General features: G+C 43.3%; 2 protein-coding genes across 4 annotated transcripts; both read left to right on the top strand.

Moving 5' to 3' along the window:
* The first annotated feature begins 10,906 nt into the window (after positions 1–10,906).
* Positions 10,907–13,911, top strand: LOC118510051. The gene is made up of 4 exons (XM_036051440.1): positions 10,907–11,401; positions 11,627–12,183; positions 12,271–13,285; positions 13,717–13,911. Exons 1-4 carry the CDS (start codon positions 10,907–10,909, stop codon positions 13,909–13,911), a joined length of 2,262 nt encoding a protein of 753 aa, XP_035907333.1.
* A 17,787-nt stretch (positions 13,912–31,698) lies between these two features.
* Positions 31,699–59,886, top strand: LOC118509152. Of its 3 annotated transcripts, none has more exons than XM_036049376.1 (16): positions 31,699–31,777; positions 39,413–40,065; positions 47,656–47,785; positions 50,188–50,302; positions 50,431–50,524; positions 50,672–50,785; positions 53,712–53,915; positions 54,959–55,249; positions 55,343–55,473; positions 56,342–56,504; positions 56,703–56,802; positions 56,963–57,156; positions 57,548–57,686; positions 57,755–58,142; positions 58,237–58,347; positions 58,542–59,886. In XM_036049376.1, the coding sequence occupies exons 2-16, from the start codon at positions 39,789–39,791 to the stop codon at positions 58,842–58,844; spliced, it is 2,754 nt and encodes a 917-aa protein (XP_035905269.1). In that variant the 5' UTR covers positions 31,699–31,777; positions 39,413–39,788; the 3' UTR covers positions 58,845–59,886. The 3 variants fall into 3 exon arrangements, with proteins under 3 accessions (XP_035905269.1, XP_035905272.1, XP_035905270.1); XM_036049379.1 differs by having other exon boundaries at positions 31,714–31,932; XM_036049377.1 differs by having other exon boundaries at positions 31,714–31,936.
* The last annotated feature ends 12,203 nt before the right edge of the window (positions 59,887–72,089 follow it).

The following is a 72,089-nucleotide window of genomic DNA, read 5'->3' as shown; positions in this document are numbered from 1 at the left end:
TAATTCTCCAGCCGTTTGCGCTGTAAGTTTCATTCATTCAACTACCTGTGGTGGAAAAGAGATTCTTCGAAATGATGGAGCTGCCAACAGGATGAAAATTACTTCGAATTCCAAGTAAGTTCTTTTGTTTAGCATTACTGAAGAAGAATGAATCGCTTTCAGAATCATTTAACTCCCAATAAAAATTATGTTTAACATTGAGTAGTTACTTTAGGGAAAATGAAATCAACTGAATCGTCCCTCAAATTCAAATTTAAGGACGCTAGTTGGAAAAATGTTGATTGTCTGCTTGCAGATAGGATAAAGGTGCGCGATTAAGCGTTTGCCATTAAATTCGACGACAAGCTCTACACGCTTTTCCGGTCTAAGACTTCCGGAAACAATTCAAGTAGCGTGACATCCGCTATTATGATTACTTCTCCCTTTAAAACAAACGACAGCAAATATCTCTTCAAATAGACGCATAGAAAAGAAAGTGTCGGAGAAAGCTCTGGTAGAGAGAATTACGACAGGACAACACTATTTACTGTGACCGCTTTCACGCTCAACACACCATTTCCGGGTTGGCCATATTTATGAGGCTCTTAAATTGTGTCTACCTCACAACCAGAATTCAGCTTTTAGTGTGTTAAATGTCATTGAATGTCATGAAAAATAAAGTCTTCCTTAAAGATATTTGAACAAAAAACTGTTTTTTTCTTCGAAACAATACACTCGTTTGCTCTCTCTATTACATCTATTATGAAAGAGTTTAATCAAAGGAAAGTATTATTCCAAGGACATGGATCGTATACCCAAGCTATCCCTAAGGTACCTATGAACGGCCCTACGGTGGGACATAAAACAACAGTACAGTAGTCTTGCAAAGTTACTTTAAAGCGTACAGCTGTCACCTTTAACCCCGTTTTATTTAACTTTCAATCCAGTGTTCCCTACAATTGTTGCTTGACTCTTGAGGCAACAACATTACATCAGCTTCCTCACTATCGGGTAAGAAACATTTGAAACGCCCTTCGCTTTGTTAATCTCCAATTGAAATCTTTCTTGGTTTTTTGGTTTTTCATTTTCACTTTTTCCCATCACGAATCCTCACGAACCAGATAAAATCTCAACAAAAAACACAGCCTTGCAGTAACTTGACGTCAGCAATTTTTCGCTGTGTGTTGTTTCGCCCAGACGCCACGACACAACCTGTGCCACACACGGGGTGTCCTGTTGCTCGCGAACCGGTGACTGCGGTGCGGTTTGTTACACCGAGATGCATTAACCGTCATATTTCATTTTTATGGATGCTTCTTCGGAGCACCCGGGAGATCACTGGGGTTGAGTACGGCTAGGTAGAAGTAAATCGAGCACTAGGATCCTGGTACAAAGTTGCCCTATCTCACACACACAAGGACGAGTCCCAGTCAAGGATCGGAATAGTGGCGGCTGAAGCACGTATGAGTGTAGATATGAATGATTGTTATGATTGTAGTTGAAGTGCCCTTGCTCGAGTGGTGTTTTCGTGACAACGGGCGTAATGTTGTTTAGTTTATGCTTTATTTATGTGTAGTTTGTGGTGACTTTGTACAGGCTTACCTTGGTGGGCGGTTTTTTTTTTGGATCTCATTGTAAATCTTATCAGGAAAATCGTATGTTTATTGTTACTGTAAAACTTCACCGTGCATAATAATGCAAATGCAAACAATGGGCAGCATTGTGAAAATGGTGGAAAAGGGATACGACAAACAAGGTACGGAAATTAGACACTTGTTAACGGCGCTATACACGACTTAAAAAATCAGCTCAAAGTTACATTATTCTTAAAAAGGTTTGTTAAATTTTGTCTCCAGAATTCAAGACATAATGTTTTACAATGGTTCTATCAGACCCGCATATAAAATCATAGTCCAAGATTAATTCAAACATTGAATTGGCTTAAATCATTTCAATAAAATTATTAGCCAGTTTTATCAGCAAGCATTTTCCCTGAATCATTTCTAATACAATATAGCGCAAAAATCCATTAAAAATACAGGTCAAATTATGCCATTTGTTCACTGATAATAAAAATAGTCATAAATGAAAACCGTTCGGTGCGAGCCGGTTATGGTGTCGAAAACTGCAACACACACACACATGAACATGAATATGAATTTATCTGTCATGAAAAATGTGCTGTGTTTCAATTCGATTTATCTACCACTATCCCTCTGCAGTTTTCCCACCACTATCCCGAAAATTGAAACAATTGCAGCATTGCACCGTACACGAATTAATTCAAGCTGTAGGAAGAACACACACACTCTCAAAAAACCCCGTACATGATAAAACCAAAACGCAAACACATGTCGTCCAGATATGTTGAATTTATTTCATTTCGTACTATCAAAATGTGTCCCGTGCAGAGGCACGTGCGGGTTGATTCGTTATTTCGGGGCGCCATTTTGGCGAATGTCGTCGGAATGGCCGGTTAGAAATGCGATGAATGCAAATCGTCCCACTGCCCACTGTTTGATGCCATCGATCACGTAGACATTGATAATAAATTGTTATTGCCTCTTTGTCCTGGCTGATGATGATGTTACGAGTGAGAGAGAGACAGAGTGCCAATTATTGTTGTCGGTTGCATGGATTATTGCTTACGAGCAGCAGCAGCAGCAAGGTGATTAGATTAGATCGAGCGTGGATAAGAAAATAGATTTCGTCAGCTATTTATATGATATATTAAATTCATTTCCATTACTAAGCGCGCAACGGTTAAATGGTTTGAGTTCAAATAAATAAGCGAGTGTACATGCTTTAGAGTTACACAACTCAATTAATTTCGTCACTAGAGCCACCTGAAAGCCGGATATTGCGCCCGACACCTGATACCGAAGACATGTGCCGTTTCCGCCATTAAGGAGAGCATTGAAAGAGACGCGTTAATTGAATTTTTGCCGATCCAACCCGACGAATGCGTGACGAATCGATAATAGGGAAAAAGGGGATTCTTTTAGAAATTTAATTATGACACCGTCAGCAGCTCAATGAAATCAAACATTTAGCTCGGCTATTGAGGATAATTTTCCTTCAAATTAAAATAATCCCTTAAAATGCTATTTAGTATTCTACTAAAAATTTAACAAGTATAAAAAAACCTCCAAACAAAAAATTCAATGAGATGAACATTCTTCGTACGAGCATAATTCATCCACCATGATGTGCTGCCATTTTGCCATTAAACCGAAAGAAGAAAAAACCTTCCGAAATAGTTGCCTTTTCACTCCCGACCGGGCAAAGTTTTGCCGGCATTCCGCTCGGGCGCATTTCAAAAGACAGCTTCCCAAGGCAGCAGCAACTGCACCACGACGCAACCGAAGCATGCAACGTGACGCTACACGTTCCGGCTGTGCATCGTGTGCATCGAGCAATGAAAATAAAAAAAAAATAAAGTTTAGTCTCATCTGTGGAAAGCCACAGATTTTTGATGCCTTGACGGTTCTTTCCATCGTCGGTACTTGGAGTGAGAATAAGTTTTTCCCCGGCGTTTTCCATGCACATCGGGAGTTCCAAAGTTTGATCGCAACTTTTACCAAAGAAGTCGATTTTCGGTGGAGCTTTATTCCCGAAACAAGCTACCACATGGAGATTTATGAGCTTGAGTGGATGTTGTTAGAATACTGTAGAGTGATATCTTGGGTGAGATACATTTAATAATTCTTGTTAAAACTTCAAGTGCTTCTAATGCCATCTATTCAATCAACTACAAGCTTCAAGCATAGAAACACCCCCGGGAGGGCACGAAAACAGATTATAATCGAAGTGTCAACCTGTGGCACAAGGAGAAGAAGATCTACGAGCGACGTCGTCATCGTCGTCCAGAGGGCTTGGCTCGCTGACACTGAATGTGTTGCATAAATCAAAGATAATCTCAGTTTATGACAAGGAAATTCAATCTCCAGCGAAGACTGATGGGTGGATTAATCTTCCGCTGGGCGTTATCAGCAAAGATCTCCGCCGCGTGTGGTTGGGGCGAGAAGGACAAGCTTATTGAATGTGGAACGTCAGAAGCTCGCTGCTAAGACGAGCACATCGGAGCTAAATGTGGCATTAGTAGTGTTTCTCCGAACAGGAAAATCCGTGTTTCCGGTTCGCTTCCTCATATTCAGAAACGTCATGTATTATCGGTAAGTCCTTGGTGAAGATTTTCTATGTTATGTTTAATAAAACTCATCAAGAAAATCTATAAAAAAGGACGTAAAATTTCAATCATAAAAATCGAATTAATTGAATTGCTAGAATGTTTCCTCCTTACCGCACCAAAGCTCTTGTAAACTTAACATTAAGCTTCATCGCACATATTTGAGCTTATCAGCATCGTTTCCGGTACACCTCAAGATTAAGGGCTCAAACCCAAACACACACACACACACCGAGTTCCGTGGGCTGGCTTGCTCAACCTACAACCTCACAACATAATCTCCTTCCACTAGCACGAGCTAGTATTTGCTTGTTAATCTTAATTTGAATCAAGCTACGTTTTCCACCATTCCGAGCTGCGAGCTCGTGCCGGTCGAAAGGGTTGTTTGTAAAGGGAAAACTCCCCACCCTGCCACGCTCTATTTATTAATCAGTGTTTGCATTTATAACTCCCCGAACGGGTAGCAACCTTGGCAGCCGATTGGTATTGGTGTACCGGGCCGGTAGTACTGTGTCACCTTGAAGCGTTGTCGTTACGTGTGTGCCGAGACGATGCGGAAAACCAACCGGGCGAGAGCGAGCGAGTGAGCGAGAGAGGGAGATGAATGAAAAATGAGGCCGATATTTATGAAAACTACGCCCGCTACGGAAGCTGCATAATTTATTCGGCCAAGGTATAAATGTGTGGTTGCTTTCCGACTTCCGACTTCCATCAACGTGCGTCAGAAATTCCTGTTTCGATGTTTTCCCAGCACGAGGTTATGTTCTGTGCAGGCACACAACAGCATCGTGTGATTATTGCAATTAATCAAATGAAAATTTCGATTTTCTTGCGAGGTGGGTTTTGGGAAGCAGGAAAACAACTTGAAAGCTACCTGACTGACTGCCTTTTGGTGCTTAATTTATTGTTTGCCTTGGGCATGGGTGGAAGTAAACAATTTCCTCCATCCAAAAGCGGGGATCAATAATTCATGTTATGGAGGGAAATTTCATAGTTAAAGGAAATCACAAGTAATTGCCTTTTCTTTATTTAGAAGAAGTTTTTTTAAAGATGTTTTGAACGTTTGGTAGGAGCATTAAAGGGTTCATAGAGTATCGAGAGAGAGCAATGAGAGAAAACTGAAATGAGTGAGAAAAATAACAAAGAATAGAGAAAAAAAAGAGAAAATATTGAGAGAGAAATGTTAGAAAAATTGGAAAAAATAAGCAATAACAGATCGTCTAAAGATAATTGAGCTAGAAATGATAGAAAACCGAGAGCGAAATACAAAAGAATCTAGAGGCACATGAGAAAATTGTGGGAGAGAATATAAAGATAAAAGGGAGAGAAATGATAGAAAATAGAGAGAGAAATAAGAGAGATTTTTAAGAGAATTAGAACAGAAATGAGAGAGAATCGAGGGAAAAATGAGAAAGATATAAGAGAGAATCGGAAAAAAGATAATTGAGGGAGATATGAGCAATAATCGTGAGAGAATCAACAACAAAAAATTAGAGAGAATCGCGAGAGAAGTAAGAAAGATTCGTGAGAAAAATAAAAGAGAAATGAGAGAAAAGAGAGCGAAATGCGAGAGAATCGATGAAAAAATGTTCGTCTTTGCTCTCACGATTCACTCCCGATTTTCTATCATTGCTCTCTCATTTTTTCTCTCTCGATTATCTCTCATTTCTCTCGATTCTCTCTCATTTCACTCTCTTTTATCTCTCATTTCTCTCTCTTAGAGCAAAATTTCTCTGTCAATTCTCTCATTTCTTTCTCGATTCTCTCATTTCTTTCTCGATTTCCTCTCATTGCTCTCTCAATTATCTCTCATTTCTTACTAATTTCTCTCACATTTCTCTCTTGACTCTCTCACGATTCTCTCTTATTTATCTCATCTCTCCCTCATTTTTCTCTCTTTTCTCTTTCATATCTCTCTCATTTCTCTTGCGTTTCGCTTTTATCTCTTACTCGATGCTCTTTATTTTATTTCTCTTTATTCTATCGCGATTTTTTCTCATTTTTCTCTCAATTTTCTAATGATTCTCTCTCATATCGCAACCCTATAGCTGGATGTGAATGAAGCTGCTTAAACTGAATTATAAAACCTTCCCTGATAAGCTACATTGGGCACATTTAGTACAGAGCGTTGGGGAAAGTTTTTATCTGCGTTGAAGTTATTGCGCCATCTCCTGCCACAATCGTTATTGTTTTGGTGGAAATTTTAATATCGTTAGCGATTTGAGAGATGAGAAGTTTTTCAGCTAAAGTGTCACGAAATCGAGATAAAATTCTAATTCTAATTCTTATTAAAATACAGTATGTAACTCCAATATGATAAGTATTTTCATTTCTTAAATAGCTTTCTCTCTAATTTATGTAAATATTTTACCTTTAATATGCTCTTGAAAATGCTTGCACCGTAAAGTTAAAGCAAATCCCCTAATGTCCAACCCTTGTGTTTCTTACAGCAGATACGAGCTTTCTGCACAGTATTGGCAAAACTTTTCGACAATTTGCATCAATTACGGTCACTCGCTCGAAGGAAAAGCACACTGGAAATAGTTTTACAACATGACCAAACTGAGGTAAAATTCTTCAAATTACTTTGAGGCTTCTGTGGGGATACTATTTGAACAGAGCACCCTCACATCACTGCTGTCTGCAACTTGCACCACAAAGAAGGCAATCCCTACAGTATGCGCCCTTAAGACGGTTTGAGTTATGGGTTGGAAAGTTTAAAGTAAGGTTAGACTGAAATTGGCTGGATTGACCTAATTTTTGCATCACCTTTTGCTGGACGTTTTTTCCTGTTGGGATGAATAAATGAGAGCAAAGGAAGTGGGGTTCCCCGCCTATACGTGAAAAGCAATTCAATTTTGCTTCCGTACTTCCACAACTCGAAGGTGACCATTATGGAATGGCAACGGAAACGAGGTGTTTAATAAGCGGGGAATAATAAAAGTAGGAGGGATTAAACCGATTAAAGACATCCGGTTTGAGCAATCCAGCCGCAGTGTTTTTTTCTTCGAGCAAACGGAAGAAGGAAAATATTGCAACCGGAAAAGACTTTCAGGTGTCGAGTTTAAGGGAAACTTTTGAGGCTATTTCCTGCCTCCAATTCGACCCTAATCGGTTTGGGGGGTGTGAAGTTAATGAAACTTTGGAAAGCTCTACCACAATCTTCAAGAAGTAGAATTTTTCTTCCAAATTCTTAAAACCGCGTTAGATGTCTAAGAGCACAAAACCTTATCTCTCGCTCGCTGGTTATCTGAGCACATATGGCTTTAAAAGAGGCATCCCGTAAACGGTTATGAACTATAAATGATTTTCACAACTTCTTCACCACAGTCAGCGATCGGATGAAGTGTCGCGCTCGTTTTGTGTCCTCCAGTGTTTCAGTGCTTAAAGCTTTTACCCGCATCGATTACGTGAGCCCGGGTGGCAACCAGGCCGTCGTCTTGTGAGGTCGCAATTTACATAAAATGCATTTGATATTCATGAAATTCCACGGAAATTTCGTTTTTATTCATAAGTTTTGTGACAGGGTTTTTTTCACACACCGTCATATGTTTTTTGGGTGGCTGTGTGTGTGTGTGTTTGTATGGCACCGTGAGCTCCTGAGACCAGGGCCGATAGAGATGCAAAGCTTTAAAATGGTGACTCGGAAGCAACAACTGCTACTTGTTGGAGAACGATAGGTAATATATAAAGTAATAATTCTCCATTAAATGTTTCGAAGATCTTTAATGCACTCGTTCGAAAGGATCATGAGAATTCGTTCGATCGTTTTATTGGCCACCGAAAATAAAGGATAAAGTTATGAAAGCACTACATTTTCATCAAACTAATATACCCCAACAAGCCAGCAAGAGAAAATAAAAAGCACTGTTTGGCAGGAAATGAAGCCACTTTTCGTGAGAGAGAGAGAGAGTGAGAACAGAGAAAAAAAGGCCAATGGTAATGCCACTTTTCTTCTTGGCAAACGATTGGGAAAGGTGGTGACCACTGCACACGAAACTTTCAGCCAAGAAACTTTCCTTCTTAGCGTGTACTCCGGCTGTTTCGCTTCGGCTTCCCAAATTCGGATGAGGTGGGGGAAGGCAGCTCGTAATTGACTTGAAGGTTCCATTGGCAAGCTTCAACACTGGTCTGGTCGAGTGGCCCCGAGTGGTTGGTCACTTCGACAGTTCTCGCATTGCCGGAAGTTTGGTATAGTTTTCACAAGAGGCGATGTTGTTGTGCTTTTGGCTCGGTGGCTTTTCCTTTTTTCGTCCTACCACTAGTGGCTCATTCCCGGAAAGCTTAGGACTCTCGCGATCGCTGTTGCAGTGCGCGTGCGGGGAGCAATATTTTCTTGGAAGCTGTGAAGCCAACAAAAAAAATCGTCAAAGTCACCCAAGATTGACGCTAGGACGGTGAAAATGTGTGAAGGAAATCGTTTGGCCGGTCGGCCGAAAAAGTTAACCCGGGTCGAGGGTTGTGTTGTACTTCCGGCGCGATTCCACTTGAAGTTTGTCGATTGGTTCCGGTGTACGTTAGTTTTGTATTAAAGAGGCTACCAACTACTTCTAATACTCTATCTATCTTCAAACGGAACCTCCTCACGGAAAGCACCGTTCAAATCGTGTGGAAATCGTATTGTGAAGTGAAAAGCAGCAACAACCGCGAACGGCTTCGCATTGGCTGGAAACACTTAAAAACTTTTAATTAGACAACTTGCAACACACAATACCCGCCATCAGCGAGCGGGCCATCTATTGTTCATCAATACTCATCAGCATTCTGCTCGGTGCCTTCAATTTTGCCCGGGTAGCCCTTGTCGAGTGGTTGAGTAATTGGTGGTCATCACGAAGCCCGGCTCTCGAGAATCAATTGAAAAGTTTGTATAAATTGCATCGCATTTATTAAATTGAAATTTAATTAGTGTCTACTGGCAGGGTTCGGTTGGGCCCGGTCGGGTTCGTTAGACGAATGCTGCTAACTTTTCAATTTGCACGATTCCGTACGAAATGGACCGATTGTCTTCGGATCAAGATGATTTACCACCCAGCATCACGCTAATTAGGAGCGTTTGGTGGGGCGGTTGTGATACAGATGCTATCATTAATGGTTGGGCGATTAATTCTTGGGTGGTGGAATTCTTTAATTTGGAGTTGATGCTGCTGATGGTTGTTAAAAAGTAGTTAGCAATACTAATATTATGTAGGATTAAGATAACGCATTTGCAATGAATTTTTGATGCTTTCTTTGTAAATGCGCCTTAAAGTATGCTATTTGAAAAGCGTTAATATAATGCGTGACACTCTTAGGAGTAACAGGTTTTCCTAACGAAAAAAATAGCGCTTCAAGGCCCGAATTGAGGCACACAATATAAATAAGGTGTAACTAGAAGAATAAAGCGTTTCGTAATATATTGACGACAACTGTGTATCATCAAGCCCCCAAAAGTATGCAATGTATAAAACAGCGCACGTTACAAACATTTTTTATTCGCATTTTTGTGTTTGTAGAAAATGCATGAAATATTAATTATTACACGAAATATGGTAAAGGAACAACACTATAAGCAGATAGTATAAATTGACGCACACGAACGAACTTAGAAGTGAATTAAGGGGAAAGTGACTTGACCAATGGATGAACTATGTAATCGAATAGGATGAACTTGTAACCGGACCAGTGAATAAACAGTATGAAATTGTAAGTCGAGCGCGCAACACTACAACTCTTTAACGTCCGTCTGATATCACAAAAATCACTCCCAACCAGTGATAATATTCTACATTTTTGGTCCTTCGAGCCGGATCTGGTGAAGTCGGTTTAGTGATTTCGGAAAAAATTCACTACGTTAATTACCGTACACAGTGACGTGAATCATCTCTGTGTTTGTGAGGAAACGAACAGTTCGCTGTCTTGCTCCGCATATTGGCGCGAATTGCTGTGAAAGGTCATTACGTGCACGTGAACCCTTGTATGTTCGTTTGTTTTCTCGTGAGTTGTGTTGCGATTTATTCAAATCGACTTACTGGAGTGAAAGTTGTTGTTACGCATCAACTTAAGGCAACAGGCAAAGCTTAGCGTCCCGTGTAGCTTAGCTTCATCGGAAATCTACGCCATTGCGAAGCGTGGTTCCATTTTAACGGCCATCACTCCTATCGTATTCTAACGAAACTTGCATGCAACGCAGCAGGTTGTGAACAATTTCGAATCAAATTCAAAGTGAACGTTACATCGTCTGTATTAAGTGTTAGTGAAGTGCAGAACATTGAACTTTGTTCATTTTACGTGTGTGTTAGTGAAGCAACGTAGAAAATGGAGAAGAAAATCAAAGCCGCGCAATTAAAAAAGCGCCAAGCGCAAATGCTTGTGAAGAACATTGAACAATTTAAAAACGATTATAGTGAAAGTGATGTGGGTGAAATACCAGTGTGCTTGGATCAGCTAGAACGGCATGTTCAAGATTATTTGAACGCGGTAGCAAAACTGGAGGAATTGGAAGAATCTCCCGAAGCGTTAGAAGCTTTGCTGCAAGAGCGATGTGAAATGGACAGTGTGTACCGAAAGGTGAAAGGATTTTTGTTGCAAAAGCAACCGTGTGAAGCCAATCCTCTCAACGCGTCGATTTTGCAAGCCAATTCTAGCCTGAACTCAACGGGTAATTTCGGATCAATTAATGTGCGGTTACCGAAAATCGATCTCCCCACGTTCGACGGTGATACGACGAAGTGGCTCACGTTTCGTGATCGCTTCGTGGCAATGATCGATTCGTCAGCAGATATACCTTCGATACTGAAACTTCAGTATCTGTTGTCATCATTGAAGAGTGAGGCGGCGCTGCTGTTCGAGCATACCACATTGACCGCGGACAACTATGCGACCACCTGGGCCGCGCTGCTGAAACGGTATGATAACCCGCGCATGTTAGTCCGTGATTATTATCGAACATTGCATCACCTTCCGGCGATGCATGAAGGATCTGTGGATGAATTGGCGCAGCTTGTGGACGAGTTCACGCGGCACGTGAACGGTTTAAGAAAGCTGAAGGAACCGGTTGACAACTGGGACACTCCCCTCACCACATTGCTGTTCTTCAAATTGGATTCATCAACCATCCTAGCTTGGGAAAAGCATTCATCGGCCAGCCCCAAGGATAAGTATTCAGATCTAATCGATTTCCTGCAGGATAGAATCCGAATCCTTCGTTCGTCCCAAACGTTAGCGAAGATATCTGAATCGAAACAAACGCCGGTGGCCTGTGGAGAAAGAAGAATGGGAGGAAAGGTTAGATACGTGAGCAATTCAGTGTCAACGCGGAAGCCAGCTAGCAGCACATCCTACGCATCCTGTCCATTAGAGTGTGCAGAGCCACACCATCTACGAAGCTGCCCGAAGTTCTGCAAAGGAGACGTAAAGTTCCGGCGTGAAGTGATTGCGAAGCATAAACTATGCTTCAACTGTTTGAACCCGAATCATCAGGTACGGTCGTGCAATTCCGTCTTCCGTTGCAACAAGTGCAACGCACGTCATCACAGCATGTTGCACGACGATTCACCGCCACAGGTAACCATGAACGTAGGTTCGAGCAATGAAATTGTGGTTCTCGAAACGGTGGTTCTCTGGTTAGTCGATGACCATGGCATTCGGCATGAAGCACGAGCGTTGTTGGATTCAGGATCCATGTGCAATATCGTGTCCGAATCCCTAGCGCGGAAGCTGCTGACACGTCGTACAAAGATCAACGTTGCATTGACAGGTATCGGTGAGGGTGTTCAGCAAGCCAAGGGTTCGATCATCGCAACGGTGCAGTCAAAGTCAGCGCCATTTTCGTCGCCACTTGAGTTCCTGATAGTGAACTCCCCTTGTGCTGAGATACCGACTGCCCCAATCGATGTTGCTGGTTGGAAATTCCCTGACGTTCCGTTGGCTGATCCTGCCTTTAACCTTCCTTCAAGAGTTGATGTGATCATTGGGAGTGACGCATATTGGGAATGGCATACCGGAAAGAAGCAGTTACTGGTCAAAGGCGGTCCTTGGTTGGTTGAGACTCCGTTTGGGTGGACAGTTGCTGGGAATACTTCCCACATTTCAGTCGCTAGTCCTGTTTCGTGCCACTCAATTAGGAGCCATGAGTCTCTCGATACATTGCTGCAACGGTTTTGGGAGAACGAGACCAATCTAGAGGGACCCGCTCTCTCGCTTGAGGAAGATGCTTGTGAGAAGCATTATGCTGCCACTACAACGCGTGATCACCATGGTCGTTACATCGTTTGTCTGCCTCGTAATCCCAGAGCAGATATAGTATTGGGTTCATCAAAGGAGATTGCGGATCGACGACTGATGGCTGTGGAGCGGCGATTGAAGATCAACCCTGAAATGGAGATGGAATATAAGCGTTTCATGCAAGAGTACGAGGAACTTGGTCACATGCGAAAACTTACCGAACCAGTGGATGATAGTGTTCCGCATTGTTATATTCCTCACCATGCGGTGGTGAAGGAATCGAGTACATCCACAAAAGTACGGGTCGTGTTTGACGCGTCCTGTAAAACGAGCTCGGGATACTCCTTAAACGATACGTTACTAGTTGGCCCAATTGTCCAGGAAGATCTACTAACGATTATATTGCGATTCAGGTCCTACGCAATCGCATTAGTGGCCGATGTGGAAAAAATGTACCGGCAAATTCTCCACAACATCATCGATCGGAATCTGCTACGTATCAGGTACCGAAAGAGCCCCCTGGATCCGATATCGACCTACGAGCTGAATACCGTTACTTACGGCACGGCGTCAGCTCCATTCCTCGCCACTAGAACGCTCCAGCAGGTTGCGCATGACCACAAAGATCAATTCCCGAAGGCAGTTGATCCCGTGTTACGTGATTTTTACGTCGACGATCTACTAACAGGAGCGACTGACCTTAACGAAGCAGTAGAAGTGCGAAAGCAAATCACCGCAATGCTCGATTCAGCTGGTTTCGCATTGAAAAAGTGGGCATCTAACGTTCCAGAATCGCTTCTAGATGTCCCACGTGAAGATCTTGCGATTCAATCAATGCACGAGTGGAAGGATGGTCAAGCTGTTTCGACGCTGGGGCTGGTTTGGGAACCCGCCAACGATTCGTTTTCCTTCAAGGTTGGCCTTCCACAACCAGCTGAAGTATTAACGAGAAGCTTGATCTTGTCGTACACGGCAAGCATATTCGACCCACTTGGTTTGTTGGGTCCGACAATCATCATCGCGAAAGTCTTTCTACAACGTTTGTGGAGTTTGAAGGAGAATGGAAAGGCTTGGGATTGGGAACGTGCACTGCCCGGTGAGCTTCAACAAGAGTGGAGAAGCTTTCATTCAACGTTATATTCGCTACGCGAATTAAGAGTGCCACGTTTTATCTCCCAACCTACAACGGTCAGCTTGCAATTGCACGTCTTCGCTGATGCGTCACAAAGTGCATATGGTGCTTGCTGTTATGTACGCGCAGAATCGACGGACAACATTGTGACGGTGCAATTGTTAGCAGCGAAGTCGAAAGTGGTTTCATTGGCGAATACGCACTCGATCGCCAGGTTGGAATTGTGCGCCGCACGATTAGCAACCCAACTGTTCCAGAAGGTGAGTCGAACGTTACCGGCATCTACGATGGCCTTTTGTTGGACCGATTCAATGACGGTAATGTATTGGCTGGATTCTCCACCACGTCGATGGAAACCATTTGTCGCCAACCGAGTGGCGCAGATACAGGAAGAAACGCGGATAGCTGAGTGGCGTCACGTTCCTGGTTGTGATAATCCAGCAGACGACATATCACGGGGTCTGAAGCCGGAGGAGCTGCTTAATTGTGAACGTTGGTGGCATGGGCCTCGTTGGTTGGCTTACAGTCATGATGCATGGCCAAATCATCCACCAGCAGTGAAGGAGAATGACGGTGTCATCGAAGAACGGGCGACGGCGTCACGGATTGTCACAGTTTCTACGAGGTGTGAGTTCCGTGACAAACTGTTCGAGCGATACTCATCATACTACAGGCTGAGACGAGTTGTAGCTTATTGTTTACGCTTCATGGAGTGCATCAAGGGAGCCAACAAATCATCGAGAGTAAGCTGCAAGGATGCGCCACACATCGAGGAGAAGAGTGTTCCACCGCTTACAGCCACGGAACTACTTCGGGCCGAACTGAAGTTATGCCAGTTAGCCCAAAGGGATTCGTTCGCGGAGGAGCTAAAGGTTTTAGCTCAAGAGAAGCATGTTTCCGACAAATCGAAGCTGAAGTGGTTGTCACCGTACATCGACCATACTGGTGTGTTACGCGTCGGTGGCCGGCTCGGAAATGCTGATCTTCCAGAAGAAGGACGACATCCAGCGATTCTCTCGGCGAAGCACCCACTATCGGTGTTATTGGCAGTGGCGTATCATCTTCAACTGTTGCATGCTGGACCGCAACTGTTATTAGCAACACTTCGTCAAAGATTCTGGTTGATTGGTGGGAGGAATCTCGTTAAGGCTGTTTACCACCGGTGTCACGTTTGTTTCAAAAACAAGCCGACTCTCGTGAAACAAAGTGTTGCTGACCTACCAACGTCGAGAGTATCACCGACCAGACCTTTCTCGATCAGTGGAGTGGACTACTGCGGGCCGTTTATGCTGAAATCACCCGTCCGCAATCGGAGTCCGACGAAGGCGTACATCGCAATCTTTGTTTGCTTCGCGACTAGAGCCGTACACATCGAGCTAGTGAGTGATTTAACTACTACGGCATTTCTGGCAGCACTACGTCGTTTTGTGGCACGCCGAGGCAAGGTGTGCGAGTTACACTCCGACAACGCGACAACGTTTAAGGGAGCTGCCCACGAGCTGCATCGCGTGTACGAAATGCTGAAGAAGAACGATGACGATCGCCGGTCTATCATCAATTGGTGTTCGTCCAACGAAATGGAATGGAAGTTCATTCCCCCAAGGGCCCCTCACTTCGGCGGATTATGGGAAGCGGCAGTCAAGTCGGCTAAAAAACACATTTTACGCACGATAAGTATAACAAGTATCGCCCAAGAAAGTATGCTTACACTTATTGCTCAGGTGGAGCAATGTTTAAATTCCCGTCCTTTGACCCCTTTATCCGATGATCCTTGCGATTTAGAACCATTAACCCCAAGTCATTTCTAATCGGCAGCAACATGCAAGCAATCCCGGATGTTGACATACGACACCTTCCGACCAACCGACTCAAGGAGTACCAACTCGTGCAGAGGCACGTGCAAACGATCTGGTCCCGATGGTATCCGGAATACATCCAACAACTCCAAGCCCGAGCCAAACACATTAACAACGCACCGGTTAAGCTGGAGATCAATCAGCTGGTTATAATCCAGGAAGATAATCTTCACCCGACTGTTTGGCCAATGGGGCGCATTACGGCGCTGCACCCGGGCAAGGATGGTGTCGTGCGTGTAGTTACGCTACGTACGGCAGGGGGGAAACAAATTGTTAGAGCAGCCAATCGTTTAGCTTTGTTACCACGACCAATCGATACAAACGAGGGATTTGTGTAACCACATGGTGCACTAATAATGTAAACAAACACTGATACCGACCCAAGCGAAACGTCAATTACGTATATATTAGCGAATAGGATACTGGTTAGCATGTTACATGAAGAAAAACAACGAATTTGCAGAAATTGAAAAGAATTCTCTTTTGGTGGCCGGAATGTAGAAAATGCATGAAATATTAATTATTACACGAAATATGGTAAAGGAACAACACTATAAGCAGATAGTATAAATTGACGCACACGAACGAACTTAGAAGTGAATTAAGGGGAAAGTGACTTGACCAATGGATGAACTATGTAATCGAATAGGATGAACTTGTAACCGGACCAGTGAATAAACAGTATGAAATTGTAAGTCGAGCGCGCAACACTACAACTCTTTAACGTCCGTCTGATATCACAAAAATCACTCCCAACCAGTGATAATATTCTACAGTGTTCAATAGATGAATAAAGCTATTAAATCGATTGATTCAAACAGAATAATGTATTTGCCTTTGAAATATCAAGCTAATAAGCAAATATATTACTTGCCACCATTGTCAACATTGTCACACCGTTACTAGGCTCCATTAGAAACAATATGGTCTCGAAACAGCTGGCTAATGCTCGCCAACGTACGTATTGTGATTTTGCAATGCTGCAACGAGAAACACAACAACTTCCACAAACCATTGACCCACTCGGGCAATAAGCTCACAATGCAAACCGTAGCCTAACGGTCTGAACATGTGCCTTTACTCAAATGTTTTGCCTTCCAATACGAACGGCAGATGGTTGATGGGATTCCCGCCCTGTTTTGACCACCACGTTAGTACGAAACCACGAAGATAAAACACAGCAAAATACACACACACGCACAGATAACGTTTCAATGTACTTGTACGGAAGTTCTCCACCGCCGTGCACCGGACTCGATCCGGTCCGTCTTTCAATGCCACAGCTCGGACCGCCGAACCGAAATCGCGCCTGTACGCACGCGAACGCACTCGCTTTGCGTTTTGCTGGAATGCAGATTATCTGTGTTGCAGCACGATGCTGTGCCCGTCTGCATCTGCACGAAGGATTCACTTACGATAAGGCTGTTCCGTTTAGTTAGCGAACACCGCAGCCCCGAGCGCATAACGAGTGTGCAGTACGCACACGGGCTTTGTTTATTGTTTGTTTTTGTGAACAGTTCTCGGCAGCGTCCGATCGTTTAAACCGGTCGTGGAAGAATGAATTCGGGACAAAATACGAACCACTAGTGCCAGATAATGCAAGGGGTTCGGCTATTTCTTTTTTGTTCGTCTTGCTTTTTTGTGTGTTCAAAGATAAATTAGAAAAGCCCCCATGGGTAAACGATAGCAGAACCGAAAGGTCCAATATCTTCAGCACAAGGGTGAGCCCGGGCAGGCTGCAATATGAGTCGGTTAATGTGAGGCGTTCATGCATCCTCGGCCCTCCGTCTCTAACCTCCTTCCATGTGTTTGTGTGAGCCTGTGTGAGATAGAAACGATGCCCAAAATGATAATCAACTTTTTGGGAGTCCATTTTCGATGGCCGTACGAGACGTACGGAACAAGGAAACGCAGCAAGCTCGTAGCCGGTCTGTACCCGTTCAGTTGTTGATGTTGGACGGTTTCGGACACTGAACTCTTCTTCCGAAAGGACGTTCGTACGACTGCGTGCGTATTGCGTTGATTTCGCGCGTCATCCTTGATGCTGCTGCTATTGCGTAAGGCCTCGGATATATTATGTCTGAATGCAATACGACGCAAAGCAACACAGTGGCGGGTGTTGATGTCAATCAGGCAAATGGTCCGCACGAACACACATAATGGAAACGAGGGGTTTCGGTGACGCAGAGGCCGTGCCCTACGGGTTGAATCGATTGTGTTGAAGAGATTATCGTTTTTGGAATCGGGTTTTCGTGGTGACGATGAACGAATCGCACGAGCTGCGTGCTGGTGTATCGTATGACATGTGAGAGATTACTTTATTGTCTGATGGCATAACACGATGGGGCCGTGAGTGTGATACGAGCTGATGGCGAATATAAGGACTTGCGGCTGAAGAGAAAGGCTTGGCGTATTAGGAAACCGATATAGCCGAGCTTAACAATGCCGAGGGTAAGACTTGTGCAAGATTTTCTAAATAATATTCTTCTCTTTCATCAGCTCCTATATCTTCATTCAAATTCCCTCTAAGTAGAGAAGATTTATCGTTCACAATCCTTCACAGACCACTGGAACCCACCAAAAAACCCAAACCAAGGTGCAGAAACGTAATGGGAAGTGAAGAAATATCCTTCCAAACAGTACGCTTTATAACTCACACTCTCACAGCCGCTCGAAAGCTGCAATAAATATGGATAAAAGATGCTTTAATGCCAGCAAACACGCTTATAGATTATGATACTCGTCTGATACACCGCGTGCCGGCCATCATCAATACGGGTGATGGTGGAAATATTTTCTCCACTCGGCGTTTTTTTTTTTTGCTTTATTTTTCTTTCCTGATCCGCGCTTGTTTACCTCGCATTCGAATAAATTCCGATTTGTGCCACGGTATTAGCCGTGCCGGAAGTTCCACCGAAAGGGAATTATGTTTTTTTTTCTTCTCTACGTTTTGCCGCCAGTTCGCCTGGAACTGTTGCTGCCTAGCTTAGCACTTCATTTCACACAAAGAGGCGATTGGAAACGAATAGTAACGCGAGTTTATTTCCCGGTGTTGTTGTTGTTGCAAGCACGTGGTATGGAAATGGAGACGCCCGGTACTTTGTGCGATGAAGGCAGATGGAAGCGCCTGGTGGTTTGTGTCGGGAACAGGGAAGAAAAGAAAAGCAGGTAGCAACGGTAGAAGAAGCAAATATATCGATTTGATTTTTGATTGGGGTTTTTCTGCTCTCTCTTTCTCGCTGTATCTCCAGAGTAAGGTGATCGCTTTGGGCTCAAGGTTTTAACTTTCCGGTCCGGAATGCCAAGATTGATTGTATCGGAATCTGGTAGCTGATACCAGCGACATTGATTCAATTACAGTTTTATTATCTACAACGAGTGTTCGCAACGAAACCAGCCACATTGAATGATGTATAGGGTAGCGTTTGAACCATCTAATTGTTTAATATCACAAGGGACGATGTACAATTTGTACTCGATTTGTATCGCTTTAAAGCTCGCTTCCCAGGGGGTAATAAACCGATCCGAATCCGACCTGCTTACTCCCCCTTCGCTTCATATTAATCCTAAGCAACTGTGTATTGCATACACAAGCAATACTGTTCATGCTGCATCATCATCATTTTTTGAATATTCATCCGGCTCCAGAACCAGAACCAGCTGACGGAGCTCTCGTTGTTGGTTCCCTTTTTATTACGGGGGAAGGGGAGGAACGATTTTTGCTGTAAGTCAGTTTATTTGTGCCGGCTTAGTTGATTTTCATTGTTTCCTTTGTCCCTTCCATCTCGCTCTCGTGTTGCCGCTCGCCTCAACCACAACCCATGTACAGAGTCGCTAAAATGGCTTTGAATTTTTGTACGAGATGCGTCATCTTGCACTGCTATTCAGGTTACCGTGGGTCGTCCCGTCGGTTCCATTTGCTTGCGTTTGCCTTAATCGCATTCAGATTTCCACAGCTGCATCGTTTCCGGGGAGTGAGTTTTGAGTTGGGAACATGTACAATGGTTCGTAGCTCGAGACAAGCTCGGAAAATCCGGAATGGAGGATGCATCAGCTGCCACAACAACCACAGCTAAGCAAGAGATAGTGGTAGCAGCAGTGAAGGAAAAAAAGAACTAGCGAAAAAAAAGGCACCAATGTACAAGAAAAGACTAACGATGCGAATACGAGAAACAATTGAAGACTAAAAACATGCACAACCTTAATGTTTGAACAGTTGGTAATGTATGTAATGCTTCGGCTACCAGTTTCCAGCTTCCAGCTCGTAGTGCTAGTAGTCTCACTACCGCGACAAGCTAGCAATGTATCTTCTGCTAGCTGTGAGGGTCTTTTCTCCTTCGTTAGCTAAAATAAACTCTTGTTAGGTGGTGGAATTGCTAGGCGTGTTTGAATATTTTACCGTGTTACGCGCGGAACAAATGTTCTTGAAATGGAGTGGTAATATATTGGCCAAAAAGATACAGAAGCTCAAATGCGGTTCGGGACTGGATCACATTGAACAATTCCTTTTAAACATTTATATTTTGCAAACATACCAACGAAACTCGTAAAGTTTTTGTCTTATTATTGAGCTTACATGTTTTTGAAAGCGTTCGAAGATATCAGGTTCACTCTGAAGCTAATTTCACTAAAGGAACTAATTTTGAAGGCTTGAAAAAAAACTATCTTGAATACAGAAGAAAGCTGCAAATATTTGATAAATCGTGGAAAATTTTAAAATACCCTATGAAAATGATCGAAAAAAGAATTTTATTCAGTTAGATCATTCTCTATTTCGATGAAAAATTAATTATTTTGCCTCAACTAAAGGGAGATAGCAATACGGCCTGACTGCTGTATTTTTTCCATTCAATAATTTTTCTCTCGCAGAAGGAAGGTGTTGAGATTGTTTTCTAGACGACAAAAATCGGCCTCACTTAAAATTGGTCTGCATTAGCATCTAGAGCCCTGTGTAGACTCTTTCTGGATTCTTGAAGATCTAAATATAATCCATATCCTTCCCAAATTTATTTATAGTTGAATTATATTAAACGTCCAACGTGATTGAGTCTTCTCAGTGCACGCCTTGCTCGTGATAGGACCATTTAAAAGCGCATTTAACCAAATCAATTGCCTATTGGAACGATTGCAGTAAGGAAAGGGAGCCATTTTCCCTAAGTTATACACTGCACATGTTGAAACAATTGGAGCTGTTGGAGTTATTCTGACGATAAATTCTACCAAGCCAGGACGAGCGTACGCAGAAAGGGAAAAAAATAATAATCCGATCCAAAACTAATATCAGACAAAATTGGCCTGCATGATGATGTACTGGTTTTTGAGCATCTTGCTCGTTTCGCACCCTCCCACTGTGTAGGTTACTGTGCAGGAAAGAGAGGGAGACAACCTCCCATCTAAGCTGGTCCTGAGCTTTTTTTTACTCACCTTCTCTCTCTCTCTCTCCTTCTACCCATCCCTGTAGAGCTTAGACGGTTCGTGGCCCGTTGCAGTACGCCCGACTCCAGATGCCACCCGAGGGACCGATAATCGACGGCACGAGCACCGTCGGCTCTCGATCTCGGCCACGTCTCCGCAAGGCTGGCTCCACTTTTAATCATTGCCAGTGGGAATCGCTACAAAACTGATTGAGTATCCCGCACCGTCCGTAAATTGAACTCGGTAGACTGTGGCCTGTGCACACCGGGTGCTGGCCAAACTCTAGCGCCCAGCCAGCCAGCCAGCATGCTTGATGGTCCGCAAACCTGGAGGCGAGAAAATACTATAAGCCCAGACGCTGGCTCTACCCCAGCAGCAGGTCAATTAAAAGCCAATGCCTTTATCAGGCCACGAAGGCTGTGCAACTGTGTGCAGTAGATTTGTGTTGGGCGAGCTGTTCTGCAGACATTTTGGGGGCCGGTTGGCTGGGTTGGGTTTTATGTGATTGTATTTTAAGTGAGACTCTGAGGGACGGATTATTTGTTCTAGGGTTTGAGGTTTTTCTCGGTCGGGGTGGGTTTTCTGGGGATGGGTACAGTTTGGAGAAGGATCTTCTGAGCATAGAGCGGTCTCAGATAATGAAAGGTTTTTTATTTGCTATTTAAGAAGTGTTTTAAGAATTGGTCTTGAGTGAAAAGTGTGGCAAAGTGTTCAGAGATAATGCTGCTCGGAGATAATTCACAGAATTAAGCCCCCTTTTTTTTTGGCAGAAAAAAAATGTTCCACGGCCACACACCACAATGTACCATGCATGTTAATGGTGAAAAAAGTGGTGAATTTTAATGAAACACATAACGGCTTCAAACAATGGTGAATCCGATCGCTGATCGGACATGAAATTATTTGCTGCTCAGCAAAACAACGGCACATAAATTCCCATCCAGGAGGGAACACGCACCTGTGCCCACCACCTCTTAATCGTTCCCTTTTGGTGTCCGACACTCCTCCCCTTTGAAACGCATCACACAGGATGAATGAAAAAGCAATTCCACACATTCATCCCCACCGGTCGGAATGCCAAACCGTACACGCATGATGCGTAAATTATTCAGCATCAAAAGGAACTTAATCGCTCGGTGATAATCGGTGAAATATTGAACGAGTTCTGGCCACCCGAAAAACCCCTTGGTGGTGGAGGTGGTGTTGGTGACTGGAAGTTGAAAATGTTTGAACATGGCTGGCTGGTTGACTGGCTGGTAGGCTCTCGCTCTTACATATGGTGTCGGCTGAAGCAACAACAAAAAAACACTCACATTCGCATATCCTAAATTGAATTTGTTGAAGCTTAACTTTGTGAAAGAATTTCCCAGTGGTGTTCTTTTGCGGAACAAAATACAAAAACCAACCCACACACACACGCACACTCGCATACCGTCCCACCATAATGCATGACCAAGGCCGTGAGGTGATGCGGAAATGGATAATAAAATAAACCCCTTTCGCTAAAGGAGTAAAGAAACAAATGTGAAAGCACATCACAATGAGAAACAGTTCGAAACAGAAAAAGTAGAAAATGTAAAAAAAACCTTTGGACAGTTGTTTTGTATAAAGAAAAGCAAAACAACGCGATGGTGGATTATTTACTTTTCCATCGTACACCGTAAGGCACAAAAAGTGGGTAGCAAAATATGCAAAGGACGCAACAGCAAAAAAAAAAAGATGAATACGTAATGGAAAGCCAACCACACGGAACGTCGGAAAGGAACTAAGCCGTAGAAGAGTGGGACAAAAACCGGGCAGCAAAACAAAACAAAACCAAACAAAAAGATAGTACAATTCGTTTCCCATTTTTTTCGCGGCCCCGGCACGAGTAAAAAGATAAAACGAATCATATAAATTTTAAAACTCCCAACCTGTAAAGCTCCCGTTTTTTCCCCCTCTGCCGAGTTTCCCCGATAGGAAAGCAAACAGTAAGCCAACAGCAATGGTGGCGGCGTGACGGAAAAAAAAAACAATTTTACACACGATAGGGTAGCAGTTGATGCAGCCAAAACAGAGTGTAAAGTGATCGTCTGATGAGGTGTGGCGTTAAAATGTGAACCCCAGAATTCATTAGCCTTTTAGAGACCGTCCGGGAGGCCAGAGTGTCATGGGGGGGCCATGTGTAGTGCACGCTGCCGAGGCCGAATTTTGATGCTGGCTAATGGTTTGAAAATGTTGGTCGTCGTCGGTTTTTGCTTCATCCGTTTGTAATAGACGAGTTGAAGTTGGCTCGGAAAGGGGAATGAAAAATGGATTATTCGGTTAAAAAAGAATGTCAGAAGCCATTTTCGTGTGATGTTTACAATTGGATGAGTTGATTGGCTTAGTGTGACACAATTATTGTGAATGTCAGTTTGTATGTGCTGTCTGGCTGGGATGACCCGTTAACCAATTAATGTTTCAGGTCACTTGATGTCCATCCTCGACGATTGTAATCGATTTTCGATAGGCTATGTCTACGTCGGTCCGGTGAGGGATTATCGTGCTCTTTGATCCTCCGAAACGGTCAACATTGGTTATGGTGCTTCCTGATCAATTGCTGAAGAATGCTCAAACCCGTGGAGGGATGCTCTGAGAGTAACAATTCATGAAGAAGCCTTTAAAAGAAAAAGAGCGCCAGGTATAAGAACTGGAGAGCTAAATTGAGGGTCAATCTTTGAAGATCGTTTCAGAAACTACCTAGAAGTTATGCAGCTTTATACAAAGTTGACGTATTAAGTGACGGACTTTGGTTCTAGCTCCCGAAGACCCTTAATTGTTTTATCATATTATCGATGCTCTACCTGTTGTTAAGCGTTGAGACTCGCTAATAACTCACAGCAGAGCTCAAAAACTTTACCTCAAGAGAATCAAATACAATTGAAATGCCTTGGAATTTGAATTATTCCAGGTGCTCAGACTCCCGAATTCCCAGAAGTCTGAAGTTGGTGAATAGATGGACGAAAAGGTCAGTAAGACGGAAGTTGAAGAAGACAGAGATATCTGAGACTATCTCTGACTAACTACTGACGACAATTAATCCAGTCAATTTCCCGCGATGGTGTACACTTGCAATTAACCAATGTAACCAGCAATTCTGGGAACATTAAGGCAAATTTCCGAAAGATGTTCCTGGTCCTTAACATATTATTATTATCCGGAAGTCTCGCTGTTCTTCGAAAATCTGTTACTTAGTGGACGAATAGCCATTACCGCCGTTGAAAAACTCAGTAAAACATATTCAAATAAGACTTCCTCGTATCTACAGCTATCTCACAATTCAGTAGCAGGATTCTCTATTCCTCTTAATCCATTTATTTTGAATTTCTGTATTTGCACTTTCCCGAGCAACAAGAAAAAAGAAATCGTTGACAGTAGAAACTAACCTCAAAAATATGTGATGGACACGGACGGATAGCATTCCGAGGGCGAGCAAATATCCATCTCCATTCGGAAGCTGGGGCGAATTTCTTGCAAATATTTGCCAATCGCTCACTGCACAGGACCCACAGGACAAACATTGGGATGTGAATATGACTGGTGCTGCTGATCGGGTCCCCCGAAACGCAGCGTTGACTTGGTGTGACTTTCCCCATCCCATCCTAAAGGGCTTCACTTTATGAAAGGAATACATTCCTCCACGGAAAACCTTTGCCCCCAACGAGCTACGATACCATCGATATGGAAATAGAAATGGGAGCTAAGAACTGGGCGACCACAAAAAAACGGTATTACTAGCACCTTTTTTGCCTCACTATTTACTCACCTCCAAACAATCCTTTTTTGGCCGGGTTGCGGTCGTGCTCCTAAATCCTTCCTCCCCCCTTGAGAGACCACCCGCCCGCCGGAGGTCAGATTAAAGCGAGCCCGATCTGGATGCTCAGCAAAGGAAGTGGAAAGTAAATCCTTACAAAAACCCCGGTCAAACAGTCGGGTTTTTGAAAAGCGGTTCTTTGCACAGGCGATACGTGAGTTGGGTGAGTTGGGCAAGCCGCGTCGCATTCAAATTCTACCCTGTAGGAAGAGACTTTTCACATGGAATTCTAAGAAGCGCTTCAATGTGATTCTAGGGAACATGGAGAGAGTCGGTAAGCGAGCTTTATAATTCACTTAAATCTTTTTCCGTTAAACGATTCCTTATTTTTCTTATCAATGATTCTGGGTCCTGAAAACAAAAACCAAAAAAATCAATGTCAAAAAGCTCACACGCAATCGATGGTGATTTATGCTTTTTATTCCCATCACACACACCCATACAATCTGTTATCGCTCGGCCTCGGAAGAATCGGTCTCCTAGTCCAGCACAAAATGTGGTTTGTTTGCTTACGGACAAGAATCCATCATATTCATCCATAATACATGAAGACTGGAGTGTGCGTGGTGTACTGGCAAGTCCTCCAGATTGCTGCCATCTCCATCGCTCGCAATCCGTCTCGCTCTCGGTGGTGTTTATTGTTGTTACGCACATCATTATATCGCATCATTTGTAATAATGGCAAAACCGACGATGGTAAACAATTCCTTCTACCGTGATAACCGCCTATCATGTTTGTTCGTCTTTCCACGTCCCGTATTGAATAAGTGAATAAGCGGGGGAGCTCAATGCTTTTCCTCATATTCCTTTCCAGCCTCCTAATGGAGGAAAGCTACTCAATAGCAGGAAATAAAATCCTCCCTTATCCCTTAGTGATGGATTAAGAGTTCAGGACGCTAAAGGTTGAACCTGAGTTGGGCATTGGATGCCAGTGGGGTAGATCATCTTTCATCGGAAATCAGTTGTGTCATTTGTCTATCTGACAGCGCTCGGTGACGGTGAGCAGTTGTGGAGCTGCTCGTATTCATTTCACTCGCACACCACTTGCTGCCGGGCGCGGAGCGGCTGGCCAAGGTGTCGTGGCAACGGAAATGAAGAATCAGGACGTTAGAAATTTTGAAAGACCTTCCATTGACACTTGGGAAGCGTAATGTGAGCTGTGAAGGATGTTGATCTTTCCCAGCATATTCTTGCGATATCGTCGCCGGATAGCGTGTGAGCATATGTGATGGTGATATCTCAATTTCCTTCCAATTTGATGGTATCAGATCCTCGGTGTAGCATTCCGGTACGCTAAGAGCTACATTAAATTCATCCGGAAAGTATAAAGAGGAAAAGGTTTTTTGGGGCAGCAAATGATGCTGAGCTGTAAAAGGTTTCATCCCCTTCAACAGAGCTCTATTTTCAATTTCGAAATGAATGTAAATGCCGATGAGAAAATGGTTTGCGTAGGCCGCACTCCCTGAAGCACACGTTCGCAATATTAAAGAAAAGAACAACCTTTAAGATGATCCGTAAAAACACTCGACCAACACACCATTTCGCCCACAATCAACAGGTTCTGAGTGAGGATGCGTTCGAAAGGCTTACCACACCACTCGAATATCTTCCAACGCCTTGGTTCAAACCTTGGTGAGCGAATGATGAACAGGACGGGATCGAAAGGGGGAAAGTAACCGGATAGGGGTGCAAAGAAGAAAAAAATCCAACCCAAACCGATTGTGAATTGGGCGAAGGTGTTTCCTGCTCCATCTACTAGCCCACCCCGATGGCCGGAAGAACCACAAGTGATTGAGAGAGAGAGAGAGAGAGAGAGCGAGAAAAAAGGGGAATAGGCGTTAGATTCGCATTTAGAATCTTTCCGGACTTTTGAACTTTGGTGTGAGTTTTTCGGTTCTGCCGGAAATGCTTCCCCTAACGCCTTACCTTTGGAATCGATAATGTATGAGATTCGTTTCTTGGCATTACAAAAGGAACGTTCGAGGATTGAATTGGGAAATCGATAACAGTGTTGGTGGAAATATCCATGATCACTATTTGAGCGTTGTTTGCATGATCGATCGTGATTAGAATCGATTGGTTAATGTATGTAAAGCACCGACTGCATCTGGTGATGGAAAATACCTCTGTCTAGGTAAAGTTTGAATGTAACCCTCACAATGTCCCTAGAACTTTGGCTGCCTTTGCCACGTGGCATCGCTGGGTATTTTCTTTGAAAACCTTTTGCACAAGTGCTTGTCTGTTTGTATTTATGTATAATTAAGCACGAGTAGTCGCACGAAGTATCGAGCAAAAGCTCGCCAGACCGTAAGGACTTTCTTGTGCCAAGTTTGTTATGCAAAGTTTGTCAAACCTTGGTGGGTTTCAGCAGAAAAGAGATGAATTTTTAGATTAATTTTGAACGTTTATTTATTTCTTTAGAAATCATTTGATCGTTTAATGGAAGATTTTTTTGGCAAGAGAATGAGATATTTTCATTTGAATGTAGTTGTATTTATAATCAAATCTGAGTCTCAAACAAGGTGAGGACTGTGTTTGCGCCTAACGGCAGGCAATCAGTAGAACACGATTCAGAGATAAGAATAAGATTGCATACAGAGCCACAACGATGTATAATGAACGGTTTGAACTAACACTAGTGAAATAAGAATAGAAGTTTTAAAGTGTAAATGTATGCTAGCGCAACAGTCTGTTTAAATGCTGTAGTTAGTTTATCGACTTTTACAGAATCCTTTTAGGCAATTCTATTAGGATCTTCAATGTTTGATATATTGATTTTCTAAAACAAAGATATAAAAATTACTATCTTGCATATATATTTTTTTCTTCATGTTTAATATAAGGAAACCATCAAAATTCAAGAATCAAAAACATTAATTGGTTTTACTAAGCTTGACGAAGAATTCGCACTCCATAAATTCTTCGTCAAGCTTCACTCCTCTTCAATCCAACCACTTCACAAAGTCCTTGGCTGGATGGCCTTCATTTCCCGAGTACCAGAAACATTGGAAAAGCAATATTCGAAAGCTATCGGTGCCACCACGTTCAATGTAGTGCATTTCAGTATTATATTTCAGTCAAGTGTAAAATGAGGTTCACCGGTCGTCGCATAACAAAAGCGAACCATAATGCTCCGCCGAGTGCACTGGCAAAGGATTACTGAACTGCTACTCTATCGAACGCTGTGCTTTTCCTTGATTGATTTTTCCCATGAACAGGCAGCGTGAGAGTATTATTATTTAAGCAGAAAGAGCAGGCAGTTCGAAGAGCTGCTGACGTTTGAAGCTAGGTAAACTGTAGGTGATGGTTCATGCTGGAAAATGGCTGCATAGAAGCGAAGGGGCTTAGAAAATATTATTCATACCAACACAAAGCACAACAGCTTTGGTGAGCGGTTGAGTCACTCCTAATAGTAGAGGGTAGTGTTTAAGTGAGCACACTTTAAACCATCAATAAATATTGCGCAACACAAGGACCAACCGACGACCTTTAAGCATCTCACCTTCAATTTAAACTAAGTCATTTTAATAAATTTTGTAATAGATTTTAAGGATGACCTTTAAACCTTAATTTTTGTTACTTTTCCGATGCTTTTCACATCAAAGTGAAATGAGACTGATAGATTTGCTCATTCCACTCTCTAACAAAATGGAGGCCAGACTGCTCCGACAGCCTTGATCCTTCAACCTGACGTTTCACGTCTAACAAGCGTGTGAAAACGCATTAATCTCGCCCTAAAAAGGAACACCTTCGGCTGTGCCTTATAGCCTAAAAACCTTCGCAAAAAAGGTAGACATCTTAAGACGCCTTTGTACGCCCATCGCCGACACTGCACAAAGACACCTGTCTCAGCGATTTGAGTGTGTGTGTGTGGGGTGCGTGGAGTCTAATCGCTGTAGATCTGTGGGCAAAAAGCTCGAGGTTTTTGAATTGAAATAAAGGATCATCTGTCGTAAGTGTCCTCTAGCATTGAATGGTGACGTAGGTGAACATGATACGTGTTAGGTGCCTGTGGTCCGATAAGTGCGCTTGCGAAAAAGACATCAATTTTATATGTATTTCTCTAAAGCAACTAAACACTTCTCTCTAAATAGCACTTCAAGCTGTGCGGAAAGCTCTCCTAATTGAAGTGCCCATCGTATCCCAACCCCTTCAAACAGCAAACAATCCCCGACGCTTCCCGGCACAGATTTGTATGCAGTTCCAATATTTTATGCAAAACTGCCTTTTCGCTACAAACTTTGACAGTACGGCAAAAGTGGGGCGAAACACCGAGCCCGCGCCAGATTGTTTGCCGATTTCGTTGGCAGGACTCATACGGATTCCGATCCATTTGCTGCCATCTGCGACGCGAGTCAGTTGTTGCTGGTGGCTGTCACCGTTTTGTTGATCCCATACGCAGCAGCAGCTGCGTTTGCCCGGTGTTTGCGGAAATTGCGAGCAAAACCACCAAAAACTAAAGCACTACCCCAACTCAATTAGGGAAAATTAAATTTACATAAATTGAAAATCCTTCAACGGCAGCACCGGAGTCCGGGGTGCGCCATCGCGGAGTGGAAAATTGGCGGCTGTACATACAGGGACCGATGATGCATCACGTGGTGTTTGAACGATGACATCGTGTTCGACATGTTCGATGGTGACAAATTGAGTCGTTGCGCTAGCTTTTCACGGGTTCGGTAAAGCTTAATGGGATGGAGCTGATGCCTTGGGAGGATGGAACGAGGCAAGAAGACAAGAAGGAAAGTTGATCCTTTCGATGAAGGCGTCCGGGAAAATCGGATCGTCGTGGTTGTGCTTTTCATGGTGCCACATAATCAAGCAAACGAGCGACCCAGCTGAGAAGCAAGCAGAATGATGTGGGAAAATGTTCGTACCGTCAAGGACTTTTCCTCCGATCGTCATTTTAAGGTTCTACATTGAGGATGGTGACATTATCTCAAGGTGTAATTGAAAAAATAATTCAATCACAGCTTCAAACGAGCATCCTAAAGACTCTCCAGGAATGGATTAAAATTGAAGTGGAAATAGTTGAACTGAAAAAGCGATCACCGATGAGGAATAAGAATCTATTCGTATTGTTTGTGTATCACATCTGCATGTCAATGTTATCTTAGTTTCTACCTTCGCCAGCCCCGCCTGACGCATCAAAACGTGCCACACGGCCATCAATTTCTTGATTTAATTAGACATCAGCTGCACGCCAAGAAACGGGGCGTCTCTCGCTGCCAAGGTGCCAAAACACGTCCACGGCTTACTCTATCGCGGATCTAATTTGCAATTTAAAATGATTAAAATCAAGCCACACACCGGGCCAGGCCAGTTCCGTGCAACCAACATGCATCCCGTGATGGTGCAACTTTTTCGTTTCCATTTCGTATCGTTCACTTCCAGGGTCCAGGGTTTTTCGTGGGGAGAAGTTTTCACCAGCAATCACGTTCGTTCGGTGGTAAAGGTTGCCTTTTTCGGGAGCAAAATAAATGGTTGGAAAATATCTTTCCGAGCCGAGCGTTTTTCGCTTTAGACCTTTTAGACATAATCATTATACCGAACACGTAATGACCGAGTGCAGCGAGCGATGCATGGCTTAGAGAGCAGTTGTCAGGAAAAGAGGGCTTTTGTGTGGCATTGCGTTAGAAGGTTAGGAGATGCATTTTTGTGACTGGACTAGAAGCTGCTATTCGGTAGAAGGATGCTCTAGAATGCTCTAGAATGGAGCAACTTTCACAGAGAGGTCCCCATTTTAATCAACAGCCTATTGAAAGGCTCTATTTTTGAAATATTATTTGACGTCAATGGCTCGATGCTCTGCTCAACAAAACTTGAGCTACGAATTTTTGGGTATTCTTAAAGGTTCTTTGAGTAGACGAAGACAAATTTAACGACTGTTGTTCGTAAATATCTGACGAGCAGCTTAATCTCCTAAGAAGCATTAACCGCTCATTAAACATCGGAATAGTGCAGCGGTGCTGATTCATTATCTACCTTGCATCTCATCGCCAGGCCTATCTGTGTTCAAACAACACGCTCTGTCTGCCAGCTCAAACAACAACAACTCTTCAATTACTCTTCCTTGTGAACAACAGCCTCTCGAGTCCTCAGTCGACTGTTGAAAAGCCAACCGGTACCAAGTGATAAGGAGCTCCAACGATGAAGTATTAGAAAATTGAATAAATAAATCCTCTGAAGCGAAAGTGCAACCCACTCGGTGGTAGTGGTGCGTCTACTTTTTACCTGTCGAGGCATGTCTGGTAAGTACAAAGGATGACGTCAGGGCACTAAGGCTGTAACATTACCCGAAAAACATCGAAAAGCAATTTCATGCACCAGTTGTTTGTGGGTCTCGCTGATTAGTCGCCGTGCGATGGAATCGGCTCGTCTGTACCTCTGGTTTTTTCCTCGGCAGTGAAATTTCGGAGAAAACCAGCAGCTCGTCAGACCCAATCAAGATGAAACATAAAACGCAATTTTCAGCCTTTCAGCGTGTGGAACGGGTACGAGCAAGGGATAGCTGGCTGGCTGGCTGGCTGGAAATGATATCGAAGACAAGCTATTATTTATGCATAACTTAAACAAGCTGATCGAACCACCTGCTGCTCGTGATGGACTGCGATATGCGAGAGAGCAGGTTCATACGGCAGAACATCTTACACACGTTCAAACAATCGGCTGGGCAATGGGTTGAGGATGGAAATAAAGGTGAAGGTTGGCTTTGAAGCCTTTAAGGGTAGAAACGACGACATCTTTAAGAAAGGGTTCAAAGCAAGAAGAAATTCCAAATGATTCCTCCAGTAGTTCTAATATCCTTTCCATCTGGCTAATGAACCTCATTTCACTGCCATCATAAATTCATCCCAATTCATTTCGAGATTCATTCTCTTACAGCTCACTCACATCTCAGCTCGAGTTCATTTCTCATCGACGAAAGCGGGCGAGTTCAATCGGCAAAGGAGCATCACCGACGGAATGCGTCATGTCGGCCGTTAAATCGATGAAACGGAGAGCAAAGCCCTGAGCGAAACGAACCCGAACCTCGTTCGGTTCATTCGCAGGACGTTTTCTTGGCCGTTCCTCGGCACACGGTCAAATCAGTCCGATGGAATACGCCCGCGTGGTTGGTTGTGCTGGTGCAGGTCGCGCTATCAATCCCCAGTTCAATCCCCAGCCTGGTTGGTCTAGTCTCGCTTTGGAGGCAAAAAATAAGAAACAAGAATTGTGTGGTCCTCAGCTTTTCTCACGAATCCGTCATTAAGCATCAATACAGTTGGTCGTTCGTAAGGGCGGATTGGGAATGGCATGGCGATGGTTATTAGCGAGCGAGTTAGTAAGTGAGTAGTGCGGTTGAGGAATGCTCAGTTTGACAGGCGAAGCACTCGACCTCAATATGCAAAGGATTACGCGAATCGTTTCGTCAATGCAGCATTGTTGTATTGCGGCTGAAGTGTGTGTGTGAGGAGCGAGGTGTGAAATTATTCAAACCCCCAAACCCCAACTCACCACAAGACGACGTGGAAAGCGCCGGAATAAGACGAAGTTTAATCCACCAGAAATGGAAATTCTTTTCACACGGTTCACTGCGTACGTTTTCGCGCCGTCCTTACTACCTCTTGTGCTTGTGTGATGGAAGCAAAAGCTTTTGCGTGAGTGGTGGTGCGTTTAGTGAAGCTGCCAGGCGGTTGATATTGCCCGGCTCGGAGGCAAGAAAACAGTGCAGTGCCGAAAAATAATAATAAAAATGTGTGCAAATAACCATAATTCCAGGAAATACAGAAGTTAATTAAACCCGACGAGCGGCCCGTTTTGTGTGAGTGCCTCTTTACCTTTACCACAAAAGAAAGCGAGGCGAGAAAAGAAAGCGGAAGGTAGCAGCTGGTTGGCGAGCGCATTAAAAATGAAAGATGTGAGTGCGAACGGCTCGTGAAAGATTGTCAATAATCACAATAAATCATCAGGGCCGGTGGTGAGTTCTGTGATTCCTCTGGTTTCGCGCAGGTTGATGGTGGTGAAGCCATCAATCATACGCTCGTGTTGCAAGTGATCGTGCGATGAAGGTGAAGTGTAATATTGCTTTGTGAGTGTGGAAAGCGTGTGCGTGAAAGAAGAATCAATTAAAGCCAGCAGTAATCGCCGACGACAAAGGATACAGCCAGAAGGTTTCCAGTGGAAACGGCTTGAAAGTAAGTGAAAGATTTTTCGATGGAAAATCCCCCCGAATTTTATGTTGCGGTTTGTGTGTTTATCTTCAACGCAAATTCTTTATCGCTCCAGTTTGCTCGTACAGCTTGCTTGCCACATGATACACTCTAATTAACTGACGGAGGAATGTTAGACAAGTGATGTGCTGCGTTGAATTAATTATTTCGTGGGTGCTGTGAACGCCTTTTGCGTAACGCGTAGACGCTAGAGAGAAAAGCGTTTGGCATGTTCTACAAACAGCAAACAAATATAGATTTTCGTGTAGGAATCTGACATCTGTTTTCGACATCCTACATCGTTCGTTCGACGGCACGATCTATCACGAGGAGCAATTCATGGTGGAAGACTCGAGAGCACTTCAAGAGCAGTTTGTTTTTGCTACATTTCGAGAATTAAAAATTAATTTTCTGTCTGAAATCCACTGGTTTTAACATGTAGAAACATGCTCATTAAGCTTGCAAAACACTGAAAAAAATAATAACTCCATAACGCACTACTTGACCTGAAGCTGATTGAGTTTTCATAAGGGTAATTTCCCAGTACAGCCAACTGCAGCCAACGTTTCCTCACATAAAAATCGATACACAGTATGACGCTCGCTCTCTTCATATACTTACACCAGAAAAAAACCATGAAGTTTCCTCGAGGATCTGCTCCTGACGGTTTGTTTTCCATCAGTGCAGTGCAAAACAGTCTAGCCAGGGTTATATGACCTGTATATCGGGTCTCGGCGAATTTATGAACATCACAAGAACAAAATAACACCGAAATAGGGTTAAAAAACATGATGATGCTGTGTTATAATGCTGTAACAAGGGGATTGGGCAATGCTGTTTTACAAAAAAAACATTCGACCAGGCACTGGTGGGCCTGGTTCACGCTGATAACAAGGTCATGTGAAGTTTTTACGAGCGATTACATACAGAGTCGGCTTAAAGGGATGGGCAAACCCGAAGGGCTTATTTGGTCAACAAGAATTAGAAGGAAAGAAGGATGAGCAGTCAGGACAGAAAGAAGAACATGCTGGGAGTTTTTCTTTGGAAATGAGAAAACAACCTGCTCGTTAAATCAAAGCCGCAAGGTGTTTGCAATTTTTGACATAGTGCTCTCGTTGGCTTTCGCTTCTAATGGTCTGAAGATCTTGCTGTTGAAGAAAAGTTTACAATTTTTTATTAACCCATTTCACGGTAAGTCGAAGCCGACGTTAAGTGTTGAGTAGCTACTATTTTGATAGAAATCTTTAAAATGATCTGCAAACTTTAAGTGATCTTGCAAGCATAAATGATACCTTAAAAGCATTAAAAAGTATTCTGAAATAAAAATTAAAGTACTTTAGTGTAATTTTCATGAAGGTTAGGATTATCTCACAGATATTGCAGTGACATCTCAAGTTGTAAAGGCGATCATTTCGGTAGTGGAGATCAGCAACGGAAAGTCAGCTTTAGGAGGGCATCGATAGCAAATTTGGTACTAGCTGCAAAACATTGAGGTCCTTCAGACGACGAGGTGCCTTAAAGTACGACTAAGTTCGATTGTTTTTAGATGGCAAGGCCTCACGGATGACAATGCTCTTTGTAAGTCTAGACCTCTTATACGAAAAAGTCATTCGGTCTTCAAGGCTTCTTGGACAATTTAATTGGACCACTGACTGTCTCAAAGTGTTGAAGTTCTCACGTGGAAATTATTGCTTTTTATTCGCATCATAGGCAACTAAAAATAATAATAATGAATACAGATTTCGAAGGACTTTTTTCGTGAAATGCTATTAAAAGAAGGCCTTATAAGTCCCAGAAAACATGTGAACTTGTGATTGTAGGAAACTAACAAAAACTATTCTTCTGAAGAACTAAATATCCTAGAAAATGTAACTAAAAGTAATAGCACACCTGCTGTAAATCATGCTCCATTTGGCTCTGCTTCACATACGACTAATAATTTGTACTAAGCGGCAGGAAGCAATTCAGCTTTAGGACAATAAATCAAGATCATAGCGATAAGCACCTTCGCAAAAGTTCTGGTGCATTTCGCTTGGTGCTTAATTTGCGCCGAGGAACATTCTAGTGAATCTAACTACCATGAGGATTGCATATGAAAACTTTACTGGTATCTTCCGTCCGGGTGAAAAAGAAGCTTTTAGTAAAGTAAACTAGTTGGTCTCTCACATGTACTTGGATTTTTTTTACTAGAAGAACCAATTGAACTTTAATAAAAATAATTCCTTTATATGGAACTATGGAGGTGAACCAAAACTGCTACAACTACAATCTGGTTAGAAGTAGGTAGCTTTTCTTAAAGTAATATTGATTGCCACGTGTACGAGTGTTTCCAAGCCAACGCTTAATACGAACATCATAATTCATGCACCAACCCCCGAACGAATACATAATCAACTGTAGAAAAGCAAGTGTAACGATCCAGCAGTTATGCAAATTACACCAGTTGTTATGTTCCATTAGTTGCGCGATGAAAAGTTTCGAAAGCCGGCCGAAAGCCAAACACTGCCGTGAGTGGTGCCGTGCGAGAAGGTGGAAAAAAACTAAATCTTTGGAAAATGTTGTGCCGCCAAAACCGGGGTGGAAGCATATTATTCATCCAGAAGTTGCCCGAGGTGAAATGCTGCAGACGAGGAATGATCGAAAAACGCAGCACGCTAATAATTCAGGTTGCGTGTTTGTGATTTATTTTCGGACCCGCCGAATTACATCCACCAGGGAGGTAACATGTGAGGCTTGAGCTGAGGAGCTGCGGTGACAAAACGTTCTCCAACGCTCGAACCCAACAAGCAGAGCCCGGAATGTTGGGCGCCAGGTGTTGTCGCTGGGTTTGTTTGTCTGGGGATTTGTAGCGGTTGTTTCGTCGCCGCCCATCTGCAGGGGTCATTGGAGCAAGGCTGTGATTGTGGTAGTGTGATGGCCTTTTTTCAGCCCTTTAAAGTCACTGCATCACTGAGGTCAGGTAATGTAATGAGCCGCTTTTACCACAAGAACAAGGTGACCGTCGCTTGTGTATGATGGGTCATCGAATGAAACATTTCTTTTCATACAAGAGCCACTGCAGACTTGGGAAATGGGCGAGAGAGGAAAACACAAACACAAGGAAGAGAATCAACAAAGCATCGGAACGTTTAAACAAACACAGCTCGAACACGAAACACAATCAATATCCCGCAAGTCCCGCAAACGGCCGACTCATGCTAATGTTCCACCGGCATGATACGACAGACCGGGCGGCTTCAAGGATTTGCCAGCTAACAGCGAAAGTCATTAGATAATCGTAAAGCAAGATTACATTCCCATTATATCTTTATTGTACATTTTTATGCTAATGACTTATCATCGTCGGCGATTGTTTTCGCGTTGTTTGCGTTGTGTTTGATTTGAAGGATTTTGGAACTGAACCGAAACCAACATGAAGGTCAATCAAGAAGAAATGGTAGTGAGAAGAAAGTTCAGATGTCATGGTTTAGCGAGAAAATGAAAATTCAAATCAAAGTATATTAAAAACCCCTTAAATTGAGTTTATAAACCATGAAAACTACAATATTTGCATACCACCAGGCGCAAACAAATGGACTGGCATTCATCTTGCCCGTCACTTCACTCGAGTACTCTTCATGACACACCAGCACAAATAATCCTCTCTTTGTGCAGTTCACTTGTCCGGATTCCAAGATAGTCATCACACAACAACAACAACAACCGCCATTGAATGGCCTCAGGAAGGAAATACGAAATCCGCTGTCTTTGCGAAGCTGCCAGTGAAAACCTTAAGGCTCTTCTCGGCGATGTCTGAGGCTCTCCTTATTCATTGAGCTCACGTACATCGGAACCGAGGAGAAATATTGAAGCACATCGAAGGTTACACTTTGCTTGAGGAACTACTCTTCATATTTCATTTTCCATGTAAACCATGCCACCAGAACAGGCCGTCTCGAAGGATACAACCGAGAAAGTGTCGATCGAGTGAGTGTGATGGGAGGAAGCCTTCACTTTGACGGAATGCCTCCGTGTAATGCCTTCTTTCAACAAATAGTGGGACATGTTGTTCGGTGTTTCGCGTCTCAAGCCCCAAAAGTAATATCCCGTCATCCTTCTCCTGAATGTCATTTTCCCACAGCAAGTCCCAGCAGTACATAGACTCGAAATCGCCCACGGACACCGACACTCTCTCAATCTCCCTCTCCCTCCCTGTGTGTGTTGTTAACGAACATGTTTACAAAGCTGTTGATCGAATGAATACATCCTCACGATATGAAAGCCAGTGGAGTGTGAAGAGCGCTCCAGAAATGCATCCAATAAAAATGGAGAGCGAGCCAGAAGCGTCCTTAGAAAAATGACGCCCAACCACACAGCCCAAGACACAGCAGCAAGTGCGATAAAGTGCATCCAGTGAATGAGTTCCATTGACGCAACGTCAGGTAGCTCGGTTCAATTTGTCTTCGTTGACAGTCTTGGCTGGTTGCTGCTCGGAGGTGGTTATTTGCGTAAAATCTCGCATGAATGAGGGCTCCCAGTACAGGGAAGGAACTCCTCGGGAATGGGTTATGTATGCACACTGAAGGGTATTAAAAATAGAGTGAGGGCTGTTTGAGACTCGATCACGATAGGCACAGTTGTTGGAGGGCCTCCGTTCGGTGTGCTGAAAGGGAGCTGATGACACAGATGGCATCGGACGGCATTGAATCTTTCAGTAGGTGTCAATTCAGCTGGTGTTATAATGAAAAGTCCCTGGTGACGGTTTAAGTAAGCAGCAGTAGATATATGACGCTGGACTCGTTAGGATAGCGTTGAAGGATATAGACCAGGAATTTAAAAATTCGCCACAGAGTCCAATTTCTTCCTTCATCTCTGCTTATTATGTTGCATATAATGTTCATTCCCTTTCGCACTTCTCAACCACTTTTACTAACAAGTCCTGTTTCTTAGCCTGAGGTTCTCCCCTTTCCTCACTCACCTTCAAAGTGTTCTACCCGTCCTTCCTCAGGAAAGCCTGTGTATTGCTACGTACATAAATATTTCCCCAACATGCTTTCTCGTATTACTTGCTGTTTATCTTTGTCTGCTCCACCGCAGAAAGAGCTCCTTTCCAATGCGACCCGAACCGAACGGAAAAGAATAACAACCTGCGGTGGAAGCGATGCAAAAACAACTCCTCGCGCTCGTTGTTCTTATTTCCTTACAGTACTAACAGGGGTGCTTTTTGCTCTGCTGGTCGCTAACAACTCCTTTTGGCCGAAGACGGAAGGGAATAACTCAACGTAATAGCTGGAAGGAAATAAGGACCACCTTTCCATCATGAAGTATGATGCCATCGGATCTCGTCGCTGTCCTTAACCTTGCTTGGCTTGTGTGTGTGTGATTTCAGAGTCGTTAGAGAGAAGGAACCGTTGGACGATGTCTTGAAGCTACAAAGGGTCCACAGCGGTACAGGTTGGAATGGAGAATCGTTGGGGAAGTTTACTGAACGGGGATGGGAAAATAATAATATAATAAAAGCAATATTGATTACGATGGTGGAAAATGTCAACAACTGTGAGGAGGTTGAGTTGGGCAAATTCTTGGAGAGTTTGAGGGACTAATGGAGATTCAGGGACAAACGGGAAAGCTTTGTTCAAAGAGGATATGTTTAAGGGCTGAATAAGAACTCTCTTATCCTTTTTGGAAGCTTCCGCCATTCATCACCAGGAATAACATCCTCCCAATCAACACCCCGAACGTTTCATCTTCCGTCATCCTGTAGATGGAGCACACCACTCGCACCACTAAGCTGTCGAAAATTGCGTTCGATTAATCGATTATAATTTCCAACCGCCATCTGGGTGCCGGGTGCCATTAGCGCCTAATGTTTGCTGTCGATTACATTTGCATAAACATACGACTGGGACTTGGACTAGGGACTGGGACACTTTTCAAAATTGCTACACGAATGGCATGAATTTTTGATTGAATTTTGCAACGTGTTTTATTGTTTTAAACGTAATTTAAAATATTAAAAAATAATCAAAAAGTCCAACAAAATACCCTCTCTCCTTCATCAAACCTCTCCCAGCCTCGCTTTGTCACGGTCACGCTACACTGGTAATGAAATTAATGTTTTTCCCACATGTTTTTCCTTTCTCATTGCAGCAACTGTATCAGCATCGTTTTGTCGAAGAGAGTCACCGTTTGTTGCTGCTGGGTCCCAAACTCACGTCGACGAAATAAAATATTCATCAAATTCCAAGAAAACAGTCTGTCTGTGTGTAATTTTTGCTCGCTCATGTAGTAGCGCAGTGCTTACAGTTTGGGGCCCGGTTTTCTTGGAATGTGTTGTGAGTGGAAAACAGTGGCTCTGGAACGCTCGAGAGTAGCACTCTCATCAGCCGCAGACGTAAACTCGCCCCAAAACAAACACGTGGGCGCTCGCAACCCGCCGGCCTCGGTTAGGAGCAGCGTGCAACCGGCTGGAAAAAATTCGTCCCCATAAGTGAAGCGGAAAAACAACAGCAGGCAAAGGGAAAAAATAGAAGGAAAAGCTGGTGTAAAATGTGTTGTGTGCTGAATATTGCATTTGTTTTGTGGCTTTTTTGTGTAATTTTGATCTAAATTTTAAATTATTTATTTTTACAGTGCTTAGTGTGTGAAAAATCAATCCAAATCATGTGGGAAAACTGCATAGAAAACGCGCCGAAAGTGCATCAGTGAACGAGTGGCAATCAGTCGCCGAAAAAAAAAAACAATCCCCCGAGGTGGTCGTGTCTAGCTAAAGTTTGACTACACGTAGATAGTGTTCCGTAAAAATAAAGCTCACCTCGGGCTAGAGGCCTGCCCCAGTTGCTAGCATCCGGCATTAAAATGCACCTTAACCTTCGTTCCTTCGCCGGGACCGTCCGTCGCAAAAGCAAAACGCACACCCAGCACCGACAGCCGCTTCGTCCAGAAAGCTCACGAAATGTATGCTGAACCGACTGCAGGACGAAATCAAACATGACCGAGCGCGCCAACAATGACCATTAATCGACCGGCGCGCGATGTTCAGCAACATCCTGCAACGGTACCAATAGTCGACAGCGATTCCGGCACGACCCGCACCGGAAGCTCCCAGTTCCGGTTGCAGTTACCGGCGTGGGGTGAATTTTTCTCACACCCCCACCACCATCACCACCACCCCCGTGACTACCATCCTTTGTCGTTGGCTTGTGTGCTTTTTCTGCTGCTGCTGCATCTGTGTTCGCTGGCCGGGTCGGTTCGGTCGCATCCACGCAATGAGAAGGAAAACTTTGGTAAGTAATTGTGATTTCATAACGGTCATTCATCTAGCGATGCGCTGCGGACGGCTATCAGTGTGCCCGAGTGCACAAGTTCGGGGGAAAAAAAACGATGGAAAAGATAACACTAATGACTTACGGAGCAGCTCTCGGAGACGATGATGGTCTAAGGTCTCGAGTATCTTTATCGCCTCACTTTTCTGCTTGAGTTACAAGAATATGGCACTGTGCAGTGACGGTGTTTGTCGTTGCTGACCCTTGAGGTTTTTTTGTCCTGTAAAGCTAGCTACTTTTAATCCACTTAGAAAAGGCTTGTTTGAACTGCAATTACTGTTGACGCTCAACGTAAAAAAATTTTAGTACTTAAAGTTTTTTAAATCTAAAATATTAGCTCTTATTTTCCTTACTTAGTGTTGACTTCTTGACAAGGACAGAAGTTTTAATTCTATTCAAAATACTACAAGAAACCTTAAGTATGTATTAGAGATGTATTTACTTGCTTATCAGGTTACACAACCGCTCCGTGTTTTAACATGAGGCTGAAGTTCAATCACGATCCTGATCTGTTATCTGCCAATCTAAGACCGCAGCCTCAGATTAATCAAAGACATCAAATACGTCCGGTAGTTTTCTGTCAATACGGGTCTTGGACTATGCTGATTGTGAATACCAATGCACTTGTCATTTTTGATATGCTGACGGGGCAGATATCCTGATGGTGGCACAGCGAGGAATAGAGGACTGTGCTCCACTATCACGAGGAGTAGAGAAGGACAGCGGCTGGTTGGCTGGCTGGTTGAAACAGGTGAACCTTGATTCAAGGACTTCAGCCCTAGACCACGTTTCCTTGAAAAGGATTGGCTCTCTGGTGCTGTCTAAAAGACGTGACCAACCTCATCTATCCGTGTGGATGGCCTACAAAGACTTTAAAAACGATTTGGGTCGTTTGGTTTCATTCTCATGACATGATCTTCCCACCAGAGTCTGTGGCTTGGAATACTCAGCACAATACTCCACGTAGATACAAATAGCACAGCTAGTAGAGCTCGTCATTTTAGCGATTTTTCCATTGTCCTTCCACATATTCGACTTCAAATATTCTTCTAAGCAACTCGCTTTCGAATGCAACGAAAATTAATTCGTGACGAAGGCGTGTTGGTTTAAAGGATTACCACTAAAGATTTCTTAAAGAGGGAAATATCAACCCATGATGTCTGGCCTGAGTTTTCTGGCAAAAGATTGGCACTCTGACCAAATCTATGGATCCTATAAAGATTCTAAAGACGGTCTGTTTCGTCTGGTGCTATTATCCTAACCTGTTCAGCCTTTATCTTCGGCTTAATGAGCCTAATACACTACACAAAGCTCCTAAAAGATGATCATCGTTCACCAGGTCTTCTGAGCATTTTCCTCTCGAATGCGACCAAGTAGAACTCGTAATTTTGGCGGATGATCTAGATTTAGTCTTTGATCCTTTATGTGGAGAAACTTTTTCTAGCTTCTTATGTGCAGTGAGCGACATCTCAACATCAACGTTGACTTCAGGCAGTTGATGTTTTGAACGATTCGAAGGTGAATTCAAGTTGTACCAAAGATGGCTATGGCATCAGCGTATGTGAGGATATAGATAGACTTATAGAATGAAAGATTTCATTCTTCAAACTCAAGAGGTCGTGGCCTAGCTTTGCTAGCTTTCCTTAACTTTATTTTACCTGTAGCTAGACTTGTGACTCAAGATAAAACATTTCAGGCATTTATGTTAATTCATCATTTCATAGACCCTAGAGTTTTCCCACTTCAATTGTTTTTAGAAAGCATCTCAGCACCTATCCAAAATTTTCCAACTTTTATTATAACTCCATTCCGTATCACTAAGATGTGGCTGTATATTACAGCGTGAGTAAAGCGTTCCTACTCCTACTAAATGCTTCAATGCAATTTTAAAAACTTTTCCAAAACAGCATTACATTACTCGTTACATAAATGCAAAAGAGCAATCACAACCCATCCCACAATCACACGCAAATGACTTCCTGAGCTTACGTGTTCACCGCTCTCAAGCTCCTCTAACTGTTCCACCAACTCCAAAGAGGAAACAATTTCACGCTTACGCATTCGCAACGCAACGTTACGACCGAACCAGACCGTGTGCCATAACAAGTGCACACGTGCACTGCTGCTGTTGCTGCTGGAAGGCTGGAAATGAGTTGTGAACGAAAAAAATGATTTAATAAGAATTAGCAACCATGGTAATGAACTTCAATCTAATAAAGTCCCCCGCCCCGTAGCAGATCCACCGTTTTTTATTTTTCTGCTCATCTTCTGTGTGTTGTTATCCTTTGCACAATGTTTCAATTCCAACTGCCGGCGAGAAATCCTTCACAACTGACTTGATGGAAAAAAGAACCCCGGTACGGAGCGGTGTAATTACAACAGCCAAACAACATTTTTGCTCTACGTCTTCTGCTCCACGTGCGCTCGGGGAGAAATTGAGTCATGGTAGATAAGCAATTCGAAGCAGAAGGCAGAAGGAAAAACAGACTCTCACCCTACACTTCGCAGCCTTTACGGGCTGCCATACATCAAAGGACTCGGATGATAGAGTGTCCTGTTTTATGTTGTTGCCCTTTTTTTTGCTGCTGCCGTGCTCACTCACTTAACTATCCTCGTTTCGGGCGTTTTGTTTTTCCAGTGCCACTTGTCGGCGAGATTCAGTGTAATCTTTGTACAGTGTGGTAATGTTGCCCCACGGATGATGATGATGCTTCGTCTAATTTGGTCCGGAAAATTTGCTTTAATTGTTTCGCTTGATGCGAATGAGCGGAATTAAATGGTAGTGGCGCTTACCAGATCAAGCAGGAAGACTGGAAATACGAAAAGAATATTTAAAATTGGAAAAAAAGAATCAGTCATCATGAGAATAAACTACATCTCTTCTTTTACCAAGATAAACAGTCTACCGAACCGACATGTGGGTACCTTCTGAAGAAGTTTTGCATCGGTAAACATCAAACAACGCTTATCAGATTTAATTAAATTGTTCCGGTTTTTAATTGTCGATTACACAAACCTTCCCAGGCACTCTGACGCAACTCACGTAAACCCGCACGATTTCCAGGAACTCACCTTCTGCGTGGAGAATTTTAATTTGAACTGTAACCGTCTGATGTAAGACCGTGCATCCATCATCGTGCAATCTCCCCGAAAGAAAGTAATGAGATTTTCTTTCACATTTAAGGGGGTTGGTTTCACATGAGCTCATATTGAATTTCGTGATGTTTTCTTCGAAGTAAAAACATATTTAATTAAAAAAACTACCGTTTAACCGTAACTCCTCTTTAAAATCAATAAAATCGTACTCGCACCAGTACATCACGATGACGGAGCTTTGGTCGCGGTTTAGGTGCCCAAATGCCACGCAGCTAACGGCACGGAATTTATTCAAAGTTTCGCTTCTCCGCTCGTCTCCGAAAGCCAAAAGCCACATCTAACGAACATCGAACTCCCAAGCCACAGTTTTTTTTTTTGCAAGTGACGGCCCAGCCCGGTGGGTTGAAGCGGTGATCAGCCAAACAAATTTCAAGTTTTCATGGTTTGAAGCGCGCCGAAACTTGGCCGTGCCGACATGTCTTCAGCCGCAAGGATGTGGCGTTGGAAGAATTTGGCGAAAAAATTAAATTAAAACCAACCCTCGGGTTTTCTTGGGCGGTGGGTGAATTGAATGGTTTTTGCCGAAGCGTCGGTCGGCTTTCTGCTACAGCAAAACCGCTCGAAGGCATCACCGCTACCACCGTGGGAATGGATTTTCTCGCCCTGGTATGCCGATCAGCTACAAATTAAGCGAACGAACAATTGCACGAACGAACGATTTGGATGTAGTCGTAGTAGTGGCGAGGGCGATGTGGATAATAATAATGGGAGCAAATTAAATTGAATTTCACTTAAACGAACAGAGCGGGACTGTTTGTGACAGTTTTCTTTCTTGCGAAAAACGCGTGACAAAGGGACAAATTGATATTTAGCTATAAAGTAATGGAGTTTCAATTCCTAGACCAGACTAGACTTCTTGGTAAAAGTGGAGCAATTATAGAACAAAATTAAATCTGAATGTCTTGAAATGATTCTGAGTCACATACTTTTTTACAACACCTCTCGGCTCTGTAAGTAAACGTTGGAGTTGCCATAATAAAAAAAAACTTTCCCACCGAACCGAGTCTATTAAATTGAAAAATCATGCTCGAACACCCATTTAGGGATTTCGTCACTCAAACCATCTCCCTGACAGAGCTGACAGAGAATCATGTTGGGAAGTCAAACAGCGTCCCATAAAAATACAACATCCTGTCCAGTGACCTTTCCCACGACCACTAAACCTCGTGGCTATAAAATTTCTGATATTTCTATATTTCGATGTTTTGCATCCGCCCAAAACCATTCGGCACAAACCCACACGAAGAAAGGAAAAAAAACAGAAAATCAAACACACAAATGCTTGACGACCGTGTAAACCTGGTGGAAAGATTATTGTTGGCTGGCTGGCTGCTGCTTCGTCTTCTTCTGCTACAACGTAAAGTCAATCCACCCGTAAAGATGTATATTTCTTTCCGAAGCTTCGGGCGCAGTAAACGTCTGCCCAAAAGCCGGAGAAGCAATAACAACCAGAACGGAACTCCGCGAGGGCCCATTAAGATCCACCCCCAAAAAACCGTCGGTGAATCGTTTTTTTTTCCTGGGTCGCTTTAAGCAGTGGAATTTTTAGTTCTGAGGTTGTGATAGCAGCCACCACCGCTTGCTCTTATTTACCTTGAAGACAAAACGGGCTTGGATTGTTGGTGAGTCGTGTTGGGAGTGAGCCAAAAACTGTTTTATTGTGTCGTATAAAATTTAACGCTTATAAAGTCAGTCTTACCATAAACACATGGTGATGGATATTTGCATTCTAAAGCAGAATCGGAAGTGAAGAATCATTTTCATTCGGAAGGAAGAGTGTATTAAAAGGGAGTAAGGTATAATTAAGAGATCGTTCAGCAAGACTGTCTTTACTTTTTTGTATTATTTTTGGGAAAAAGAATTTTGAAATTTATCATTTACGATGTCTTATTCGGAGTCATGAAGTTATGAGCTTTAAGATATTACCAGAAGTGTATAAGGCATTTGCTTAATAGCCTTGTTCACGACTGAAAAGCTTAGGTATCTTCTTGATCAAGAAAGAGCAGCCTTAAACCAATATAGACCTAGTCGCACTGTTTCAACTTTATTGTGGACAACAAGAACAATGGACAGTATGGTGGCCAAGGCAATGACAGCGTCCATATTCAGATAGCACAGCCGGGAATCAAATCGCTTGCAGAGCTACTCGTACGGGAAGTCAAGTTAAGGATAGAAAAGGCAGAATGATGGACTATTTAATAGATTAATTGTACCTCAAAAACTAGGTGACCAAAAACCTTTGACACATTGGAGGAAAATGAAGTAAAGTAAAGGAAAATCAAAGCAATTTTTATTCGATACGTGAATCCAATGTATAGGACTGCCTCTTTAGTTTTATATCTGCATAAGTATAAGCTTGCTGCTGATTCGTCGGATCTCACGATGTAGTATAGTTTAGTATGGTCCACCAAGTACTCTGTAGGATGCAGTTTACGGTTGTAGAATCTTTATTTTTTGACTGTTTGACTGACTGTTTGACAGCCTTAGGCTGTAAACTTCACAACCATCTACTTACTTACTTATCAGGCGCTACAACCGCTTTGCGGTCTTGGCCTGCTGCAACAATCCTCGATACCGCTCACGGTTCAGCGCTGTCGTCTGCCAATCCGTTATCCCGGCCGTTCTGGCGGACGCATCAAGGCCATCACTCCATCTCAATTTGGGCCTACCACGCCTCCTCTGTCCTTGTGGACGGCCTAAAAGGACTTTACGGGCTGGGTCGTCCGGTGTCATTCTTATGACGTGACCAGCCCACCGGAGCCTGGCGAGTCTAATGCGCTGTACGATAGTGAGATCATCGTACAGCTCGTAGAGCTCGTCATTGTAGCGGCTCCTCCATTGTCCTTCCACACATACGGGGCCAAAAATCCTTCTGAGCATCTTCCTCTCGAACGCGGCTAAGAGGGCTTCGTCAGTCTTGGACAGAGCCCATGTCTCAGAGGCGTATGTGAGTACTGGGACTATAAACGTTCTGTACAGTCCCAGCTTCGTCCGTCGCCACAGGTACTTAGAGTGGAGAAGTTTCCTCAAGCTGTAGTATGACCGGTTGGCAGCCAGCACCCGTGCGCTTAACTCAACATCAATGTTGTTGTCGGTGCTGACTTTTGACCCCAGATAGGCGAAGTTTTGGACGACTTCGAAGGTGCGGTCACCTATCTGTACATCACCCCTGCGTAAATCAGGCCGCTGGGGTGCCACCATCATTTTGGTTTTCGCCTCATTAATCTCCAACCCGAGGTTCTGTGCCGCACGCTCGATCCTTTGATAAGCTTCTGCTACATAGGAGAGCCTCAAACCAATGATGTCTATGTCATCAGCGTATGCCAGGATCGGGATTGACTTATAGAAGATGGTCCCCGAAGTTTCCACCTCTGAGTCACGGATGGCTCTCTCTAGCGCCAGATTGAAGAGGAGACAGGCGAGCCCATCTCCCTGGCGCAGGCCCTTGGTGGTAGCAAAGGGCCCTGAGAGTTTTCCATCCACCTTCACCTGGCATGTGATGTTGGCCATTGTCATTCGTACAAGCCTGGTAAGCTTATCCGGGATTCCAAAAGAGCTCATTGCGTCGTACAGTTTTACCCTGGCTATGCTGTCATAGGCGGCTTTGAAATCAATGAAGAGATGGTAGGAGTGGAGCTGCTGCTCCGCCATCTTCTCCAAGATTTGCCGCATCGTGAAGATCTGGTCAGTGGTTGATTTTCCGTTTCGGAATCCTCTCTGATAGTTTCCGACTATCTCTTCAACGAATGGGACAAGTCGATCTTGTAAGATAAGGGAGAAAATCTTGTAGGCGGTATTCAACACCGTAATACCCCTGTAGTTGCTGCACTCTAGCCTATCTCCCTTCTTGTATATGGGATAGATGATGCCAAGATTCTAATCACAAGCCATCGATTCGCTATCCCATACCTCAGTAATAATTTGATGAATTTCCTGTTCGAGTGTAGCATGATTTCATCACAACCATCTATCAAGCTGTAATTCTCGAAAATGCGTGCGAGGTCCTAGCATGTTCGACTCGGTCGTTCGGTTGGACTCGAATTGCTATACGTTATTCGTAGTGTCTGTGGTCGCTTCACAGTTCATCAAATGTTTCAGGGAACTACCAAAGAAGATGGACGGGGCTCTTATACTCGAAAAATTATTTCAAAAGTTTATTTGACAATCCTTGGTTAGTTCTGGAGCACGCGGCATCTCTTGCACCTTGTTATATTCGAGATCTGCTCGAGATGAAATTGCAAATCTGGTGGTGATTCTGAAAGGCCATCCTTCAAAGGAGAGACTATCAGACAAAAACTCATTTCAATGGATTAGACTCTGAACACCTCAATGTCTGAAAGTACCTTACTAACTCTCTTTATTTTCCAATACTCTTCTCTTAAAACTCCCCAACAGTTAAAACCACTGACGTGGAAGCAATCGAGGACCAGCAGGCCACCCTTTACTGTCCGCTACTAGCATCGAACCGCGACAAAATCAATATGGTGCTGTGGTTTCGCGACAACGCCGGGATCCCTTTGTACAGGTAAGTGATATCCTTTTCACGCTGCTGCACAGTTTAATCCTGCCCAGTGTTAAGTAAGGGTCGGGCTAGTAGCTCACCATATCAAGCAAGAAATGGTCACCAGGGCACCAGGGGGCTGGAACAAAGAAACGACCATCGTGGTCATGTTTCACTTCAATCCTGCACTTCCGCATCGATCAAAGTCATCCACTCCGGTCCGGTGTGACGAAGCTCGGCTTCAGCTTAGTTTGTTGCCACGGGTTTGTAAAAATACTTCTCTCCCATATCGAGCAGTTTACTTTGTTGCCTGCCAGCACCGTAGTCCATCTGACACCGCAACCCACTCCCTCGGTCGCTGCAACCGAAAGCGATGGAAAATCAATCGAGAAATTGCCCTTCACATGCAGCAGCAGCAGCAGCAGCCTTCACTAATCCTTCACCGGCAGCGGCTCAGCTTCGGGAGGGGTTTTATGTTTTCGCTTTTATTATGCGGCGAACGAACCTCATTTTACACTTCATGAAATATAAAACTAAGCTTTGCAGCAGCGGAAGTTTTCTTGGTGGCCTGCCGAAAATCCACATTTTTCTCCAAGAAGGTTTCCTGCAAGGGCTCGGATAGAGAAATATCGAGCTTAACCCGATATCCTTCTGAGGGCTTGAGTGTGTGCATCAAGAGCAGGGAGAACCGAGCCATGGAACATAAATATTCCCTTGGGAGCATGGTTTCAGTTTTGCCCCACCGTTTTTTTTTTCTCCCCAGAAGAACCTTCGTTGCAGAGCGCAATGCAGTGCATTCAGGACTGAAGCTGCACATCGCTTCAAGGTGGGAATGTGTTTTCTTGATTTTCCGGGCTTACTTCTGGTGTGAGGAGCTTCTTGAGCTTCCGATTACATGACATTTCGTGTGCTTGAATGCAAACGGTAGTACGATGGAAAATTGATGACTTTAAGCCCTACTGCACGATGCCAGTTTGTAATGCATCTCAGGTAACAAATCGATTACAAATCGTTGCAAGGAACCTCAGGAAAGGATGTCAACGTGGGAAATTTATTCATCAATTCTCTCTTGAAAAATAGCTGAAGAATTTTCCTAAAATTTAAGAAATTTGCTCCTAAATAAAAATACCAGCTTCAACTTAGCTTAATCAACTCGTTCAAGCTAACGATTAACACCCTTAATTCACTCACTCTGACTCAGTGTTGTTTTTTCCGTTTTGCTAAATGCCCGTGCCTCGTCCCGCCAGATAACGAACCCGGTACGAGCGCAAAAACGGAAATGATAATAAAAAAGATAACAATTTATATAAAATCACTTGGGCGGACAATTTCCCGCACGGATTTCCTGCGCTTTTTCCATGTGAAACGAGCGAATCGAAAAGCATCCTTAGATAACAAAACAAACATCGGTGCTGGCAGAAGGGGCAGGTCAGTGGAATAGAAATGATTGCCCCTTTTTCCACTCCAATTTTCCTTGATTTTCCCCTCTTCCCAGCTCGTAACAGAATCATGGTTGGCAATAGCCCTTCCGTTTAAGCATCTGGGTGGAAGTAAATGGTCCAAATGTGGCAGTGGTGTTGGTGACCAGCACAACCCATTACTGACACTCACCAGTAGAAGTAGTAGTTCTGGGTCACTTACCGAGCGGAGATTACTGTGTGACAATAAGTGGGGGGGGGGGGGGAAACCCGAGCGGATGGCATAAAGTGGATGGCAATCGAGACAAGGGAGCGAATATTTTTCTCTATCAACTGGTACGGATTATTTCATTGTTCCAGAAGCCATCACCAGGGTTTATCATGGGGCACATCCTGCCAACAGGGAAAAAATGGGGTGTGGAGAAATTCGGTTAGAGCTAGAGAGAGAGAGAGAGAGTTCTACCCTAACTCGTTCATTGTTTGGCGTTTGGGACATATCTTCCTCGCTTCATGAAAACCTCGCGTTCGTATGGAACAGAGCGAATCTCTATTAAACGACATTCCGACGATACGACAATGAAACGGATAACTCTAGCCAGCTTTCCAGCTGAAGCCAGCTTGATATCTAGATGCTGGGGCAGTTCTTTTTTTTCCCCCGCTCCGGATCGTTTTCATAGTTTTGTAAAGCGAACAACTGCTCTGTGGAAACGTTAAGCTCCCGAGCACTATTGGCCTGGTCCCCGTATCAAAACAAACGATATTGGAGGTCGTAAAACTAGAAGGAAAACGGTCATGGTCGTGGAAAAAAAGGGCACCATGCGCCATTAGTAGAACGAACCAGAAGGGATAAAGTTTTGGGAAAATCCTCGTTCGAAGGTAATTATCGTCTTGCGGTGATGAAAATCTTAAACGGAGATAAATTTGTGGAAAGTACGAGTTTCCTAGTGTGCTGCAGAATGTATTATTTGTTTCGCTTTAACTTGGTCCCCCTGTTTAACCTGATTGCAGTCTCGATGTGCGGGGGAAATCGCTCAACGATGCTCAACATTGGTCCGCGCCGCAGGTGTTCGGTCCACGTGCTCGTTACGTGATCGAAAGTGATCCAGCATATTTGGAATTGAACGTGAGTTGCCCTTCTCTCTTTCTCTCGCATTATGTTGTGTAAATATTACGAAACCCGAGTCCAATTGTGTGGAAAACTCGTTATCCCAATGCTCTTTCTTCTTTTTTTTTATTCTAACCCGGAAACAGGAAATTAAACGTCACGATCAGGGAATTTACCGTTGCCGGGTTGACTTCCAAAACAGCCAAACGCAAAGCTTCCGCTTCAATCTCACCGTGATTAGTAAGTACATTTGGGGTGTTTTAGTACGAACATTTACTAAACTATCCTTCAACAGCTAAAGAGCAACATGAATCTCTCGCTTACACATCTTTCCCATTTCTTCTTATTTTACGGGTACATTAAACTATGGCACACACCGCATTACAGTACCGCCATCGCAACCCGTAGTTCTAGATCGCTGGGGACGTATCATAAATAGTACAATAATAGGACCAAAGGAGGAAGGAGATGATATACTGCTGACGTGCCGGGTGGTTGGAGGTAATTTATGTTAATTTACTGTCTTCTCCTGGAGCAAAAGAAAAATCTCAACTTCGCTCTGTTTAAAGTACCAGTGTGCCAACTGTCGCACATGAATATTAGATTGTTCCTTTATGATGGGACTTAAATTTTAACTTTGTATTACGTATTTATGGTCCTCTCATTGTAAGTTATGTAACATTTCGAAATTAATTTATAGCTTTAAGTTTTACACTATGAATTTTTATCTTTCTACAGCGATTGAACTCTTTTATTTAACTCCATGATCTTAAACTTGCTTAAAGATAAAAAATAGCATGCGTTCGTTGTACTACTGTTAATCAATTGTCCCAGTGACTCTCAAGACTTCCAGATTCCAAATATTTATTCGTCTCTTCAAGTATTTAGAATTCTTTTGATGTTCCTTGCTCAACTCACTTTGATATCTCTAAATATTTAAAACATCTTGAGCAATCCATGTTTGAAGCATGTATGATTTGTTCGCTAAGTGGTTCAGAATCGCTTATTGTTTCTAAACATGTAGACATTTGTTGTATTGACTGAAGAAGACTGTTAAAAAAATCAAATTTGACAGGCTTTACACAGTCATTAGGTGGTGGTATATGTGACAACGGCCCCGGTCTTCACACGACAGGATCGGGGTTCAAATCTCATCTGGGTCGCTGCCCAATAGTGAGGACTGGCTGCCCAACCATGTAGTATCGATAAGTCTAGTAAGCCAGAAATGGCAGACATGACCTAAGAGGTCGTTAAGCCAAGAAAGAAGAAGATTTACTCTAGTAAGACTTTTTATAAGTTTTAACTACACTATTACCTAACAATAAAGGCCACAGAGCTACGCATTTTCGCCTGAAGTCCGCTTGGCTTTACATGATTCTTTGTTGAAATGATATTAGGTCTTATGATTAGGACTAACGGATGTTATTGATGATTATTATATGTTCCAGTATTTTTTTTTTTGTCAATTTTGCGTTTTACTCAATTTATTTAAATCTAAAAATTTTATGCCTGTCAGTATGGCCAGACCTTCCTTTATGAATAAATATTTTTTTCCTTAGTATTCCCGTAGACTTTGGAGAAATTTTTTATTGTAATTAAAGATTAAGTCACCTCGTATTCTTATTTTTATTCGATAATTGATATGACAACTACGAAAACTTACTGTCAATTTCTTCTTCTTCGGTGGCACTACAACCTCGAAAGGTCTCGGCCTGCCATTTCTGGCTTTCTGTGACTTAGTTTTACCCGTAGTAAAGTAGTCAGCCTTACGTACGGGGAGGCGGTCTGGATAGAATTTGAACCCCGGCCCTGCCGTGTGAAGACCGGCGCCGCTGTCGCCTCGGCCACCGGACCGCTCCAACTGTAAATTTACCAAGGATTAAACAACACTCATCTCTCGTTCAAACCTGCACCAAAAGCACAAGCAAACGAATAACTTTAATTGACTCCAGAAAGAACCGCGTGATAGAGCAGGAAGTCAAAATAGTAAAAAGGCCAAAAATAAAACTACCCAACGGCAAAAGCAAATCTGCTTTATTCTCCCCATCCCATTTTTTATTTTGGTTTCATTCACCCTTCAAACTCAAACATAAAAATTGTGAACAAACAGTACAGAAAACAAAAAAAAAATCACAGTGAAAAGTTGATCTGGCACCAGCGAACCCCCCTGGCGGGCGGTGTTCGCAGCAGCAGCGAGCGTCATTCGAGCGTACTTAAAAGTTTAAAGTCGACTGCAGATGTTTCACGGTCTGGCAAGCTTTGCTAGCCCTGATATTTGTTTGGTCTATTATTTCAGACCCTGGCAATGCAATGGTGAGAAAAATGGTTTGTTGCCTTACTGGCTGAAGGGCGGTGGGAGGGGGTGTTGAGGGAAAAAATCGGAAGGAAAATCCTTCTGGGTACCATTTGAATGGAATGGGGAGTAAGTTCACCAGTAACTAGAAAGCTATAGAGCACACACTTTTAGTTTGTCAGTGTGCCAATCGAGTTTTGATGTCGGGAAATTGCTTCCGAAAGGTGGTCGAATTTTAACACACGTTTTTTTTAAGTTAAGCCAAAAACTGACTTGAGACTACACGTACAGAAGCATCATAACTTTAAATGACTTAAAACGTTAGCAATCTTTTCTCGGTCGGGAAAAACTTTCTCACCGCGCACACCTACGGAGAAGAAGCGCTTCGAAAAGTCCTAATAGTTCAAGCGAAAGGAACCGACGGTTGGTTTGGTAGAAATGCTGCTCCAACCCACGTACACGTACGCAACTCTCAAGCTAACGATTTTATAATTCTATTGAAAGGCAAAAGCTTTTGCATCCAACCGAACAGATAATGCCGACCGAGGCGACCGAGGGCTCATCCGAGCGGTGTATGTTCTTCGTCGGAAGGAAATGTGAATTTAAACGGTGCAATGGATTTGCATACAAATTCAACATTGATTGAATAGCAAAGCGAAGAGAGCGTGTGCCGAAGCAAAAGCAGAAGCAAGCAAAAAATTCCAGGTTCACTAAAGTGGAAAACGGGTGCTGACGTAGAAAGAATTTTCATTTTCTCCTTCGCTTTGGAAGTTCTTGTTGGGTAAGAGAGGACAACTTTCTAGCAGAAGCAGATTTTTTTACCAAAAAAACAGAAAAAAAGAAGAGATAAAAAAGGAAAAAACTTATCAAGTTTTACTTAAAATCTAAAAATACAAATAAAAACACATTTAGCAAAGACAAGAACCACTTCCACTTCCATCTTCATTAATGCTCCTTCAGCAGTGTGTGTGTGTGTGTGTGTGTGTTTGATTTTAATTGATTTTTTTGTTGTCTTCCTTCATCTATACAAAAGTAGTTTTTTCCGTACAGCATTTGTTTCAAGTAGTATCTCTCTCATTTCTCCTATTTTCTCCCTCTTTCTATCTCCATCTCACCCGATCCGGCCCGCTTCAGGCAGACCGCAGCCCGATGTGCTCTGGTTCATCAACGATAATCTAGTGGATAATCAGATCGAACAGAACACCGGAAACATTATCGAAAATCGTCTGCTCTGGACATCCGTCCAGCGGCACCATCTGCACTCGGTCTTCACCTGCCAGGCATCGAACACGAAGCTGATGCAGCCCCGCACGAGCAAGTTTGTGCTCGATATGTACCGTAAGTGTTTTTGCAAAACCGACACCCTGATGCAACGGACAGGAAGATCCGAGACGGTTTCCGGAGTAGCGAATCCGGAAGAAGAAGTAAACGGGGAAACGGAAACGGAGCTATCACATTTTGTTCACAATTTTGCTCGCATGATTGAATGCTGTACGTAGAGATACAGGTTCATTTGCAATCGGAAATCTTCAATGACGCTTACCGATGGGGATGCTATTTTCTGAGAAGTTTTGCTTGGAAGATTGACGATGTCCCAAAGGACGCTTTGAGTTATTCCTTTCATAATAAAACTATTTATAGCTAAACGTTTTATTAATTCATCTATGGATAAGCATCTGTGGACGGTTAAACGAATGCCCACGGATAATCCGTCCTGGAACCGAGCAAAATCGGTGGAATAGTATACAATAGGTGATTTGAAATGTGAGCTATAAAAAAGCTTATTAACTGTTAAAACTAAAGTTTCCAAATCAATAGAAAAGTCACCATTTGCATCTTATTTTTGTAAACTAATTAATAAATTTCAATGAAAATTCTGAAAATGATAATAATCGGAGAAAAACAATTCTCTTTAATAATCGATGTTGACATGTTAAAATCCACGGATGATCCACTCAGAAGATCCGGGCGAAATGAGCGAGGCGAAATAGTAAACAACCTCCAAGTGAATACTAGAACGAACTTACTAAAATTTTAAGCTTATTTTCGAGCAACCGCTGAGTAGCTTTATCGGCCTTCTGTAAAGGTCGAACAGTATAAACAAAACGCTTAAATCACAACAACATTCATCTAAACCACTTTCCGAAGCAAGCAATTTCTCATTCCGTCCGTGGTGCGTCCATTTATACAGAAAATTAAACATCCGTTTGGGGCCTTCGCAAACAAAATGGCTCAAATCCTGTCTTATCGTAACCAAACACACACACACGCACACACACACCCAAGAGCTCTCTCTCTCTCCCTCTCTCGCAACTGCCCCGAAAACTTCACTAACCGCAAAATGCTTTCCATTTTCCGCACGACGCCCACACCCCGGCCAGTAAAACCGTTGGTGGTGAACATTCTGAACGCAACGGAATCGCTTGCCGCCCACAAAGAGTACCAGATCGTCTGTCAGTCAACTGGGGCGCGCCCGAACGCGGTCATCCAGTGGACGAAGGGCAAGAAGACGCTGAAGCGCGTCAAGGAGCACTCGATCCGCAACACCACCTACTCGGTGCTGACGTTCGTGCCAACGGTCGAGGACGATGGGCGGCTGTTGGGATGCCGGGCCCAGAACCCGAAGGTGGCCGGCCTGTTCCTAGAACACTTCCAAAACATCAGCGTACACTGTGAGTATACGCAGCTTAAAGACATCCGTTTCGGTTTATCTGAGTGAAGAATATGTATGTGTGTGTGTCTGTTTCTTTGATGAATCTGCCCAGATCCGCCGGTAGTTGTGCTGCAGCTCGGTTCCACACTCGCTATGGACGACATCAAGGAGGGTGACGACATCTACTTCGAGTGCAAGATACAATCCAATCCGTCATGGCGAAGGTTAACCTGGTTACACAATGTAAGTACTGCCGAAAATTGCCCGCCTTGTGGCTGAGGCATTCCAGTGCTCTGCCAAACAGTGCAACCCTATGTTTGATGACAAACGTTGCATTCCTTGCACCGCAATAGCTTCCATTTCAATTGCTGCTCCAGCACGTGGTGGCATTACCGGGCAAGAAAAGCGGCAATACGGCGATTCCTTGGAATTATGGTTATTATACTGTTCGATCACGTACGCCGCATCATTTAGCTTTGCAGTACGTACAATAGTACGCTCTCGGGTTGGGAACGGAATTCCTTTACAGACATTCAAACAGAATTCCGTTGTACATGTGGTTCTCTAGCTCAGAATCATCGTGCCATCACGATCAACCTCATCATCATCATCGTCATCATTCTCCTCATCGCAAAAGAAAACTCCCCCCGCGGAATGTTCCGAGAAAGGAAATGCTCTGTCCCAACAATCCGGTCGGTTCGGTCCCAATGCGCGACAACCTCAATTACATCAAATTTGCATAAATTTAGCCGACGAAACACTGTTCGGTCTGGTACACTAAAATGATTCCGCCTTCTGTCAATAACCACAAACTCCCTCCCCCCCGAGATGGGTGATTTGTATCCGTCCTCCGCACAATAGTGCTCCAGAGAGGATGTTGGGGGTTTCACGAGTGCCAGCGAGCTCTCAATTAGACTCGCTACCGTGCCAGTGTATTGCATTTACCGAAAACCACCCGAGTTGACTAATTTGCTCCGATATAGTTTCATCCTCAAACAACCAATAACCTCGCACGCTTCGAGGTCTAGTCGATGGCTGTTGATATTGATGAACCCCTCGCTCACCAATCATGATTTTACGACGTTCTCTGTTTAATCAATTTCATCGGCAGGGAGTGCAGCTACCTCAGAACTCGTCCTCGACGAAAATTGTACGCTCGAACCAGAGTCTGGTCATACAGAAGGTGACGCGGTACTCGAGCGGTTCGTACCAGTGCGGCGCACTCAACTCCGAGGGCGAAACGCTCAGCAATGAGATCGTGCTCAACATCAAATGTAAGTTGGGTTGATTCAGGGGGTAATTTGTCAGACTAAAATTTCATGAATTGTTCAGATAAAATTTGCCCATTTCCTATTACTTTTACTAACTGATCCGAATTGAATTGTTCGTTTTTTCTCTTAGAAATAAACAATGAGTCACAATTAATGGTAATTTTGATTTTCATTTTCCGACTTTTTCTCTACCCCTTAAAGATGTTCCTCTCTGTGCTACGGACAAGATCATTAGCATCGGTGTGTCACTGGACGAAACAATCACCGTTAGTTGCGATATAATCACGCATCCACTGGCCAGGTAGGGATAAGCCAGGAAGGAAGGAAGCAGTTCCAGAAGGAGCAAAATTCCGAACGCCTCCCTTCCTCTTCTCGATATCCACACCCAACAACACCTTACACACACCATTCTCATTTGTCTCCCATCCATTCTCTCTCTCTCGCTCTCTCCCACTCATTAGCAAGTTTTACTGGCGGTTCGAAAACTCGGAAGAGGTGCTGGAAATCGAGCAGCATCGATTTTCCAGCAACGGTTCATCGAGCCAGCTGCACTACACGCCGGCCAGCGAACAGGACTACGGTACGCTGTCCTGCTGGGGCACGAACGAGATCGGCACCATGGCGGAACCGTGCATTTTCCACCTGATTGCCGCCGGTACGGATGCAAGCACTTATTTCTGGTTTGCCTCGGTTGTTTGCCGGGTTCCCCGTTCCTATTTTTTCCCCCTCCCCAACGACGCTTTTGTTCGATTGTATGTGTGTGCGTGTGTACTCCTCACTAGCGAGCACCAGTTTGCATCTCATGAATAATGGAGGAAAATTGCAGCTCGTGTTTGTCTGTTCTTTCTGGGTTTTTTTTATTATAACGCAACCGACTGCGATGCGAGCTTGATTGGCCTCATTTTCCGGGATGAGAAGAATTAAAAGAGGGAGAGAAAAAAAAAACAAGCATTACGAGAAATTTATGTTGTTCTCATCATGCAAATTGCATGATAATTCTGCTTACTGCTTTCATGCTGGATACATGCTGGATCATTTCGTCACAGGGCTGCCCACCTCGGTCATCAACTGTTCGTGGCGTAACTTCACCAACTCGTTCGAGGTTAACTGCCACCAGGGCTATGATGGTGGGTTGAAGCAATCGTTCGTCCTAGAGATGCTGTCGAGCCGATATCCGGGACATAGGTGAGGACCATTTCCAGGAGAAAAAGGAAACTTCTCCAAGTGTCCTGACATTGGAACTCTCTCCACAGCATCAATCTCACCAACTCGGAGGAACCCATCTTCAGCATCACCTCCTTTGACCAGCTCCGCCAACAACTCCCGACCGGTGGCCACCGCTCGCCGGACTCACTCAAGCTGTACGTGTACTCGATCAACCAGAAAGGTCACAGTCCGCGTATCTTCATAGCCGATCTGTTCCTGCCGGCCACCCTGGAAGATCCCGCACCGACCCATGACCCCAAGTCCACCCTGCTGACGCCGATCCTGATCGGGCTGTTCCTAACCATCGTACTGATCATCGTCATCATCATCGTTAGAATTTATCTGAAATCGAAAAGACTTAAACAAAATATTAATAAAGAAAAGCGATACACGGAAGAGTCGAAAAACACGCTGCTGCTGGTCGACATATCGAAGGTATGTAAGGCTTCCTTATCTGCTTAAAGTTTCGTGGATAAGTTTGCCGTGAAAACTTTCTGTCTTTTTTTCTTCGTTTATTTCCCAACGCTAGAAGGACAAACCCACGAAAACCACCAAATGGATGAACAACGTTGGGAGCAGCATCAAAACGAAAACCAAGGTCGAAACTATCGACGACGAGCAGGATCCCGATCTGATACCGGTAAGCTTACGACGGTTGAGTTTTCCAACTTTCTCCCTTCTGTTGAGGTTAGGAGTGTGTGGAGTTTTAACAGCGGGCAAAACCCTGTCAAGCACTGCCACGGGCTACGATATCGGTTTGACAAGGAGAAGTTTCCCAAAGAACCATTCATGTGTTGTCATGTTTTGTTTTCTGTGCTCCGTATCCACCTGCAGTATCCACGACTGACGGACATACACCAGGAGGAGCTGATTCCGATCAACTCGTCCGGTTCCGCATTTGCCATCAAGCAGCACACGGTTGCGCATTCGCCGCTGGAGGGCGAACCGGACAAGGCCGGTCGGGATAAGGGCCCGGATCGGTTTTACCATCAGCAGGTCAACCATCACGCCCATCAGCCCATCATCGTTGCGTCCGGCAGCTCGTACCGGGACGAGGAGATCTCCGAGGCGGAAATCAACCTGAAAGGAATTGAAGACTTCCTAATGACAAACCGAGTGCCGGAAAGCTGTGTGTGATATCGATCGAATCGCCAAAGCGATGAACTCGGTGAGGTTCTCTCCTTCACGCTCCCCTTTTCGGATGGTCAGGTCACAGTGGGTGCGCAAAAAAATCTACGCTGCTGCTGTTCCTGTGTGTCGTCTTTGTACGATCAGGATTGGATTGATTCAATTTGTGCTGTCCATCATTCGTACAAGGGGGTTTTTCTTTTGGTTTCACAAAAGTTGCTCAATTCGTACACGTCGTGAGTGGTGGAGAAGGAAGCAACAGCAAAAACAAGCTTCCCGAAGTTACTTCTGGCCAACTCATGGCAGTGCATTAAATCAAAAAGTTAGTTTTTGTTTCTTCCACTTTCATTCGCTCTGCTAAAAAGGAAATGGAAAATTGAAGTGTGCTGGGTACAAAGTAAAAGCTCGCTTTCTTCTGTTGCTCCACTTTCTTAAACAAGAAGAGGGGGAAAACAAAAATACACAATTCATTGGGCGAAATTTCTTTTTAATTTTAAAGCTGTACAAATCTGACCGGATGAAGCTGTTGGAATAGGGAGTTGTAAAAATAGTTCGGGCCCGGTGGGCTATCAGAACTTCAAGTAGTAGCCCGTCGTGGCCCAAGCTCAGCTACAGTAAGCGATACATAATACTTAATCTTGGACCCTTTCAATGTAAAAAAAAAACAAAGCGCAAACGCAAAGCAAAAAACCAAAAACTATATTACAAGTAAGCAAAGCAAGCTGACCGAATGCAAGCCGCATCACCGAACTCGAACGCAACGAAACGGAAGCTTGAGCGGGAGAGAAAGTTTCTCGCCCAAGGGGCAAAAAAAAACCCCTCTTGATGGGTTGAGTAAGGAGCGTGTAGTTAATAATCGAAAACAAAAAGCTCTATTCAATATGGACGTGTACCTTAAACTAGGATCGAATCGTTAATCGAACGGTGGAGTGTTTAACTGTACTGCTGCTCGGGCGAGAGCATTATTATTATTGTCGATTGATTGATCCATTACGTTTACTTTTATTGGTCATATTCTAAATATTATTATTGTAATAAACGACAAAAAAAACACTCACACACGGTAAGTGACATTGTTTGTATAATAAAGAATTTTTCAATAAAAAAGAGGTAAAATATGGCTAATTTTTTTATGAAAAACATTATAGTTGAAGGATATTTGAAGGAACTATGGAGGGTAGTTAAGACAATCATTTTTTTAGTTAAGTCGACTAACACTTTTACTTTATCCCATGCTTAAATTCTTCTTTATTAAATGTTTATTAAATTTCCTAACAAAAAGGATCATAATTCCCAATCCATTTAAGCAGGTTTCTCCACCTGAACCGATTCATGCATAAAACACAACCCCATAAATTATCGATCGACAGCTTGAAGGTAAGTGTTCAACGAGCAACGTGCAAAAAACACCCAAGCATGGCAGTGTCGTCCCAACGCTTACCAATCTTTTCCGAAAGTTCAAACGCCCGGAAAGTTTCTTAATGTGAACCCCGGGATCGGGGTTTTTTTTGTGTCTTTACCCAATCATCTCTTCCGGCACACCAATTTTGTGGGGTTTGATCGGGGAAGCGACCAACAAAACCCTTTTCTCTTCGAATTCACTTTCCCGAGATCCCTTTTTTTGCTCAATTTTTCCTTCCATTTTGGCTTGTTCTATAAAGTGGAGGACGGTTTGCTGCTGCTGGTTGTAACCTCAAAAAGGTTGGCCATGTTCTGGAGACAGAAAACACAATCCCTACTCATCTTACCTGTTGAACCTGTTGATTGTCTAGCACCCGGGGGAAAAAAGGAGGGTGAAAGCGAAAATAAGGGATGTCCATTGGATCACGTTAAGGGGTTATTTGTTTCATTTCGTTCGCCGGGTACATGGCATCCCGGGTTCGATATGTAAACAATTCTGCTGCGGCCACATTTATTGTGAAATGAGATAGCGTCTTTGCGGGATGAAGGAAGTAGAACCTCAATTATATAAATCATCATGCGAAGATGAGATAAAAATGGGCGGCCTTTACAAGATACTTAGCGAGTGATCGGAAGGTTAAACTAGGTTATCGAAAGTGTTGGGTTTTATCTTCACTCTTGAGAGTCTTTGTGAGACCTTCATTGTGGAAAAAATCCTGTTACTTCGTGGAAAATTTGGGAACTATATTTACATGAATTTACTTCCTGGAAACATCCAATATACAACTCCATGGTGTCAGCTCCTGTTATCGATAAAGCATCCATTTGACTCTATAAATATACTATCAATATCGTCTTACAATTTCAAAATTCTAAGAATTTGGAGAATCCTTTTGGACAATTTCATATTAAAGCTAAAGCATCCAGATGCTCCATAGAGCCAAGCAAAGTATCACACATTAGTCTAACCTGCCTGGTTTGGTATCTTCACCAAAGGTTCACCAATCGGAAAGAGCAAATGGATAAGAAGAGTAAATAGTGTCCGAAAAAGGTGCCATAATGTCCTTCCCCATCACACCTCTATTACCATACATCGAGGTTACCCATCTCAGCCTAGCAATGGAAATGTTGTGGGATGTACACAAATGCTGTTGGTGATATTGAAGGAACAAACAGCCAGCCACTAGCCAACCCACTGTGTTCATCCACAATCAACACTATCACTGCCCCGGAAGCGGCAGCAGTCATATTCACATCCTGCAGGAACGTTCGGTGGGCGAAAAACGATGGGCAAATATTTGGCCGAACCATCGTTCCATCCCGAATGACCCGATGGCAAACAATCTACCCAGATCTGCCCATCGGATCTGCCCCAGAATTTAATTCAGCATGCTTGTTTTTTTTGTGCTGGGCTGATGGCTAACATTTAGGGATCGCCCTTAAGTGCTAGCTTGAGGGGGTTGTGAAAATCAATGCTTGGCTGGGTGAGTAGGTGAGAGTGAGAGAGTGATAGTTTCTTTCTCCTTTCAGCACATGATGTTGATTGAAAAAGGCTCGCATTGCTTGCTACTATTCATCAAATAAACAAGATTTGGTGGAACTTATATTTGACAGGTTGAAGAATAAAAGCTATGATAAGGTGAACAAATAAAATAAGTAAATAAAATATAAAATACAGAAGATAAAATAAAAAAAGAAGAAACATAATTCATTTCACAAAAATTTAAATCAATTTTTAGCAAGTCAAAGAATGCTGCTACATCAGTCAATAATCACTATTCAGTATCAGTATCTGACTCCGGGCATTCCTAGGCTCTTCAAACCCTTATCTTGAGTCCAATATCCAAAGTCTGAGATCTGCAAATTCAAATGAAGCAGGGATACTGAATCCCAGATCGGAGGATGAACAAATCTGATCTTTGATTTTTGATCTTGGTGGATCTTGGATCTCGAATCTGTAATCTTGAATCTCGAATCTCGGATCTTGGATCTTCTACCTCGGATATTGGTGAGCAAATCAAAACTCAAAGGAAGAAGATATAACGGAACTCAGTTCTTGGATCCTGAATGCCAAACTCTTAATTGCTTAAACTTAGGTATTTTTGTAATATCTCATAGTGAAACGCTTTAGCACTACTACAATCACTACGTACGTCATCTATCTTTCTATATGTATGTCCCTACCCACATATCCCATCCTTGCCCATGTGCTAAATATTCCTCACCACGATGAGCAACGGTTGATCCTTTTTTACACCTGACCTGGCCTGAAACACCTTCCCGACCACTTTCACATTCACTGCAACGTGTTCGGAACGCGTGTCGATTCTACGACTGAACTAGCGCCACGCTCTACCCCACGCCACCCAATCGCCACGAGGCGCGAAATCAGCACACGAAATGTTTAATGCATGATGTATGCTTAATGTACAACACCTGCCACCACGTATGACGTCACGCGGGCCGTCCCAATTCACGGCAGCCAGTGCTGCAGCACATTGAAAGCCGAGGCGTCTGATATAAATTCATAATGAAGTCAATCTGCCGAGCTTTCACACGCATCGGGGTCACTCTGGATCTGATAACTTCTTCCTAGTTGGCCGGGGTGGATAGGCGCCATAGAGTGCATCGAAGCATGACGCTTTTGATTAGCAGTGTGGTACATCAGGTCCACGGCCCAACCAACTACGCTTGATATTGTGCGCTAGTTTGAAATCGTTCGACTTCGAGGGGAGGGAGAGAGAGAGTGAGAGTGTTTTAGCATTCGCACGTTTTCGCACGAGCGACGCTTTCAAGGCACGTAGCCCCGTCGTTTCCATTCGCAACGAAAACCCAATTCGCCACCATCATCGGGGGTATCTGGTTGGCAGGATCAAACGCCAACAACGCGTTTTTGTCGCTTGTTTTCCTTTCGGTTGAAATGTAATCGCATAAACGAATATCTACCCCGTCACACATGAAAGAGATTAATTATTCCGTCTGTAGATGAGCGCGCACATTATCTCGTAATGACATTTACCACCCCAGCCACAGTTGAGTTTTGGCCGCGTGTTAGTTAAGGCGCGTCAGAACAGATCTAACCTGGTCACCTTCCGATTGGGAGGGTGCTGTTACACCATACGTCGTAAGATAGTGGAGTGAATCCGATCTCGGAGGCGGTTCGAAAGATGATGAATGGGTAAAGCTTGACTTTAATTACCAGCCAAGATATGATTAGCCTCGATAGAGTGCAGCGAGAGGCGAGTCGTGGTGGCGTAGCGCATGTGAACGACGGTGGAATTGTGATTTGTATTATTTTATTGCGAAAGCTGGTCCGAGCGGGCTTGGATGGTTTTCCAATGTTCTAGCATAAGATATGTGATCCTGTAGCAACTTATACCGACACTATAGTCCATTAAATGAAGCAAAATTCTGCAAACCAACCTGTACTAATAGAGGTGAAGTAATGCGAGATTATCACACAGTCATCCGAACATTTCGTGATCCATAATTGATGATGCTACCAAGGAAAACTAGAGCGGTAAAAAAACGGTAATAGCAAAACCCTCTGTAATGCTACAAACATCGAATCATTGCCGAACAACGCCTTTTTCGCCCGTTTGCTGATGCAATCAATTATTCCTGGCGCCAGACAAATGATAGACCACGGATGTAACCGTACACCATCCATAACCATCGATGAACCACCCGTGCCACGAAATCCAATCAGAACAACAAATCGAGATATTTTCTCTTGCACCGGTCGTACTCGCTCTTAATAAATCTTTCGCACGCTTTTTTCCCCCACAAAACACCAGGCGTCTCCATCGCTCGCGCGTTCCGTTCGCCACACAGCACCAGGCGTCTCCATCGTATCATTACTTGGCTCGGGGCGACGAGCTGCCTTTCAAACAAAAGCGCAAGGTAGATGATTTCCTTTGGCCGGATCGTTTCCGGTATCTGGTATCGGTACTCGGAAGCATCCACCAGCCAGTGCGCTGATTGGGAGGAAGCATATTGGGAGTTCGGATGGTGGTAATATAATTCCCCGAAGAGAACTTCCGCCGAAACCAATATCGTCGTCGAACAAACCGGAACCGATTGCCATGCGAAGTAAACAGTGTGATTGTGGGGAAATGAATACCGTTTACAATGGGGAAAAACAGGATGCGATGAAAAAGTGGCTGAGAGCACGTGGCCCCGAGCAAAAGGTATCATAATCGGGAAGCGTGTCTGTTTGTATAAAAAAAGCTTTTAGTCATTTTTATTGGAAGTTTCGGTCGTGGTGTTATAAACACTAGCTCTCAAAGCTTCCTGACTGCCATTGAGTCTGATTAGTTTGTTGGTTCAACACAAAATTTGTTTAAAAAAACTCCATGTAATTAGAGAAAAATCACCCTATGAAAACAATCGCTTCCATAGAGCGCCATGATAACAATGCATCCTGTCATGTTCCCTTGCTCAAAAAGTAATGATAATGCCCGCTAACAATAAAGCAATTTTCCCTTATTGTTCTGTTTCGATCCCGTACAACACACCACCTAACGATCATTTTCCAACCAAATTTCGATTCTCGGTTGAAAGTGGCCCACCACCATGCTACGTTCGTACATTCCACATACCATTGTGCTTCGTGTGAACCACTTTCATCCGATTGACATTAACACCCATATTGAAAAATCGTTAGTTGACCTTTGCCGCCACCACTGAGAGTGTGTAAGTGTGGGTAGTTGTGAGTTCTGGTACGTGCACAAAACCTTTTACCGCAACGTGACTCTAGCTTATGGTGAATAGAATGGACGTGTGCTTAGTTCAGAGAGCAGTTGTGCTTTTACTCTCTGCAGTTGGCAGATTGAAAGTGGGATTGAACATGGGTTTTTCTGTTACTATTGAACATATTTTTGAGTTTAAGATATTAAACAGTGTTTTTTTATTCAGCGCTGTTAAAAAATCAACCAAAATTTCATGAAGATATCACTGATTAACACACGATATACTTAACACCGTGCGACATTTATTGAAATTAAAACCCAAGATATGGGAAAAGTTTGTTTCCCCACTTTTGCCCATGCTAATCACATAAATAATGGTTTCAGAATGGCTTTTCTGATCTAAAGCCTCTGAACGACGCGTCATGCATTTGGCCATTCCGCTTCTAAACTTTGTCAATTTTCTCACGAACCAGTTGTGTGATTAATCATTCGCGTATCATGCTGCTCTAGAATGCTATGGAGAGCGTTGATGACAACAGTGAAAACTTGCCCCGGAAGGATAAAAATAATATTTATCGCTGCAAGAATGTTCATTATGACGGCTGGGCAGTGAGAGAATATTGTGTTTTAGAATGTGTCGTAAATTATTCTGATGGCCTGTTGAATGCTTCGAGGGCAATAATGAACACTTCTAGAGGTTTTCAAGAAGGACTGCTTGTTAAGTACTTTATAAACAATTTTGGAAGGAATTTCTCAAATTATTTCAAGAAGCAGGCAGATATAATCCTTTTGAAATGTTTCTCAAGTTACACGACGGGCTAAAAGCTCTAAGGAATATTGGATTGTAAAGTGCAATGCCTTATCTATAAGCAAGACTAATCGATTAGATTATACCTTTGGGAAATGAATATTTCCTTCAACTTTTGTCACCATTACCAACCCATTTCTTGAACGTATCAATTAATTTTCTACTCTATCCTGTCGATGACGCCCCTGCAGCAACGCACAACAATGTGTTTCATCAACTAGAAATTAATTTGCTTCCAGCCAGCACCGAACCATATCTCGTACGATCAACAATCGGCACAAACGCATAACTTCTCATCTGTCTACACCTGTCATCTGTCTGGCCGTTCATCTGATATCTCGGCCGAACGGCAACCTGAGAACTCCCATTTGTCCTTTGACAGAATTGCTAACTAATGCTACATTTAATTCAAACCTCTCGCTCTCTCCTCTCTCTCTCTCTTGGAAGACAAATCTATCAATGCTGACCTTTTCGTAAACGTATTTAGCATCTCTGATGCCGAGCTGTACGTATGTCACTGGCTGCCCCGAAACCCCTTTGAGGGCTGTGTGCAATAAGACAACTCATCCACAAATAACCTTTCTCGCACATAATTCATCCGTACACGTTCGTAGTTTGGTCCGTGTGCAGATTGCAGCACAGCAGATTAATCTACCGAACCGTGGGGGGAGGGGGGGTTGGTTGTGCCCGGTGTGCACATTCAATTTCCTTGTCGTAGGTTGAGATTATCTTTGATTTATGTGCCATATGCAACGATCATGATTCATGCTTCGGTTCGGTTATTAAGGATGTAAGATTGATGGTGAAGCGGCTCCGAGCTGAATCTGATGCTTAAATTAAAGCTGCAAATAAACCGAATCGGGATGGGTGCTGGATTTTAAAATAAAAATATATACTTACTTATCCTTTTAATAACAAAAATCATTACGATGAGCTTTTTCCCATTTTCATTCCTGCATCCGTTTCTCTTTTTATGAAGAAGCTGCTCGTACTCACTTCTTCAAGCATTTCATTTTTCCCACTCAGCAGAAACTTGATCTTACAAGTGAACTCTCCTTCAAAAACTACCTCTGAAAGAGTTTCTTTTTGGAACACACACACAAAAGTCGACTCCATCTCTTGAACCAAACCATTTCACAGCCATCAAATGCTCACAAACAATATACGATTGCCTGAGTATGAAACTGCTCTGCTTCAGTTTTTGGGGAGAACTTTGGCTCGTTTAGTTACCTTGGACTTGAGCAAAAGTTCATGTCACGTTGCATGACTCTTCCGCTGAGTAGCTCACGGTGATGGGCCAAAACTTCGGCGTCGGTTTCTGATACGGACCTTGCCAAGTGCTGTCGAGACTGTTCGAGAAAAAGTTTTTCGTACTATCGATTTCAAGGGTGTTCGTTTTATTTGTCTGGGTTTTCTGGATCTCTGTCATTTCTGTTAATTTTTTTTTTTGTTATAATTATTTATATATTGTTTTTTCTGTCAACTATCAATCTTATACATCATCTTCAATATTCAAATATTAATTTAAAATATTTATGAGTAGGTAAACAATATCAGTGTTCATGCATAATTAAATGGAAGGAAAGGTTTATATAATCCTCGGTCATCGATCCTTCGTCTAGTGCTTATAGAAGATTCTGATCAACTTCTAGAGAAATTCAAGATTATACAAGAGTTCTATCAGAAATCAGGCCTAGAGTGAATACTGCTCACAGGCCATAAGTTTAACTTGAAGTCGATCTCGACAGTCAGCGGTCCTCCTTCGTTGTGCTCTTCGGGCTGCTCATAGAAGATTCTCATCAGCTTCTAGAGCATTTAAATGTCGTTTAAGAGTTCTGACAGGAATCAATATCAATATCTCCAACTTCTAAGCTCGGTGATGGCATTTACTCTGCAAACATTAGTTGCACTATTCGAATTAAAAACAAATATCGAAACCAAACTTACCTTAACAAGACGTTCAAATATACTACATTTAAATTTGTTTATGCTCTCTCAATATAAGTTTGCCATTTCCATTTGACACTATCCACTCTGACAACGATTGTATCAATTTCCTGCCACGAAAAGTACTCTAGCGAATCAAGATCTCACCTGTCGTCAGGCACAGGCTCAAACAGTTCCGCAAACACGTGCACCGACATCGACTTCTGTTCTACGATCCTGTTTCGGCTATTCGTCCTATCAATCAACTACAAATCGACAGCTCACCAACGATCCTGGAAACGAATTTGGCAATGGCGATGCATTGAACGGAATGTTTTACCACACCTGGTGGAATCCCGAGTAAAAGCGTGTCTGACTACATTTTCAATTTCCATCGACAAATCCACCAATCACAAATACGAAGCCGCGATTCCTGTCTTTGTTGGAAAAATGTTTCAATCAAACTTGTTTACATACGCTACTTCAAGCTGACAGCTCTAGTGTTGAGGTGAGTCAAAATCGACTGTGCCATTGTGAGATGAATTGAAGGATGACGGAAATCGATACCTTACTTTGCTGTAACTACAACTCAACCTTACCTTCCCGATGGCTTTCGGATGCACCGGACAGTAAAGATAAGAATTGCAATCTCACATGCAACATCACACCACCTGGCCGGGTGCATTTGTTGTTGACAGCTTTTGCAGTGTCGTAGCGCCCACGTGGCACGCTTTGGGCGAATGGCTTACCTATTTTGTCAACATATATGTTTCATTCTTCCTCATTGCCTTCGGGGTGTGGGCCAGGATGCTTCGTGTTGGTAACGTGTGCATAGTTTTATCACAACTGAAATGTGTGTGTGTGTGTGTGTGTGTGTGGAAACCAGTTTTTGCTTGTAGCGTTGTACCACTACATAAAAGGGCGCGTTTGTGCGTGTGTCTGATTCCCCAACGGGGGGATTGTACCATGTGAGAGAAAATGTGAAAATTTCTGACTGTACCATTCGTATCACATTACACCAGATAGCCGTTGGTCAAAATCAAACATGGTACGGTGTGTGTGTCTGGTTTGGACCAACCGTTTTGGACGATCCGGTTGTTTTACATGTGCCGTGTGGGTTTGTACGGTTACATACGCGCGATTCTACTGTGATACGTGTTTCGGAAAGGTAAGGACGCACTGTACGTGCTCAGCCTCCGATGTCTATTATATTCTTCTAGCTGCCAGCTATGCGCACGCTTCCTTACCGTTGGACCTTGTTCTACAGCTTCCGGATGAAGCTACAAAAACAAACTTCCAGCGCAACAGTAATGTAACGGATCTAGGCAATGTTATGTTTGAGTTGCGGTTAGAGAAGCCGACAGAAACCCCCTCCGGATAGCTTTGCTGTGGCTCCGAGCGTCGGTTAATTAGTGTGGCTTACAGGGTAGCTTGTTGTAAGCTGGGTAGCTGGGGCTTGTAGCTAAAATGGGCCAGATCAATGTCACACTTCAGACATTTTCTATCGGTGGTAATAAAAGCGGTTTGAAGTTGTGGTGAAGAAAAAGTGATATTCAAAAACTCACCCAATTAAGTGAAACTAATTAAATGAAGTGCTTATTTTATTAAACGAAGCTAAATAAACTCAACTCATTCGTTGCGTCGCTTTCTCACCTTCCATTAATCATCACCCAATTGCACCTCGATTCAATGCACGTCAAACGGGAAAGAGGAAATGAAAGATGAAAAAGGAAACTGCATGCCCAAGCAATGAAGCAAAGTGTAAATTGTGATGCGGACCACTTTATTTGTCGCTTCCTTTATTTGGCCAGCATAATGTTCGCCATCATGAATCACGCTCAATACACGCGGAAGCGTTTGTTCAAACAGTGTGATAAACAATCCCAAATTGTTATGATGGGTGGAAGTAGGCCTTTTTATTTGTTTTTCTCTTACTTTAAGAGAACTTTTCAATTAAATTCAATTCAAATTTAATGAAGCCTTTTTTGAGAGAACGGTAAGACTCTCACGCAGTAGAGTAAAGGTGTCAAGAAAGTTTAAGCTCAGCTTAAACCGCCGTCCGACATTATCTCATCACTTCATTACGAGGATTACCGAGGTTTTTTATTAAATCTTCACACACACACATAGTACGATGCTTTTTGCAACATTTCGGGTGGACCAGCAGCAATCATTCAAGCTGACACCCGTTCCCGTTTTGTTCCACATTTTTCCAACCCATTTACTTCACACCCCCCTTCCAGCTGACTGTCCCCCTAAATAACCCAGAACCAGCGTCGGGTGGGATGTTGTGTTTTGCTTTACTTCATGAATTATGGTTATTAAAATCATAACTCATCCGCTGACGAGCGAAACTACAGCGTGCGGAACTACTGTCTGCAATCCCTACGACCCCGAAACCCAAACCCAAGCGGACAAACGAACCGAGAGTCGAGCGGTTGGTTGCGGTTTGACATTTATGGTGACTTCCATGCCCTGGGAAATCACGGTTCGTTTACTTGATTGTTGCGACGGTTGGTGGTTTTTGGTCAGAGAAGTAACGTCATCCGGAAAGTGCATCCTAGCGCATCGGAATGTGGCGTTACTGTGGTGTTGGAATGTATCTTTTAGGCTAGGCTTTCTCTTGAGGAGGATTATCGATACACATTTCTCGAGTAAAAAGACGAATGTCTTCAATAAATCACCTTCATAACACCTCATCAAATCTCATCAAAAGGCGTTACGAATCTAGCAAAACGTAACTAAAGCTTCTCGGAGGAAAAACACTTACACGTAACCTTTCCCTGAAGAAATTGGACAGATCGTTGACATTAAAACCTTCCAGCCAAAAGCATTCCGGTGCACCGAAACACTCACAACAGCAAAACCGCAAGCAAGCTCCTTCACAAAAACACAAACTCACGTGCCACCGAAAAATCTTGTGGCATCTCATAAGTCACCGACCGGAATGTCTTTCATCTGTCAAGCACAGGAAATGATCGGAGTGAGTACCATCCAGTTGACTACCAGAACGATGCCCTCCAATGGCGAAGAAATGTTCTCCGGGCCCCTCCCGTAGCAGGAAACCAACAGAAAACACGTGACACGATGCAAAGTAGAGCCGAACCTTCGCCGTACCTTTAAAATATCCGGCATAAATCCTATCACAACTAAAGGGATCGCTAAGGGCGCTAGGCGGATGTATGTGGTGTGTGTGTGTGTGTGGGTGGTATTGGACGTATCGTCCTGGGACATAACCAACGACAAGCCAACTCAAGTACACCGTTCCCCACCTACGACGGCTGGGGAGCTTAAGGCAAATTTTGTCTTCAGACTTTTGTTGGTACAAGTTTCACTGGAGGCAGCAGCAACACACACACGCGCATTTGTACGAGCAAAAACATAGTAATGTGGAATACAACGGTGAAGAAGCATCAATTCCTAAAGCTTCTGGCTCTAGAATGGTGATGTTTGTGCCTTTTTTGTGAGAATATTGTCTCGATTGTTGCTCAGGCAGCTCTTGACTGCAAATCTCTAGACTAAGCAATGTTATGACTAGTATTTTGTTCATAAACTAGCAAATTTTCATTGTAATACAATCATTTTTCTTTTGATAATTACTTATGAGAATATTTCCAATAAATTAACAAAACTAATATCTTGTGTTGGGCTACAAACAAATATTTGAACAAGTACGTGACAAGAACAATTAAAAGTCAGGTCGTCACAAGAAGACTTTAGGTAAAGCTAACCGGGCTTTTTTTTCAAAAAACGTACTCTTCAACTATCGACTGTTGGTGTTTCTGCTTGTTCCTCTTGCAGTACTTTGTATTAAATTAAATTAATGAAAAGGTTTCCGAGATTATTAACAAGAATTTAAGCTTTTTAGACAAAATCCTAACGTAATTACTACGTAAACTAACATTGGTTGTTGCCAAACGGGCATATTACAGCCGGCGAATCTTCTCCAAATGCCTGTCACGACGGACGATGTTCCGACTGTATAGAACATTTGTCTCAATACTAACATAGGCCTTTGATACAAGGACTCTGTCCAACATTTTTTAAGACCCTCTGAGCCACAGTCGAGAAGATGAAACTCAGAATAATTTTTGGCCCCGTATGTGTGGAAGTAATATGGACAAGCCGTTACAATGACGAGCTTTACGAGCTGCACGGTGATTTAACCATCAAATTAAACTCTTCAGGATCCGAGGGGCAGATCATATCATGAAAATAAAACAGGACAGAACCAGAACCCGACACATGAAGTCATTTGAAGTTGACATGGACAGAAAAAGCATGGTAGGACCAAAATTGGATTGGATTGATGGCGTCCACCAGAAAGAACGAGATAAAGGATCCCAACCGACGGCTCTAGACCGTAGAGGCATCGAGAATTGTTGCAACAGTTCAACACCACTGCAAGACTATACAATTGTAGCGTTT

This window comes from Anopheles stephensi, chromosome 3 (genome assembly GCF_013141755.1).
Source record: "Anopheles stephensi strain Indian chromosome 3, UCI_ANSTEP_V1.0, whole genome shotgun sequence".
Taxonomy (NCBI): domain Eukaryota; kingdom Metazoa; phylum Arthropoda; class Insecta; order Diptera; family Culicidae; genus Anopheles; species Anopheles stephensi.
This window is presented reverse-complemented; position numbering and strand designations above follow the sequence as displayed.

Bases quoted from the DNA above. Each gene is read 5' to 3' on its own strand.
- LOC118510051 (XM_036051440.1), top strand. From the start codon at position 10,907: ATGATCGATTCGTCAGCAGATATACCTTCGATACTGAAACTTCAGTAT. The intron at 11,402-11,626 runs GCCTGTGGAGAA...CCGAATCATCAG, and splicing joins AATCGAAACAAACGCCGGTG to GTACGGTCGTGCAATTCCGT. The intron at 13,286-13,716 runs GTTGGCCTTCCA...CTCGATCGCCAG, and splicing joins ACGATTCGTTTTCCTTCAAG to GTTGGAATTGTGCGCCGCAC.
- LOC118509152 (XM_036049376.1), top strand. From the start codon at position 39,789: ATGACCATTAATCGACCGGCGCGCGATGTTCAGCAACATCCTGCAACG. The intron at 53,916-54,958 runs GTAAGTGTTTTT...CACCCCGGCCAG, and splicing joins GTTTGTGCTCGATATGTACC to TAAAACCGTTGGTGGTGAAC. The intron at 55,250-55,342 runs GTGAGTATACGC...GAATCTGCCCAG, and splicing joins CCAAAACATCAGCGTACACT to ATCCGCCGGTAGTTGTGCTG.